This window comes from Myotis yumanensis, unplaced genomic scaffold (genome assembly GCF_028538775.1).
Source record: "Myotis yumanensis isolate MYYU_CA2020_CCGP unplaced genomic scaffold, mMyoYum1.0.hap1 SCAF_3, whole genome shotgun sequence".
NCBI classification, from domain to species: Eukaryota; Metazoa; Chordata; class Mammalia; order Chiroptera; family Vespertilionidae; genus Myotis; species Myotis yumanensis.
Window position 1 is genome coordinate 166,799,299 of NW_027223754.1, and position 71,465 is coordinate 166,870,763.

At 42.9% G+C, this 71,465-nt stretch overlaps 2 protein-coding genes across 3 annotated transcripts; both read left to right on the forward strand.

Moving 5' to 3' along the window:
- Positions 1–2,228: 2,228 nt before the first annotated feature.
- ENDOU (endonuclease, poly(U) specific) lies at positions 2,229–18,458 on the forward strand. Its single transcript, XM_070407797.1, has 10 exons — positions 2,229–2,317; positions 7,287–7,409; positions 9,757–9,828; positions 10,330–10,464; positions 10,931–11,102; positions 11,485–11,684; positions 14,716–14,829; positions 15,424–15,530; positions 16,266–16,408; positions 17,344–18,458. The coding sequence occupies exons 1-10, from the start codon at positions 2,263–2,265 to the stop codon at positions 17,462–17,464; spliced, it is 1,242 nt and encodes a 413-aa protein (XP_070263898.1). The 5' UTR covers positions 2,229–2,262; the 3' UTR covers positions 17,465–18,458.
- Positions 18,459–21,043: 2,585 nt separating this feature from the next.
- On the forward strand, positions 21,044–58,626 carry RPAP3 (RNA polymerase II associated protein 3). Of its 2 annotated transcripts, none has more exons than XM_070410361.1 (17): positions 21,044–21,128; positions 27,094–27,252; positions 28,468–28,608; positions 31,479–31,601; positions 32,419–32,546; positions 37,320–37,441; positions 38,368–38,438; positions 39,478–39,603; positions 40,805–40,932; positions 45,811–45,932; positions 47,476–47,546; positions 47,664–47,765; positions 50,147–50,385; positions 52,053–52,239; positions 53,880–53,977; positions 54,438–54,538; positions 57,150–58,625. In XM_070410361.1, exons 2-17 carry the CDS (start codon positions 27,100–27,102, stop codon positions 57,233–57,235), a joined length of 1,998 nt encoding a protein of 665 aa, XP_070266462.1. In that variant the 5' UTR covers positions 21,044–21,128; positions 27,094–27,099; the 3' UTR covers positions 57,236–58,625. The 2 variants fall into 2 exon arrangements, with proteins under 2 accessions (XP_070266462.1, XP_070266463.1); XM_070410362.1 differs by lacking the exon at positions 21,044–21,128 and adding an exon at positions 26,979–26,999 and having other exon boundaries at positions 57,150–58,626.
- Positions 58,627–71,465: the final 12,839 nt, after the last annotated feature.

A 71,465-nucleotide genomic window follows, 5' to 3' on the forward strand; every position in this document is an offset into this window, starting at 1 on the left:
CTGGTCAGAAACTTGACTGCATAACTTAAAAATTGTGTGCCTCTGGGCACATCTCCCTACCTTTTTGTGCCTCAGTTTCCTCATCTGTAAAATGAGATGATGAGAGTCCCTGGTAAGGGCTGTAGTGAGAATGAAGGCGAGAGCACACTGGACGCTCTTTGTGTGTGACACCTGGAAAGGTCTCCATCAGTGCTGGTGTTGGTGGTTAAGTTGACATTGTGGTTCTTGTTGGAGGACCCAGTCTGAAACACACGGGTCCTCGGGTGATCTATGGGGTCAGTCTGTCTGCCCATCTTTTAGCCTTGTTCTTGACCTAAAATTCACCTAATAGAGGTCAACGCACCCACCCCAAAAACTCCATCCCACAGTCAGTTCAGTTGGACAGCAGGGCAATGCTGGCCAGAACCCACACCCCTTCTGATAGCTTTGGCCTCATCCAGGGTCCATTCAGCCAGCTGGGCCCTTGAGAGGGACAGACCATCCCATCCCAGATCCCGAGGTGTCATTGTTTCCTGGCCCAGCAGTGACACTCTCCTTTATTCCCTAAACTAACTGGCATCTGAGAATGAGAAGTCCGGCTGGTAGCCGCTCAGTAGTCGGCTTTTGGGTTGTGCAAATGAAACTTACAAACAAGCAGCCATTTCTGCTCCTACTCCCTGTAACTGGCTTCCTTCCTAACAGGGCCAGGCTTACTCTTCAAGGTGGCTGGCCTCTCACTCCTGACCGTGACGTATTCGATCTCATCTCCACACAGCAGGGGGTGGGGGGCTCTCCTTAACCCACCGACAACTGCTTGGCCTGGGACATGGGCAGGAAGCTTCAAAATAAAGCCTGAGAACTTGGAAGGGAATTGTCTGATTCAACCCTATTCTTTCAAAGAGGAGAAAACTGAGGACAAGACGGGGAAAGTTTCACTGTTAAACTACACTGGCTGAGGAGGACATGCCACCCCCCGAAAGAAAACACACCCCAAAACTGAAAACTGTGGAGTAGTCTCAATTGTTCATAAGCTTTGCCTTTAAATATATATATATATATATTTTTATTGATTTCAGAGAGGAAGGGAGACGAAGAGAGAGATAGAAACATCAATGATGAGAGAGAATCATTGATCGGCTGCCTCCTGCACGCACCACAAGGGGATCAAGCCTGCAACCCGGGCATGTGCCCTTGACAGGAATTGAACCGGGGACCCTTCAGTCTACAGGCTGACGCTCTATCCACTGAGCCAAACCAGCTAGGGCAGCTTTGACTTTTTATATGAGAGTTTTCTTTTTTGAGGGAGCTGAGGACTCCCATGCAGTGCTCTTTCTGGAAAGGGCATTTTACTTAGCAGATTTAACCTTCAGTAGGAGGAGGAAGCTTGGCAGCCCAAGTGGCTACTCCTGTTCTCAGAATCGGGAGGAAAGGGGCCCTGAGAGGCCTCATCTCTCTGGGTATGGTCTTTGGGGGAGAGGAGACTGAGTAGAGGATAAAGGGAGTGAGGCCCTGGGCTCCCAGAAGAGGAAGGGTGTGTCCTTTAAGAGGCCTCTCACCCTTCCCTGGCCTCATAAACCTGAAATCCATGAGGACCTGAAACATGTAAGAGCTGAGATGTTGACTCAGTAAGAGTTAGAGGCCAATTTGCATATTTATAAGGTGATTTAGCTACATTGATGGTGGTAAGAACAGCCTTTGTTTCCAACCCATGCCTCTTTTATCTCTCCTTCCACTAACCCCAATGCTTGCCTGATCACTTGTTAGTCAAACTTGTAATGATCATCTTACTGTGTTCCTTACGCTATGTACCAGTAACTCAAAGATGAAGCCAGCCTGTAGCCCCTTCCCCGTAGAAAAGTCAGGCCTGTGGCTTGCAGGTAGGTGGGTGTTTGGAAGACATTACCCAAAGATGAGTCCATGGCTGCACCCAATTTGGACAGAACATCCTCTGACATAGACCCATCTGCTGTGCCTGCTTGTATGACCTATTTCCTAACTACAGATGGCTAGCATTACCTGTTCTAAACATCTGGCATTACCTGTCTGCTTAGTCACCTTCCCTCTGGCTTCGAACAGCTGGAGAACTCCACCCCCATCCACCTCCGATCCATCTGGGATCCCTCCCCCCTTTTGGGGAAGGATCTGGAGGTACCAGATCTACAAGTTCTGATGTCTTTAAAAGGACAAGCCTGGGAAATAAGGCGTACTTGAGAGCTGTGACATTCATCTTGACTCTCGTGGAAGTCCGACAGCCAATCCCATTTTGGCTTCCAACTGGGCATCATGAAGGCCTGTATCCCCCTGATACTGGCCATGCTCTGCGGCCTGGCCTGGGCAGGTAAGTCATTATCTGGTGGAGGTAGAAGAAGTCCTGCATAAAGAAGCAGAGATGTGGGGAACTTGGTAGAGGGTGAGAGTAGTGGGACAAGGGAGGATCAGCTCTGTCCTAAATTCACAGAGTGCCTTAGACCGGTCCTGGCCTGAGGTGCAAGAGTTGCCTCTGGAGTGGAGTGGACTGTGTGAAGGGAGTTTCAGGGCTGATGGACTAATGTCCTGGGAGACACTTCTTGACAGCTTGGAAGACCAGCCCCAAACATCCCTTAGTCCAACCTGACTTTTGATCTCATCAAAGTTTTGTTTTTCGTGGTCATTGTATGGTATAAAGCTGGGGCTGGGGTCTGCTGGGTTGGAGTGGCCTGCTGCCCTTGGTTACTCCCTCTGCTGCCTGGGAACAAATGAAGTTGTCTGGAGTGGGACCTTTCTCTGAGATGGGCAGGCTCAGGGGGAAACTGGAAGGAAGAGCCCCTGACCAGGAGGTGGGCCACATGCTACCTGGGGCTATGCAAGTGGTCAGGGGAATCGGCCTTGCCCCCGTGTTAGAGGAATTAGCACATAGAGAAGGGTCCTGGCCCACAGCTACTAGCGGTGCCAGGGATGGGATGGGACCAGCAGAGGAACAGGAGCCTTTCCTGTTTAGTAGCTATGCAAAATGCTGGGGCCCTGTGTTAATTGTGGCTAATGAGTGAGTGAAACCCGAGTGCCAAGGGAGGGAGCTGAGCGGAGGTGTGTGGGGAGAATCCTCGTCTGCCTAGAGGAGAAAGAATCAGAGCTTGATACCCTCCCACCCAACCCAGGTGGTTCCTGTATAGGACTGTTGTAAGGACTAAATAAGATAATGTATTAAAAGCACTCTAGATGGGGTGAGATCTGAATGAATTGGGGCTTTGACTATGACTATAATATTCCTGTGAGAAGCTTACTCTTGGAGTCATTTCCAAGTAGGTTATGGATAAGGGGACCCCTGGCAGGATTCCTAAGTGGAGAGCCTTTGGAGAGGAAACTGTTCCCAGGCGTCCAACCCTGGATGGGATCATGTACCTCCACCGGTGCTCATTGCAGAGCAGCCCGGAATCAGCTCTGACTGGGCCCTGCATGGCAGAGCCAGTGGTAGAGAGTGAGGGAGGACAGGAAAACGTCTAGCTTAGTGTGAAGGAGTGGCCGCAGGCTTGGTACATCCCAGTCTCAGGAGAGGACAGCAACTCAAGACTTTTGGTCTCTGCCCTAGCTGGTTTGGCTCAGCAGATAGAGTAGAGTGTCAGCCTACTGAAGAGTCCCAGGTTCGATTCCGGCCAAGGGCACATGCCCGGGTTGCAGCTCCATCCCCCCACCCTCAGTAGGGGGCGTGCAGGAGGCAGCCAATCAATGATTCTCTCTCATTGATGTTTCTATCCCTCTCCCTTCCTCTCTAAAATCAATAAAAATATAATAAAAAAAGACTTTTGGTCTCTGGTGAGGAGGGGGGCACATCCCTGAGGGCAGAGGCAATAGTGGTGTCGGACATGCAGGTGGAGCCCTGGCCTCTGAGGGTGGTGATCTGATCTGGCTGTGGGATTGCTGGGAAAGTGAGGGTTGAGTGGCTGAAGCCACCTTCTTCCCTAAGGTGGGAGGGAAGAGGCTCTGCTCTTGTCTATCCTATTTCAACATCTCAGAACTTTGATGCAAGAATATGAATCATATTGGGGAGCCTTTGGCTGAAATAGGAAGCTGGTCCTGGAAATGAATTTTCTTAGTTGACTAGGTCTCCATGGAAACAGCATCTGGGCCCCTGTAGAGGCACAGATGTAGGTTGCCCCAACCATCAGAGGGGCTCAACACTGGCATATGGGGACGCCCAGGCTCTCTTGGTGGGCAGAATGGATCGGGAGTGAGCATCCATTCTAGCATATTGACATCTTGGAAGGTGCAGAGAAATTTAGTATTTCATTGGGGGTGGGTGGGGTGGTCATGGCTAAGCTCTTCATGGGGAATGGAGGAAGAATCTGAGTCTGAGAAGAAAGGCCAAAATGAAGAAAGGCAGTGTCAGAGAAGGGGCAGCGGGACGAGGGCAGTTGGTGGCTGGAGCAGGGATTCGGGTGCCTGGCTGGTGAGTGAGGCACACACAGCACTGGTGTAAACAGTAGGCATGGGAGGGGTGTGAAGAGTCAGGGTGAGTGTCCTCAGAGCAGCACAGCAGGAAAAGTCCCCTTGAGGAACAGCTCCTCCCACCCCTCCCCTCCACCCTCAAATCCCAAGGTTATTTTAAAGCAGTGGTTCTCAACCTTCCTAATGCCGCGACCCTTTAATATAGTTCCTCATGTTGTGGTGACCCCCAATTTCATTGTTACAAATTGAACATAATTAAAGCATAGTGATTAATCACAAAAACAATATGTTATTATATATGTGTTTTCCGATGGTCTTAGGTGACCCCTGTGAAAAGGTTGTTCGACCCCCAAAGGGGTCGCGACCCACAGGTTGAGAACCGCTGTTTTAAAGCCTAAGTTTACAGGGAAGCATGGAGGATACTGGGCCAGGCTTCCTGCTGGGGACACAGTTCTTGAACGGAGATGAAGAAGTCCACTCAGCTGGGGCCGGGGGTGGGGGTGTTCTCCTGACACCACAGAGCTGCCTATTCACTCGCAACCCGTCTCAACGGGTGCCAGCTGCTGGAATGAAGCGAATTCTTTCCTCGGACTCTGCTGACCTGGCCCATTAGAGACGCTGCCCTGTTTTGTCTGAATTCTCTCCTTCGGATTCTGGGTGTACTGCCAGGCCGACCGGGCACCGACCGGGCAGGCAGCTGACCGAGCCTTCCTCCTGGGCTGAACATTTCTCCTGAAGGTCTTCCCATTCAGGCTGTAAGGGAGCATCATTTAAGATTCAAGAGGAGTTCCCTTGGGCCTGAAGGGACAGGGGCCTCGGGCCTGCTCTTTCTTAGGGACAATTCCCTGGATCAGAGGGCTACCTTCCTGGACACCCTGGAGACCCTGCACATAAGGTGACGTTGCCTCAGGCCCTGGGTAACCTTGACCTGACACCTCTTTGATGTAAGGAAAACAGACTTATAGTGGGGATGTCAGCTAGGAGACTGTCAGCAACATTCATCGTGGACACCCCGGCCCAAGGGAAGGCCTCGCTGAAACCCAGGGAGGGAGTAGCCAGAGAGGCATGTCAGCGGGAGGGAAGACTGCTCCAGCCAGTCTGAATTCCTGTCGCCTTGAAGATGAGCATAAAATTTTGCCACTGTTTATCTCACAAACACTTTCGTAGTGCTAATCTGTCATGCACTATCCTAAGTGCTTTACAAATACTAACCCATTTAATTCTTATAAATATTCTATGAGATGGGCTCATTATCACACTTTTACAGATAAGGAAACCGAGGCACAGAAGGTCAAATAACCTGCCCACGATTGCATAGCCAGAAAGCAGCAGAACCAGAATTCCAGCCCCAAGCAGTTTGGTGCCAGACTCCAGGTTCTTCACCTCCCTGCTGTGTCACACTCATTAGCACAGCATAACCCCTAATCCCAGAATCCAAAGCAGTAACTTAGCCCATATCTTAATAGTCATCTCTGCCCTAAACCCAGGCTAAATTGAGGTGCTCTACCTGCATGGAATCATAATTAGAACCCAAATCCCAAATCTAGTCTAAGGCAAAACTGGGCTAATTTCTTCTCTCCCAGTCCTGACACAGTCCACAACCTTGAATGTGGTCTTAAAGCTATCCCCAATGCTTTACCCAAACATGAATACAAAATTGTTATTTTATCAATAAGTTTAACTCAAGCCCAAATCCTAACTGCAGCACTTAATCTAAACCTAACTAACCCCCACCCCGGCCCAAATTAGGTTTCAGTTTCCTCATTCACACAAATTCCGGCACCGCCAGTAACTCTGACTCTGATCTTGACATTCTCCAACCCACAGCCTGACCCTAACCCCAGCACTCGCTGAATCCAAACCCCAGGAACCTCAAGTGGAAAGAAAGGCTCTGTTATCACCCTTAAAGCCCAGAGTGGAGGGAAGGGCCCCACAGCCAGCTTCACCCCGGCTTGCACCCTCCACTGTCTTTGCTGTGGTGGGCGTGGTGGGGCTTGTTTTCTTAGGAGTGGTGGTGGGTTTGTACCGTTTCTTTTAAAATTTCTTGTCCATATGCCCCTGTGACCAAAAGCTTGTTTCTGCAAGCCCTTTGGCTGGAGTAAGGGATGTGGTCTGTGGTTACATAACAGCGTATTCCAAAGGCCAGTTCTCACCCACACCCGCCTCATTCCCCACCCTGAGATAAACGAATCTGAGTGCATTCCAAAGATTCAAGAAACAGAAAGACGTGACTGTGGGGCGAATAGGATGCAGAGAAGACCAGATGAAGGGGAGGAAAGAACAAAGAAGCAGAAAACATAGAAGGGACAGGATGAGAGGAAGGGGATGGGTCGGGGGGAGCGGGCAGGGGGGATCCCTTTTATCTACAGGACAGGCGAATAGTGGCCTCTGGGCCACACCCAGCCCCAGTCCACTCTATTAGGTCTGCCTGAATTTTTTAAAAATTGTAAAATTTCACATAAAAATGAAGGCTTTCTCTTGAAGAACTAGAGGCTGTGGCAACTCTGAGCCTGTATCCCAACATGGCAGCAAGTGGCTAGAGCTGACGGTGGCTGCCAGTTTCAGGCTGGGCATTAGTCCCAAATTTGTCAAAGGCCCCACCTCTTCCTACTGCCTTCCTGCTTCTTCACTCATTTATGTCCCAGGTCTAGACCCATAGGCATTTGAGTGTGTGATCCTGGTCTATACGTTGAGGTGGCTGAGGGGCGGTGGGTGCTGGGCATTGTGCATTTGGGGCTGTGGCAGTACTTCTCCTTGCAGACAGCAATGACCTTCCTTGCCAGGTGGGGTCCCAGCCCTTGTCTGTGAACCCTCCAGCTTGGGGTACCTTGATGAGGAGAATAGAATCCTCACAGGGCTGAGTTTGTGACCCTTACCTCCCATAGGAAAAATGGAGTCATGTGCATCGCGCTGTAATGAGAAATTTAACCGCAATGCTGCCTGCCAGTGTGACCGCGAGTGTCCCTGGTACTCGGACTGCTGTGATGACTACCAGCACCTGTGTACTGGTGAGGCTCCTTCGGGGGGGTGAAGGGTCTGGAAAGCACAGTGGGCTGAGCCACGTCCATGCCAAGCCTGCCCCAGGGGCTGCTGGCTTGGATGGCCAGCAGTCTAGAACAGGATTCAGGACCGATGCTGGAGCTCAGGGGGCCTGGGATGAGGATATTGGGCATGCAGCCGGGATCAGCAATTTAGATGCCACTGGTCGCAGGTATTCTAAGATGTCCCCAGTGTAAAACCCCAACTTAGAACAAAACAGATGTCATTTACCTGGATTATCTGTCTGAACTATCAGGATTAATGATATCTTGAAAGTTTAAGTAATTCCCCCAAAAGCAACATGATAAACATTTTATTTTATTATGTATTCCAATACCAATTGTTGCTCAACACTTTAAATAGCAAAAGTATAAAAAAAAACGGCAGCATACTCTGCCAACGTGCATGCCCCCAGGAGACACAGTGACTGTCACAGTTCACACCACTCTTCCTGTAGTGAGTAGGCCGAGTGGCCGCAACATCTCCAACCCTCCTTCCCAGTCCAGCGATTAAATGGGACACGCACTGCCCTCAAGAGCCAGTTGTTCTTCTGTTACTTCAATGGCACAGTCTTAAGTGAGTCATTAAAAAAAAACAACACTTTGAATAACCACCTGGTTTGCATGCTGCTGATGTTTCAGACTTTCAGGTAAATGATCGTCTGCTTTAGGACACAACGCCTTGCTAAGTCCACTGCCAAACCACGTGTCCTGACTCCCAATTTGGAAAACACGGTCCCTAGAGCCATGGTAGATCGTGGCCCGCAAGATCACTGCATATGGTTGTGTGCATGGTGCACTGTATGAGGGCACCTGGTGAGAGGGCAAATCAGATCAAAATGGAATCTGTATCTTTCTTGCTAAGCCATGTGCCTTGGAGTAGATCTGTGCCTGCCGAAAGAAAGGAGTGACTTCTCCTAATTTGCCCAAAGGTGGTGTCTGCTGACCCAGTCCTGTGCCCACAGAGCTGCTTTCGCCCAAAAGGGACCTTTCTTCAATTTACACAAACACACCACACATACTCACAGGGATTCTGCTGATCAGGCGCAGACAGGGAGCACAGGCCCAGCGCTCACTGTCAGAATCTGAGCCGCCCTTTCTGCTGCTTCTGTGCCCCACTCAGCAGACCCAGGAAGGCTAGCTCACCCTAGACTGGTGGTCGGCAAACTGTGGCTCTCGAGCCACCTGCAGCTCTTTGGCCCCTTGAGTGTGGCTCTTCCACAAAATACTGACTTCTGCTCATGGGCCACGAAGTTTCAATCGCACTGTACATGCGCGCCCACACGTGCCCTAGACCATCAGACTCGCGTTTCTAGATAGAGGCAACACTCAGCCCAGGAGCCATTTAATCTCTATCTGTCTGATGTGCAACTCAAATATTACAAGTGATGGTTGAGACCCTAGATCCGCTCACAAAAGTCTGTTGGCATAAAATGTAACTGAGTTTAGAACCCTGTGAATCGTCAGCACTCAGAACACAGCCTGGCTCAGGGTACGTGCTCAGAAGGTTCCTGGTGACTGAATGGATAACCTGACGGTGGTCCTGATGGTAATCACACAGTATTGTCCGGCGAACTCACTCATGGATTCCCAGTCACTTTGTAAGAGCGTTGTTTCTTTGGGGGACATTATTCCGCCGTGTGATGAACAAGGAGCTCGGAGTCCCGGGAACATTCCTCCTCTTCCTCCCCACCCCAGCTCACCCGTCTCAGCCCAGGGCAGAGGCTGCAGTCACGCAGCTTGCAAGCCGAAGGGATGGAGCAGCAATAGGAATGGGCTTTTCTGAACACGCTCAGCCTTGGTGGCCATTGTCAAGTGTTGCAAAGAAAGAAGGGAAGCTGGTTTCTCAGGAAGCAGTCCTTATTCCTGGAGGCCCTGGGAGGAACTCACGCTTGACTCCGATGGGGAGGTAGGATAGGTCTGGCATGTTCCTAAGTAAGGGCCTTGCCATTTGGAGAATGTCAAGCCTGCCCACCTATCAACTTTCATTAAAGCAAAGTCATAACCAAATCAGAGTTTTCAATCCAGAAGGGACCACCTCCTGCCTCCCCTCCCCTCTGTATAGATGAGCACACTGAGGACCAGAAGGTAAAGCGGTGAGGAGGGCTGTCACCTGGGGAGATTCTTTTCAATAATCAGTCCCCTTCTGTCTTCCATTTTCAGTTTTTCTCCTCCTTCACTCGGTATTGGTTCATTGTTCCCTCGCCCCTGTTTCATACTTTCTTCTACTGCACATGCTTGTCCCTGAGGCTGGGGGAACTGAGAACCAGAGATAAAGGGAGGGGGGATGGCTGGTGACTTGACTTCTCTGTTTCAGTTGAAGAAGACCCCAAAGAGCCAGAGCCGTTCCTGGAGCTGGAGGAAGAGATGGAAGAGGCCTCGGCTAGCAGTGAGTCTGCCTCCCCAAAGGGGACCTTCAGGATAAAGAAGAAGGGATATGAGAGGGCGACAGGGGAGGGGCAGCCATATCAGCGGCAACAGGCCGAGGCCTAAGTCAGACAGACCCCAGTCCAGCACCTGGAGGTGGTAAGAGGGGCTCGCTGGACTCGGGATCTGGGCAGGAAGAAGCCTGAGGCCCTCAGCAGCCTGGGGGTGGGGGCTCTGGCAGGAAAGAGGGCCCGAGGCCCGTGGAGAGGCCGGAGAAGGAAGTGGAAGAGATTTTATTTTTAGAGTGGGAAGATTATAAAAACACAGGCCAGAAAGGAGAGTTGGGCATCAGAAAGGACTTCCTGACTGTGAAGGGTGTGGACCAATGAAGCTTGTTTGTTTCCCTTCCCCCGGGGATCTTTATAATAGAGTCAGGAGAGCAAACAAAGCTAAGTGTGGGGAGCTAGCCGTGACCCAGCGACCTCTAGAGGTCCTCGGCACACACCTCCCTCTGTTCTCTCAGACCTGTACTCAGCCCCCGACTCCTGCCGGGGCCGCTGCCACGAGTCCTTCGACAGGCACCACCCATGCCACTGCAATGCCCGCTGCCCAGAGTTTGGGAACTGCTGCGAGGATTTCGAGAGCCAGTGCGGCCACGGTGAGTCTCCTGCTCCCTTTAGCCTCGCCCCAGGGACAGAGGGACTCTCCAGAGCAATAGTCCTCCCAGTGGGGTCCCTGGGCCGGCAGCATCAGCATCAGCTGGGAACGTATTAGAAACGCTTCACCCTGGACCTACTGAATCAGAACCTCTGGGGTGGTGGGGCCCACGAGCCTGTGTTAACAAGCCGTCTAGGTGATTCTGATGCATGTCAACGTTTGAGAACCTTCCTAGAGGAAGGGGTCAGTGTGGACATTCTCTGGACATTCTGTGGGCAAGGCCAGGTGCTGATTTTAAGGATCCTTAAGGCTCAAGGCCCCTGTCCTCTGGCCACTAGGGGGCCTGACTGCAGCCCCTCTCCCTTGCTGCCAGCTTCTGGAAGGTGCCTGAAGGGGATGCCTTCAGACAGTTGCCTCCCTCTGGCCACCCTCTGGCTCTGAGACACCCTTCCCCCAATTCCTCCCAGAGGGCTTCTCCCACAGCAGTGACGCCATAACCGCGGAGGAGCTGAAGGCCATCTCTGAGAAGATCTACAGGGCGGACACCAACAAAGCACAGAAGGAAGACATCATTCTCAACAGCCAAAATGCCATCTCGCCCTCTGAGACCAGAGACCAAGTGGACCACTGCCCGGAGCCGTGCGTTCCCGTCATTCCCCTCCTGCGAAGTCTCTCCCCCAAGCTTGCTTCTTTTGATGCCTCAGCTCTTTTATCCTCCAGGCAGGAGGATCAAAGGGAGAGCAAATAAATAGGTCTCCAGAGGCAGACAAAGCTACCTTGAGGGACTGTGGGCATCCAGGGGGGAGGGTTTCTGTGACTGGCCAGGCTGAAAACGTACCTAACCTTCCAGGAGCTAAAGTGTAAGGACAGAGTGACCTCATGCAGGCCCTCAAGAGCATCTGAGGTCCCCCTTCTGCTCCTGAACCGAACCCTCCCAGGCCTGCCCTGGCCCACCTAGCAGTCCTGGAGGGGTTTCTGCTCCACCTTCAGGCCTCTTACTGGCCACCTTCCACCTCCCTAGGCTCTTCACATATGTCAACGAAAAGCTGTTCTCCAAGCCGACCTACGCAGCCTTCATCAACCTCCTCAACAACTACCAGCGGGCGACGGGCCAGGCGGAGCACTTCAGTGCCCAGCAGCTGGCTGAGCAGGACACCTTCCTCAGAGAGGTCATGAAGACGGCCGTCATGAAGGAACTCTACAGCTTCCTCCATCATCAGAGTGAGTGAACCTGCCCCGGCCCCGAGGCAGTGCTGAGGGCTCCGGTCTGTCTGCAGGAGAGCCAGGAACCTCTGGGGCCTCCACAGTGGGGAGGGCAAGAACATGGGTGGGGACCACATGGAGGCTGGTGTCCATTTTTTTATTATTATTATTGTTTTAGTCCTCACCACCCGAGGATTTCCATTGATTTTTAGAGAGAGAGTAGAAGGGAGGGAAGGGGGTGGGGAGAGAGAGAGAGAGACATCAACTGGTTGCTTTCCACATTCGCCCTGACCGGGGCTATAGATTGAGCCTGCAACTGAGGTACATGCCTTTGACGGGGAACCAAACCCTTTGTTCCGAGGGTCAATGCTCTAACCACTGAGAAAACTGGCCAGGGCTGGGTGTCCATTTTTTAAGGGGGAAGGGAGAGAGGGCCAGTGAGAAGCCCAAAAACATCATGGACCCAAGCAGGGGCTGAAGAATCTTCCGTCTGGCCTGGAAGTCACCCATCTTTTGATTTACTCTCAGCTGCCTTGTTTACCTCCCACTCACTGCTCCAGTCTCAGGGTTCTCTGCAAGGCTGTGAGCCAGCCCGCTCCACCCAGGGCATGGTCAGCCACCTCAGCTGATCCCAGCTCAGCGCCACTTTCCAGGCCTAGGGCGTCCCTGATTCTACTCCTGCTCCTGCTAAGTCCAGGAAGGAGGTGGGCCCACTCCACTTTTGTTGTTGTTGGGGAAACAGCAACAGAAAATCAACAAAGGTTCAGAGGGGAAGGTTCTACCAGGAAGGGTTCTGATTGGAGTGACTCCAGATAGAAACATTTGAGTCAGACCAAAAAAGGTCAGGGCTGCGGAACTTCTTGGCACGGGTTGTGTTTGTTAGTGTCCTCCAGATTCCTTTCCCGCAACCCAGGCAGTTGGGCTTTGCCTCAGAGCAGCTCTGTCCAGGTCTTCCCTCCCGGGCCCTGGGATGGCCTCTGATCTCAGCTATCCATTCCGTTCAAGGGCTTCTGCCTTCACTTGGTAACGTGCTTTGTTTTTTAGGTGAAGTCCAAGGCACACTGGTAATCCCGATGAAAGGGAGGCAATCCTTCAACGCCCCCTGGTGTTCTCTTTGTAGCAAACACTCGAGAGAATCTTGGAGGTCCAGGCTGAGCCCTTCAACTTTTCAAGTGAGATGGAGGCCCAGACAGGCTAGGTGACGTGGCTGAGGCCACAAAGGAATTTGCGAGCAGAGCCAGGCTGAAACCCCGGGTTCCCATACCCAGGCCAGGCTGTTGCAGTACTCACCCTGTCTTCATCCCTCTCCCTGTCCAAATTCCACTTGCCTTTAAAGTTCTAGCTCACATCCCACTGCATGTGTGAAGCTGCACTTGCCGCAGCTCCCAGCTAGCTGGCTTTCATCATCTCTTCAGAGCTCAGGGGCTTGGGGTCTGGCCCCAAATAGCCTTGGTCCAGAGAGACTGGATTAGAGTTTGGCTCTGCCACGTACTAGTGAAGTGACCTCGGACACGTTATCCTACATGTCTGAGCCTTATCTGTGAAATGGGGTCTTGGAGGACTTATGCTTGTAAAGCACCCAGTGGAAAGCCTGGCACCAAGAAAGTGGTTGCCATTCAGATTGTGAAACCATTCTGTTATTTTGTGCATATTTAGTCTTGTTTTCCAATTGTGTTTTAAGTCCTTGAAAGAAGGGACTATGTCTGGTATCACGTTTGCATCTCCCCCCTCCTCCACACACACACACAATTCTGGGCAGTAAACAGTTGGTATTTGATGGCTCCTTCATTTAGACCCCCAGCCCTGACCTTTTCCTTGGCTCCCAACTGCCTTTTCGACACCCCTACCCGCCTATCTAATGGCATCTCTTCGGAACTTAGTGTAAAGAGGTTCCTGCCTCTTCCTCGGTTTTCCCCATCTCATAAATGACACTGTCACTCATCCAGTTGCTCAGGTCAGAAGCCCAGGAGTTATGATTCTTCTTTTTACCTCACTGTTCCCCATTTCCATTTCCACTTCCTCCACCAGCAACATCTATTATGTCCACCTTCAAAATCTATGCCTGGCCCTGGCTGGAGTCGCTCAGTTGGTTGAGCATTGTCCCATGCACCGAGAGGTCGCTGGCTCCCAGTCAGGGCACATGTCCAGGTTGAGGGCTCAGTCCTCAGTAGGCAGCCAATCAATGGTTCTCTCCCATTTATGTTTCTCCCTCCCCCTTCTCCTCTTTCTCTAAAAATCAGTAAAAACTTCTCACCCCTCCTCCATGGCTTCCACCACAGTCTAAGCCACCATCACTTGTAACCTGGACAAAGTGTTAGCCTCAAAACTGGTCTCTCTGGTGCTCATATGCCCTGCTGACTCTCTTTTACACACACAACCAGAGTGATTTTAAAAAAATGTTTTTATTGGTTTCAGAGAGAGGGAGGGAGAGGGAGAGAGAGATAGAAATATTGATGATGAGAGAGAATCATTGATCGGCTGCTTCCTACATGCCCCCTACTGGGGATTGAGCCTGTAATCTGGGCATTTGCCCTGATCGGGAATCGAACTGGCAACCCCTGGTGCATGGAATGATGCTCAACCAACTGAGCCACACCAGCCGAGCGAGGAGTGATTTTTTTTTTAATCCTTTGTCTCTGATTAGTGCTATCTTATCAGAGAAGCCTTTCTGATCTTCCTTTTCTAGACGAGCTCCTATCCCCATCATCCCCACCTTCAGTCATCATGGGATAATCTTTATTTCCTTCATAGCACTTATCTGAAACCATACTGTTTACTTATTGTTTATTTGTTTATTATTTGTCTCCTCTACTGGAATGCAAACTGTAAAGACAGTGATCTAGTCCTGTGTTTCCCTGCTGAATCCTTCACCTTTAGATCTGGGCCTCGCACAAAACAGTTGCCCCATAGGTCACTGTTGAATGAACAATTGAATACATTTGTTGGTTGAACCCATGTGTCTCTTGACATGATGGAGCAGGTGGCCCTTCCTTCCCAGGATCTGGTCTTGCCTTCCCCTCTCTTAAATCCTCTATGTTTCTCTCCCCAGACCGCTACAGCTCTGAACAAGAGTTTGCCAATGACTTGAAGAACATGTGGTTTGGGCTCTATTCAAGAGGCAATGAAGAGGGGGACTCAAGTGGCTTTGAACACGTCTTCTCAGGTGGGATCACTCTGCTTGGAAAGAAAGAGATGGAGAGATAGCTTCCCTCAGGATTGGGCATTGATGAATCCGCAGCTGCACCAGCTAGCAGGGAGGGGCACGTCTACTCGCAGGCCAGGAGGGTGGGGTCTGAGGAGTCACTGTTGAGGAACAGTCAAAGGGCGAAAGAGGACCAGATGCCGGGCTCCCAAGGGGCACATGTAGGAAGGGAGACATGTTGGGGGCCATGGCTGTCTACCTCTGAATGGTCCTCCGCTTCTAGGTCTTAGTCAGCTGCTTCCCAAGAGGGCCTTGGTCTTTCTGCCCATTGCACTGACCCATAAAGCTCCCAGCAAGTCTGGTTTGCTCTTGGAGAAATGTATGTCAGATTGGTTACCAGAGTCAACCAGGAGGAGGAATTTCCCCAAGGGCTTGAGCTGAAAGCGGGGCCTTCTGGAGGTAAAAGTTAGGAATGCAAGGGATTCTGAGCAGCCTGGGCAAGGGGCTGAGCAGGTGGGAAGTCTAGAGACTTGAAAAGTGAGACAGCCTTGGCATGGGAGGGCGAGAGGGGCTAGCAGGGAGGCCCCATCACCCACTCTGCACTCTTTATTTTAGGTGAAATAAAAAAAGGCAAGGTCACTGGCTTCCATAACTGGATCCGCTTCTACATGCAAGAGAAGGAGGGCCTGGTTGACTATTACAGTCACATCTATGATGGGCCTGTGAGTACTGAGCGCTGACCCCGGGGACGCCTTGCTAGTAGCCAGACTTTCTGCCCTCGCTCTGCATTCTGAGCAGTCAGACTTGTCTCTCACCCTGACCTTCATTGGCAGCTAATGGGTTTACGAATTTGACTTCCCCATCTGCTGGACAGTGGGTTTAGCCAGCCAGGACACTGGGATTCCTTTCCAAACCGTGAAGGCTCCCCAACTGCAGGGGCAGGAGGCAGAGGGCACCATCTCTGGATGGGGCTGGGGGCAGGGGAGGGTTCTCAGAGGGGAGAACCAGACATGCAATTAATTACTCCCCGCCTGAATTTTCTTAGAATGTGGTGTCAGCTGGAAGTTTCATCTGGCTAGTCTGAGCTAAACTTTTTATAAAAATGAAACCTTTAGTGCCCGGTGCCAGAAAATAATTTGGGAGTGATCAACGATCCTTTTCTTCCACGTGTGAGGGCCATAGGAAACAGATATGTCCCTGTTCCCCAGGCATCGATCTATCATATGGATGCTGACTCTGGCCTCCCTGGGAGATATGCACAGGAAGCTCCAGACACAGGGTCTGAGAGGGGCTTACACACTGTCGTAGGAGGGACTGTTTATTTAAAGAATCCAACCTCCCCTGAAAGTTCACACAGACACCTAATGGGCCCTCACCAAATCCTGGCTGACGGCTGCCATTTGCTACCACTCAGTCAGCCTCCACTCTGTGGCACTCATACCCCGCTCTGTCCGCAGTGGGAGTCTTACCCTGACGTGCTGGCCATGCAGTTCAACTGGGACGGCTACTATAAGGAAGTGGGCTCCGCCTTCATCGGCAGCAGCCCCGAGTTTGAGTTTGCGCTCTACTCCCTGTGCTTCATCGCCAGGCCAGGCAAAACGTAAGTACTGGGCCTGCCAGGCCAGGGGCAGGCTGGGGCCGCAGGCTGCCTCAGCCGGGACTGTTGGGGCACCTGGATTCTGCCACTCGGTGGCTCAGAGGGTATGGACTGGGCCTCAGGGTTCTCACTTGGGAAACGAATCTATCAGATTGGTGGCTGCCAAGCTTCGTCTTAGCCGAAGAACTGCCGCCCCTCTTTCCTCAGTGGTCGGCAAACTGCGGCTCGCGAGCCACATGCGGCTCTTTGGCCCCTGTGTGTGGCTCTTCCTAAGCCTCAGGAGTACCCTAATTAAGTTAATAACAATGTACCTACCTATATAGTTTAAGTTTAAAAAATTTGGCTCTCGAAAGAAATTTCAATCGTTGTACTGTTGATATTTGGCTCTGTTGACTAATGAGTTTGCCGACCACTGCAAGTCTAAGTGAAATCTTATGCAGGACCTTAATGTATATAACAGTGAGAAATGGAGTTGCCCTGGTGTTCCAAGCCTCTCTGATTGCCCCTGAGGCTGCTTGGGGGAACCCTAGAACCCCAGAGAGTACGGTTGAAACCACTGGGCCTCAGGTGCTCTAACATTTGAGGACTCTGGGTCCTGCTACTTCTGAAACCTGAAGAAGTAGGCATTAAGCACACATTTAATTTCTGGGAGTTCAGCTCTAGAATCTGGGATTTTAGAATACTGCTCTGGGAAAGATGAAAAGCAGTGGGTTTTTTTAGTTTAGTTTTGTTTTTTACAAGATAGGAAATAGGCATAGATTTTGAAAGGGCTCCATGCACATGGGGAACTGGAGGCAGTGGTGAAGTAAGCGGTGGCAGCCTCTTAGAGGCCTTCTAAGATAGTCTGGAGTTCTGCATGAACTGGGCTTGTTCCTTCCTGTCTGCGGACAGGGGTGGAGTGAAGCAGGAACCCAGGATTTGATTATCTTTCTCCACAGGTGCCAGTTAAGCCTGGGTGGCTATCCCTTGGCCATCCAGACCTACAGCTGGGACAAGTCCACCTACGGAAATGGCAAGAAGTACATCGCCACAGCCTACGTGGTGTCTTCTACCCGATAGAGCTTGGAGCCAGAAAGAGGGCATGAGGGCAGTGAGAGCTTTGGCGGGACGGAGATGCTATCCGCTCTGGGCTGGAAGAGACTGGGAGGGATCCCCAAATCCAGACATGCCCATCTGGGAAAGAGAGAAAAGATACAAATTAGAAAAATGCAGGGGAATAGTCAGGTCCTTGTCCTCCAGCATTTTGGGAACAGCATCCAGACACAGAAGGTGGGGCCCTCCATAGCTCGTTGCCCTGACGGAAGTTGGAACTGTGAGCAAGTCCTTGACCTCTCCAGGCCTCAGGTTTCCTTTTAATGTCAGGGAGGGGGTTTGCCCCCTCTCCTCTTTTTGGGGTTGGGGAGAGGGCAAACCTGATGAATTATTACTGTGAAAGTGTTATCAATTGTTCTTAGGAAGAACGGCTGACAGAAATTCAAGATTACTATAATGGCTGTTATTGTACACAGCTCTGCAAACAGCAGTTCAGCCCTATGTTGGGGCCTCAAAGAAATCAGGCCATGGAAATCAAGCATGGGTATTTGGTCTTTTCTAGGGTTGCATCCTCTCAGAGCAGGGTCTGGGAGAACTCCAATGCTAGACAGAGAGGATCATGGGTTGACACAGAGAGTGGGCTGGCAGGGAGTGGACTTCTCCAGGCCTGGAGGGTTTTGCAGCCAGCTCAGTAACTGCATCAAGAATGTTCCTGCTTGTAGCTATTGAGTGCAGTTACAGAGCTGTATTTTGATCCCAAATAACCTGTGAAAGAGTTCTCCCATCGGAGGATTTTGCATCAGAAGAAAGAAGCCTATAGCTTGGTGTCACTAACAATTATTTTAAGGCTTACGCAGCAACAAACTCTAGAAGGGAAGACCAGGGAGACTGCATTTCAACCTCAATTATGCATTTCTCCCCTAACTCCACTGAGTACTAGATGCTGTTGCACAGAGCCAGGCTTGAACTACAGTTTAGAGGGGTTGAGTCTCTAATTAAAGTCATTTAAGAAAATTTGAAATGTGTCTCTTCCTGTAACTGGCCTTCCTCAAATGTTTGTCTCCCTGCCTTTGCCCGGAACAGGGCTGGGAGTGGTGCTTCTGCTTTCAGTGTTTCTTCAGGATGGCTTGGAAAACATGGTATTTCGGTGAAGTCCCTGAGGACTCATCAAGTCCCTCTAGCCTGGATGGGGAGAAAATTCTTCCTGGTGGATTTGTAATGTGAAGAATGGGAGGAGTGTACTTCCGGCTTCTGGTTCCACATACAGGAGCTTGGAAGTTGCCACTCCACCCTAACAACAAGAGAGAACAGAACAGACTGAAAAACCAACAACTCTCCTTGGATTCGTAAGAGAAGAGATGACACAGGAAACCACTGCTCCCAAGATTGGAAAGACAGGAGACCATAGATAGGGTTTGCTGGAAAAGAGATTCTGGAGCAGAAACCAGTGCTGGGGGTCCAACACAGGCAGGAGAAAAGAAATCATTTTGAAATATTCCCGAGCACGGTCCTTCTTAAAGCCTGCTGTCAGGGGGAACTAGTTAGTCAGAGCCTAACCTGAGAGGGAGGGGGAGCAATAGCATTTGTTAAAGCTCTTACCATGTCCCATGCTGTGCTAGGTAGGAGTTTACATTCATTTTCTCTCTCCACTAGGTATTTTTTATCTCCACTGTTTTAATTATACCTAAACAACTGAGATTTAGATTATGCCTCATTTTACAGATTATATTCTCAGCAAGTAGCAGAATCAGGGTTACAAAATTCAACCCTTTTCCTCAGGTGATAGTGAGCCTAGATTTCTAGCAGTACTGACTCATTCATCCTTCTTTCAAAGGATACTTAAGGCCTGGGACAGAGGTTACTGGTTGCCCCTCAATATCTGCTCTCCTCTTCTTCCTTATTTATTGAATTCTGAGTTTTTTAAATGAGCACATGACTACCCCCAAATTAAAAATGCTCCAACTCCCTTGAAGAGAGAAGGCTGCCATTATAGGCATAGTTTTTTTGTAGGCCAGTGGAAGCCTCAGAATTAGGTGATGATGGCCATGGAGACCATTGAACTAACTCCTCTCACTTTGATTCTGTACTCACGAAACAACTGTCTGATTATTGTAGGTGAGAGAGAAAGAGAATTCACCCAAGGGTCTTTGAGGTTTTACCAGAGCAGTCAGCTGGCTCTTTCCTCTCCCATCTCAATTGACTCTGCCAGAATTAATTTAAAAAATACAGTTGCTTTTGTTAAGAACATCTATACATCAATATCTGCTTTAAGTTTTTTACTATTAATTTTTAAAACAAAAAACTCTTCGTTATCTATTCCCTTAACACAAAAACCAAAGAATCATTTCATTAGTAAATATTTTAATGAGATTAATGATTCGACCACTATGATTTTAAAATACCAAGATACCAAACAATTATACAGTGGGAAAGATGTGCTAATAATATGACCTTGTAAGGGAGGGCCCAAGGGAGGTTTTTCATTGACCATTACCTGGCTTGGTGGTCCCCAACCTCAACGGTACAGCTATAGCCTGTGACTTAAAAAAATCATGATGCCCAGGTTGCATGAATTAAATAAGGATCTCGCCCTAACTGGTTTGGCTCAGTGGATAGAGTGTCAGCCTGCGGACTGAAGGGTCCCAGGTTTGATTCTGGTCAAGGGCATGTACCTTGGTTGCGGGCACATCCCCAGTGGGGGGTGTGCAGGAGGCAGCTGATTGATGTTTCTCTCTCATTGATGTTTCTAACTCTCTATCCCTCTCCCTTCCTCTCTGTAAAAAATCAATAAAATATATATATATTTTAAAAAAGAATCTCTGGGTATGGGGCCTAGAAATCAAACACTTTTTCATACTTCCTAGGTAATTCCAAAGTCTAGTCAAGCTTTTGAGAGCCACTGATCTGAATTTTTGGGCTAATGTTTAAGATCATAGAGCTGTTCCAAATGAAAAGTTTTGCTTATTTGTTTGTTTTCGTGGAATTTAAAAATTATTTTTGTTTTACAATTTTTTTGGAGTTGTCATAAAAATAAAAGAGAAATCACTCATATAGGAAGTAGAAGCAAGAAATGTTACAAGCTTCATATTCTTTCTGCTTGGTAAGCCAGGACACATCTAAAGACAGACCTCAGTGCTCACACATGTTACAGAAGGACTCAAAGATAGACACAGGAGTCTACTTGCAAAGGTGGATTGAAGAACTGGTTTACCAAATGGTTTACACATATAAGCACTTCAAAGGGTGGGCGGGGGAGGGGGAGAAACCTTCCAAAATTACCAGAGTTACAAGTTTACATCGTCTGTTCGCGGTAGAGAAACAGTAACTCTCTCCCATGACTGTCATCCTCACAAAGATCCAAGGCAAATATTCGGGACTAAGTAGTTTGAGGGAAGTCCAAGGAAATATGCAAGGCATTACAACTTGGGACACGAGTCAGGATGACCCTGAAGTTTTCGGGTTACCTCCCGTGAAGTTTAGTCACATTGGAGGCGGGCAAATCTTCCCACTTCGCTTTAACACACCTGCCAAGTCCCCAGTCAGGTTTTACCTTCTGCGCACGCGCCTGGGGGCGGGGCGGGGCGGGGCGGGGGCGCGCGGGGCCTTGTGGGAAAGGCCGGGGAGGCGGGGTGCGGCGTGAGAGGCTGTGCGCTGAAGGCGGCGGAGGTGCGGGCCCCAACGGCCTGGTGAGGTGAGCCGGCTTCGCAGTTATCGCCGGGGAAGCTCTGGGGGTTGCCGGGCGGGTGAAGGGCCGCGGCCGCGGGTGCTGGGTAGGCGGAGCGGCCGAGGGCGGGCGCGGTTTGGCGCCGCGGTGTCCCGGCTAGCGGCGCACCGGGGGGCGCGCTCCGGGAGGGGGCCGCCCCGCGCCGCCCGGACCTGGGCGCTCTGCTTGGCTGACGGCCCCTCCCCCCGGGCTGCCCGGGCGATTTGCGGCGGTCAGGACCGCAGGTCCACTCTCCGGAGAAGTGTGCGGTGGGGCCTGCCCCCGTTCCGCGTGGGTGCGCGGTGCTCGCCTGGATACGGGGCGTGAGGCGACCCCCCGCCAGCACTGGGAGTCCCTGGGTGCCTGCCTGGACCTCACGCGGCCCATCGCAGGTTCCGTGGGTGTGGCTGGGCCTGCAGGGGGAGCAGAGGTGATGGGCGAAATGGAGAGGGAGTTGACTCCCCTCCAGCATCTCAGGGGCTCGCTGCACTTTTATTCATATTTTTGAGTCCCCAGTAAAGCATTGCACTTGTTTCTTAATGAGATAGACACATGTGATCAAACATGGGCACTGCCAGAAAGGAGCTTAAACTTAGTGCCTGGGTCTAGGCTGGTGGTTAGAAGACCTATCTGCATTTGCAACATCTCTTTCCCGAATCCCCTTTTTAATCACCTCCCTCCTGAATTCTACTTCCCCTTCCCCCTCCTCCTTTAAGCTTTGAATCCCCTCTCACCCGTTGGTGACCTTGCGCCATCACCTACCTGTTTCTCATATCTGCTTTCACCGTGTTTCCCCCCAGACCCCTCCAGCCGTCCTGCACCGCTTAACGGTGAAGATAGGTTCTGGGAAAGGTTACGAGAAATGCATGGTTAGGTGATGGGTGGTGTGTGGCAGTCAGTGCGCTCACACACACGTGGTACAGCCGACTGCACACCTAGGCTGCATCGTACGGCTTAGTGGTCCTAGGCTAGGAGCCTGCACAGCAGGTTACTGTACAAAACAACGTAGATTAAATCAGGCACAAGAGAAAGTGAGGGCATGAAGAGACTGGGTAAACGAGATGGATGAGGCTGCTAGTGTAACACAGCATCCTTTTTTAAAAATAGGTATAAAGCGTATACTCCACCATAACAATAAAACGTGTAGTATAGTAAATATTATAAACTATTAATATAGTCTTTTATTATCAAGTATTATGTACTGTGTAATTGTATGTGCTCTACTTTTTTTATATGACCGGCAACACAGTAGGTTTGTTTGCACCAGCATCACCACAAACACTCGAGTAATGCACGTGTTACATGGGCATGATGTCACTAGGTGATGGAAATTTTTCAGCTCCATTATTATTTTATGGAACCACTAGAGGCCCGGTGCACAAAAATTGGTGCACTGGCGGGTGGGGGGGGGGGGGGGTGTGGGGCTGGGGAGGGTCCCTCAGCCTGGCCTATGCCTTCTTGCAGTGTGGAACCCCTCGGAGGATGTCCACCCCAGTGGGGACCCTCACCCATGGAGGTTTGGCCAGCCTGGGTGAGGGGCTGATGGCTGTTTTCAGGCTGGCCACACCCCCTTTAGGGTGGGGGGGTCCCCACTGGGGTGCCTGGCCAGTCTGGGTGAGGGGCTGAGGGCCGTTTTCAGGCTGGCCAAGCCCCCTGGTGACGTAAGCTCCCAGCCTCTCCTTTTTTTCTTTTTTCTTTTTTTATTCTGGGATTTATTTACCTTCTATAATTGAAACTTTGTTGCCTTTAGCGGAGGCCTGCGGAAAGCTTGGCTTCCTCCATCGCCAGGGGCAACCCACTCCTGCTCAATCCAGCTCCATGGCCATGGCTGGCTAAAAGCAGGTATCTGGGGTTTGTTTACCTTCTATAATTGAAACTTTGTTGCTTTGAGTGGAGCTCAGAGCTGGCTCCTGCTCGCTCCAGCTCCATGGCCACGGCTGGCTGAAAGCAGGTATCTGGGGTTTATTTACCTTCTATAATTGAACCTTTTTGCTTTCAGTGGAGCTCAGAGCTGGCCGCTGCAGGCGGGGAAGCTTGGCTTCCTCCATCACTGGAGCAAGCAAGCCTCCTGCTCACTCCAGCTCCGTGGCTGCCGGCCGCCATCTTGGTTGGGTTAATTTGCATATCATCGCTCTGATTGGCTGGTGGGGGTGGCTTAAGGTGTAGCAAAGGTACGGTCAATTTGCATGTTTGTCTTTTATTAGTGTAGAGTAGGGGCCCGGTGCACAAAAATTTGTGCACTCGGGGGGCGGGGGAAGGGGGGGGTCCCTCAGCCCGGCCTGTGCCCTCTCGCAGTCTGGGACCCCTCGGGAGATAACGACCTGCTGGCTTAGGCCTGCTCCCAGGTGGCAGAGAGCAGGCCCAATCCCTAGGTGCAGCCCCTGGTCAGGCTCAGAGCAGGGCTGATTGGGGAGTTGGGGCGCCGCCCCCTGTCATGCACAGAGCAGGGCGGATTGGGAGGTTGCGGTGCCACCCTCAGTCACGCTCAGGGTAGGGCCGATTGGGGGGTTGGGGCACTGCCCCCTGTCACACTCAAGGCAGGGTCGATGGGGAGGTTTTGGCGCCACGCCCTGTCACGCACAGAGCAGGGCCCATCAGGGGGGTTGGTGCTCCGTACCCTGTCAGGCACAGAGCAGGGCCAGAGGGTTGAGGAGCTCCCCCCTGTCACTCACAGAGTAGGGCCGATAGGGGAGTTGGTGCACCGCCCCCTGTTACACACAGAGCAGGGCCGATCAGGGGGTTGGAGCGCCGCCCTCTTATCACCCACAGAGCAGGGCCGATCAGGGGGTTGGGGCGCCGCCACTCTCACACTCAGGGCAGGGCCGATGGGGAGGTTATGGCTCTACCCTGTCACACACAGAGCAGGGCCTGTGGGGGGGGGGGTGTTGGGGCGCCGCACCCTGTCACACACAGAGCAGGGCCCGTGGGGGGGGGGGGGGTTGGGGTGCTGCACCCTGTCACACACAGAGCCGCAGGGCGATCAGGGGGTTTGGGTGCTGCCCCCTGTCACGCTGATCCGGTGCCAAGAGGCCTCGCGGCTCCGCTGATCCCGGTGCTGGGAGGCATATTACCCTTTTACTATATAGGATAGAGGCCTGGGGGCCGGCTGGTTTGCCCTGAAGGGTGTCCTGGATCAGGGTGGGGGTCCCCACTGGGGTGCCTGGCCAGTCTGGGTGAGGGGCTGAGGGCTGCTTTCAGGCTGGCGGTTGACTGAAGCTCCCAACTGCTCCTTTTTTTCTTTTTTTATTCTGGCCCAGCTTTAGCTCTGGCTCTAGCTCTGAGGCTTCCGCTGCTGAAAGCAGGTATCTGGTTTGTTTGCATTCTATACTCGAAACAATGTATAACTCCAGCTCTGAGATCCCGGCCGTCTGAAAGCTGGTTTCTGGGGTTTTGTTTAGCTTCTATATTTGTTACAAAGTTTCAAACTGCCAGCTCAGAGGCTGGCAAGACAGGCGGGGAATGTTGGAGTCCTCCTTCACTGAAGGAAGCAAGCCTCATGTTCGCTTTAAGCTGCCTGGCTGCCGGCCGCCATCTTGGTTGGCAGTTAATTTGCATATCACCCTGATTAGCCAATGGGAAGGGTAGCGGTCGTACGCTAATTACCATGTTTCTCTTTTATTAGATTAGATTGTCTTTTGTTAGTGTAGATCAGGGGTGGGCAAACTTTTTGACTCGAGGGCCACAATGGGTTCTTAAACTGTACCGGAGGGCCGGAACAAAAGCATGGAGGGAGTGTTTGTGTGAACTAATATAAATTCAAAGTAAACATCATTACATAAAAGGGTACGGTCTTTTTTTTTTTTTAGTTTTATTCATTTCAAATGGGCCGGATCCGGCCTGCTGGCCGTAGTTTGCCTACGGCTGGTGTAGATGGTTGTATGTGTGGTGCCTTGTTAGCTCAAACATGGTTATGTGGCACAGGAGCTATCTTACAATATCAAAGACAGAATCATGTTAATCTCCTCATGGTAATCTCATTTACTTAGCTCGCTTTATTTCCATTCTTCTTAAAAATCCCATTAAGACTCTCAATAATCTTTGTATGACTAAATATAGAGATTACATTTTAATCTTTACAATTTTCTTTCCCCCATACAACCTCTATGCCATTTGGCACTGCTAACCTATTCCACCTTGTTGAACTCTTGAAAATACTCACCTGTGATGGTGCTCTCCAAGTTTTCCTGCCAGCTCCCTAGATGCTACTGCCTGGTAGTTCTATATGGGCATCTCTTCCTGGGTTTGTTTAAATACTAGTGTTCTCTAATCTCCTACCCCCACTCCGCAGTCACAGTTTACACCTTTATGCCAATGATGCCCACATTTATAACTACCCCTCTGTAACTACCTACCATGTCCTCTTGATGTCCCATAAGCACTCAAATAAAACATCCCAGCCGAAAACGGTTTGGCTCAGTGGATAGAGCGTCGGCCTGTGGACTGAAGGGTCCCAGGTTCGATTCCGGTCAAGGGCATGTACCTGGGTTGTGGGTACATCCCCAGTAGGAGATGTGCAGGAGGCAGCTGATCGATGTTTCTCTCTCATTGATGTTTCTAACTATCTCTCTCCCTTCCTCTCTGTAAAAAATCAATAAAATATATATATATAAAAATCCCAAACTGAAGTATCTGTCTTTTCATTTGTCCCACAATACTGAGGCCTCTTATCCTTTTAAAATTGTGATCCCTGACTCAGAATGTCACCACTAATCTTACCAGGTTCCCAAACAAGAAATCTAAGGTACTAATGGAGTCTTCTGCACTCTGCAGTTCCTCAGTCTAATCAGCCACCATTTACTTTACCACCTTAATACTTTCATGTAGCTTTCTGGCATTTTAAGATCTGTTTCATTTCCACCTTCTCTTCCATGAGAGAGTCCTTCATAGTCCCTCACTGTGTCTGCTCACTCCTTCATGTAAATCACTTGGATGGCCTTTTTTGAAACTCCCCTGAAGTTGCAGCACTGGGGGACTCTTCTTGAACCTACCATCCTACCATCTGATTTATGCCTGTCCTTTGTGGTCAGTCCCATAGCATTTATATGTATCTCTAGCACAATGCTTCCCAACCAGGGCTTATTATGCCTCTCAGGGAGACATTTCTGATTGTCAGTCTAGCGGGGAGGTGGTAATACGGGCACCTGCTCAGTAGAGGCCACGGATGTTGCCAGCCATCCTACAATGCACAAGACAGTCCCCCTCCAATGAAGAATGGTTTGGCCCACAATGTCAATAGTCCCAAGGTTGAGAAACCTGCCTAACATAATATTTTGTTACTTAGTATTTGATTGTTTTGTTTTCTTCTCCACTAGACAAGGGGCTTTGTCTTATTTTTGTATCCTTCAATCTTGATACAGGACCTATCACACAGCAGAAGGTCAATAAATGTTGAAAGAAAAAGGAGGAAAGGAGTTAATTAGGATAAATTTATTAACTCCAGAGATGAGCAACCAATCTGCTACCATGGGTACTTGCTAATTTCAGTGATTCCTTCCCCATTGCCTTTCAAAGTTTGGGGATATCCAAACTTGTTTTGTTTTTTAATATATATTTTATTGATTTACAGAGAGGAAGGGAGAGGGATAGAGAGTTAGAAACATTGATCTGCTGCCTCCTGCACACTCCCTACTGGGGATGTGCCCGCAACCAAGGAACATGCCCTTGACTGGAATCGAACCTGGGACCCTTGAGTCTGCAGGCTGACTCTCTATCCACTGAGCCAAACCGGTTAGGGCTTAATTTTTTGTTAATTTAGCAAATGTTGATTGATCTATTTTAAAAATAATATACTGATACTTTCTTTCTTCAGTATCATTCTAGGCTCTCTTCTATCCATATATCTTGGCCATTTATGACAAGGTAAAAAGCAGTTAATTAGCTAGGTTTCAAAAATATAAAACAAGTAAATAAATCATTTAATTCTTATTGGAGGTTGGTTGTTCAAAATTCGCAGGCCATAATGACTTCAACTAATAAAGCAATTGAATTACAACTACAAGTGAAACAAAATGCAGAAGAATTACAAGACTTTATGAAGGATTTAGAAAACTGGGAAGAAGATATTAAACAAAAGGATATGGAACTAAGAAGACAGAATGGTGTCCCTGAAGAGGTAAATTTCTTAATTAAATTCCTACTTCAGAATCCAGCAGAACTATTTACTTTAAAATAAAGCCCCTTTTAAAATGGTTTGTGAAAATATTGAAATAGAAGTGATTTACTTCCTGTCAACATTTTGGAAAATTCTGCTTTTAAAGTCTTTGTAATAATATTAACTATAGAAAGACATTTTTAAGACTTAGTGAGAGAAAGATCATATGATCATTGTTTTTTTTTAAATGTTGTTTTATTGCTTAAAGTATTACAAAGAGTATTACATATGTCTCCTTTCCCCCTCCCCCCTTGACATTTCCCCAGTGATAATTCTTAAAGTAAATGAATACCAGTATGGCTGGTGTGGCTCAGTTGGTTGAATGTTGTCCCGCGCACCAGGAGGTCGCAGATGATCGATGTTTCTTTCATTGATGTTCCCATCTCTCCCTCTGCCTTCCTCTCTAAAATCAATAAAAACATATATTTTAAAAAAGTAAATGAATAGCAGTATGGCTGGTGTGAGTATATATATCATGTATATCATATGTAATTTTGTAATGACACTAACATACACTATTGTCATAAAAATGTAGATAGTATTTAGGTTTACTCAAATGTTTCTCTAAAGCAGCGGTTCTCAACCTGTGGGTCACGACCCCTTTGGCAGTCGAACGCCCCTTTCACAGGGGTCGCCTAAGACCATCCTGCATATCAGATATTTACATTACGATTCGTAACAGTAGCAACATTACAGTTATGAAGTAGCAACGAAAGTAATTTTATGGTTGGGTCACAACATGAAGAACTGTATTTAAAGGGCCAGAAGGTTGAGAACCACTGCTCTAAAGACTGCATTTTTTATACTAGATGTAATGATGTGGAGGCAGTTCAGTTTGCCATTGTATTACTGCTAATATACTAAGGCTGAAGATCAGGTAGGTTTTGAAGTTTGAATTTAGGATTAAAAATTAAATGTATAATTAAAATTTCTGGGCGATACTTTTCTTGTGACTGAACAATGTTTGACATTTGTCAAAGGATGAATTAAACTTTTCAAGCATAAATTATCATTATAAGTGAAGGTGGTAAGTTGGTATTTTTAAGCACTTGAAAATTAAATTTAAAAATACTTTTTACATGAAATATAATTTAGTGAGAATTTTAAACATCGCTAGTTATACAAAAAATTAATAATAGAGTGGTGCTCAAAACGTGTGTTTTTTTTCTTCCCTAGAATTTACCTCCAATTCGAAATAGGAATTTTAGGAAAAAGAAGAAAGGTAAAGAAAAAGAGTCTTCTAAAAAAACGAAAGATGAGAACACAAAAAACAGGATAAAGTCTTATGATTATGAGGCATGGGCAAAACTTGATGTGGTAAGTTAATCTAATTATGTGTTTCTTAGTATTTGAGTAAAATTTCATGGCATTAGCTGAGAGTCATGGATTAAATGAAAAATAATGTTGAATTCTTACAACCTGTTTCTTTCTCTTATAGACATCTTATGTGGAATAAAAATAGCACATAGAGGTCCAGTGTACTTTTCACTCAGTTTTCCCCAGTGGTTACATCTTAATTATAGTATAGATCAAAACCAGGAAATTAACATTGGTGCAATGTATGTATAGTTCTGTGCCATTTTATCACATGTGTAGATTTGGGTAACCACCATTGCAATAAAGACACAGAAATATTGCATTACCACAAAGATCTTGTTTGTGTTACCCATTTATAGTTGCACTCTCTTCCCTTCTCCCACCATCTCTAATCCCTAAATAGCCTGAATTCTAAGGTAGTAATACTCCCAGAAAAGAATGACTCTGCCAGTACCTTTTTTATAGACTGAAGGACCTGTTGAATACTGGCTAAAAGAGATTGCCAGTGTCTAGTCTTAGGGCTCGGGCTGTATGACAGTAAAAACAGGTCTGCTTTGATCCCAGGAAGGTGAGAGACCAGGAATAGCAAAAGTGTAGTGTGTGCTTCCCATCTCCCAACAGATACGCAGTGTAACTGGAGAACCAGTATTCCTCCTCAGAATCCTCTACACCAGTGGTTCTCAACCTTCCTCATGTTGCGACCCTTTAATACAGTTCCTTATGTTGTGGTGACCCCCAGCCATAAAATTATTTTCTTTGCTACTTCATAACTGTAATTTTGCTACTGTTATGAATCAGAATGTAAATATCTGATATGCAGGATGTATTTTCATTGTTACAAATATAATTAAAGCATAGTGATTAATCACAAAAACGATATGTAATTATATATGTGTTTTCCGATGGTCTTAGGCGACCCCTGTGAAAGGGTCGTTCAACCCCCAAAGGGGTTGTGACCCACAGGTTGAGAACCACTGCTCTACACAGTGCTCCAAGCAGCCACTGTCAAGTCAGGGAACCTGTGAAAGAAAACCTGTTGGCCAGCCTATTTTAGAGTCTGACCCATCTTAAAGGTTGATTTGGAATATACATTCCCTTTTAGTCTTTTTAAAAGTGTTATTATGGCCTGGCTGGCATGATTCAGTGGTTGAGAGTCGACCTATGAACCAGGAGGTCACGGTTTGATTCCTGGTCAGGGCACATGCCCGGGTTGTGGGCTCAATCCCCAGTGTGGGGCGTGCAGGAGGCAGCCAATCAATGATTCTCTCTCATCATTGATGTTTCTCTCTCCCACTTCCTTCCTCTCTGAAATTAAGAAAAATATATTTAGAAAAAAAAGTGTTTATTATGTAATATTTGATTCATACAAAAGAGCATGTGGAGATACATGTTCTAAATCATAATAAAATAAATACAGGCCGGGACAAAAGTAGGTTTCCAGTTGTTTGTATAATTAATAATAACTCAAGAGTAAACTTTTGTGTACTCAAAACTATGAATCTACTTTTGCCTACCCTGTAAAGAAACAAACCTGGTGCTGGGAAAGAAGTTGAAAGGCAGAAGAGAAACCAGTCAGACTTCTGTTGATGAAGAGTCAGCTGATGGTGGCTCAGAAAATTATTGCACTTTGATTTTCTGGCCCCTCCATGTCTAAACCAGAAGTTCCTTTGGTGAATGTATGAACTGTAGCAATAATGTAGGCATCAACATTACACTGGTCAAGAACAAGTGCTTTCTTAGTTACCCGTCTGAGAATAGCCCAACTCAGCAGAAAAAGTCCCTTGTACTATGTGAACCGACCATCTAATTTAAAGAGAATTTTTCTAATCCAGTTGAAGCTGCCAGTTTGCTCCTTCCCTATTCCATCTTTTCTCTCTTTACCCCCAGACATTACCACTACTCTGATTTTTATGTTTATTGTTTTCTTTGCACTTTCCTGTTTTTATTGAGATATAACATACATACAGTCCAAAAACCTTACATGTGCAGCTGCCTGAATTTTTAATCATGAATTTACCTGAGAAACCACCATCTAGATCAAGATACAGAACGTTTCCAGCATGCCACCAGCCTCCCTGTTCAGTAAATTACCTCCAAGGGCAGCCACTATTGTGGTCTCTAATATTATAGATCAGTTTTGCCAGTTTGGGAATTTCATGTAAATGTATCATGCATATGTACTCTTTTTGTGTCTGGCTTCTTTTGTTAGTGTCATCTGAGATTGATCTGTAATGTCAGTAGCAGTAGTTTGTTCTTTTTACTGCTGATCAGAATTTCACTGTGTGAATATATCACAAATTTGTTTGTTTGTTTTTGTTAATCCTCACCCAAGGACATTTTTTCCATGGTTTTTTTTTTTTTTTTTGAGAGTGTGAAAGGACAGGAGAGGGAGGGAGAAGGAGGGGGAGGAAGAAAGGGAGCGAAAAACATTGATGTGAGAGAGACATCAATTGGTTGCTTCTCACACAAATCCTGCAGCCCAGGCCCGTAACCTTGACTGAACCCAAGCCCTTGACTTTGCTGTTGGTTGATATTAGGTTTGGGGTTATTTGCAAACTTCGCTTCCATCAACCCATAATACTTCACTGCTAATAGTTTGTGATTTAGAGGTGCTTTGTAGACTTCTTTTGACTTAGCTTACTTTATGAAATCAAAGTCAAATTCTTTAAGTGGTTTGGATCTTGGTTTTCTAAACAAGAGTACCTTTTTCTCTAAACAATGAGAGATTATTTGGTTTGCTTTTACTAGTAAAGACCTTTAGGTCCTTAGATCATAGCAACTTAAGTTCTGTTGAGTATACTTTTTTTTTTGTATGTCTTTTTTTTATGTTTATGTAATTATGAGCACTGTTCCTCTACTTATAATTTCAGGAAAGTATCCTTGATGAACTTGACAAAGAAGAGAGTACCCATGATTCTGTGTCTCAAGAATCAGAGTCAGAAGAAGATGGAATTCATGTAGATTCACAAAAGGCCCTTGCTTTAAAAGAAAAGGTACTCTTCAGCTTAGCTTTAGGTTTCTTCAGGTGGGCAGGACGTATAGAAAATCATGTGGATCCCAGGATTTCTTCAACATAGTTTAGAGGGTGTTCACTCTTTAAGTTGTTATTGGCTATACCCTTATTGGAAGGCTGTATAATTTAGTGATTAGGAGTGTGTTTTCTAAAATCAGATTGCCTAGGTTCAAATCCTGTGATAAGTTCTTTAAATACCTTGTATTAAATTTTCTCAACTGTAAAATAAGATTAATATTATTAATAAACCTCAATGGATTGTTGTGAATCTTAAATTAATTCTCATATGTAAAAGTGCTTAGACCATAAAGAGAATTGTTCTGGGATTTTAGTAATAGACTGAAGTAACTTAAAATTAGTGTGTGACTCTTGATGTGAATATTATATTCCACGTCTCCATATCACAGGCCATCTGTGCTTACTTTTTGGAATGTTCATCTTTCTGAGGAGTGCCTCATTATTATAAAACTAGGTATATTGCTTTTCAAAAAGATGGCACTTTTTAAACTTCATCTTGATCTTTTTTTTGTTTACATTTCTGCGGGTTATTATTGTCAATAAAAATATTTAATGCTAAGTATTTTATTCATTTTTCTGCCAGAACCCTCAGACTGTGACCAAACTATGACTGTATAGCGAATTTCAGCACTTGCAAAAAGATTATTTTGTTTTATTCTCATTTCTTTCTGTTGACCTTGATCACACAGCTAATTAATTATAAAGAGCTGGATAATATTGGCAAAAAATGGCTCTTTAATTCTGTGCCAGTATATATCTGACTTGTATGCTTTTTTCAGGGCAATAAGTATTTCAAACAAGGAAAATATGATGAAGCAATTGAATGCTACACTAAAGGCATGAATGCCGATCCATATAATCCCGTGTTGCCAACAAACAGAGCATCGGCATACTTTAGAATGAAAAAGTAAGGAATTTTTATAATGTGTACATATTTTAGTATGGAGACTGATATTTTAAAATAATTTTTATGACAAGAATGTGTGGGAAGGACTGAAAAAGTACAGTAGGTCCTTGGGTTACATTGGAAATCCGTTCCTACAGCGTGACTTAACGCGATTTTCGCCATAAGTCGGAACCCGCCTACATAAGCACCTACGTCACTCACATGGAGCACATACACAGCAGTAATGAAGTGAAACAGTAAAAAAAATTTAAAAGAAAGATAACATTTCCTGACCTTTACTTGTGGTAAATAAATAATAAAAAACATAAAGCACATATGTACATATGTCGAAATGACGGAACTTTTTTTTTTTTATGAATAAATGGGAAATGGCGATGTAACCATGAAACGACGTATGTTGAGTCTGGCGTAACCCGAGGACTCTCTGTACTACATTTATTTCAGCTGTAAATTCTTATAACTCACTCCCTCTTACTGAGTTATTTTATTTAAGCCATTTTTATTTAAAATATTCAGGTGCTCAAACCATGCCCCGTAGCTCACTTTACTGCAGTGTTCCTCCTCAAAAAATCTAATAATGATGTTCTACACCTAATTCACAAAAGAAAAAGCAAGTAAGCTGGGTGATTTCCTTTTTAGAAATTAATTTTTCTTCATTATTTTGAAAAATTGTTTATCTACTATTTAACCTAGAGAACTTTTATTATGGTAAACTTAAAATATATTCCAACATTAATCTTTAAGTCATAATGACTCTAAATACATTCTTTTTTTTTTTAAATATATTTTATTTTTTACAGAGAGGAAGGGAGAGGGATAGAGAGTTAGAAACATCGATGAGAGAGAAACATTGACCCGCTGTCTCCTGCACACTCCCTACTGGGGATGTGCCCGCAACCAAGGTACATGCCCTTGACTGGAATCGAACCTGGGACCCTTGAATCCACAGGCTGATGCTCTAGCCACTGAGCCAAACCGGTTAGGGCTAAATACATTCTTACTGTCAAAGAAAATAAATGTGTTATAGTCTTATCATATGCAGGGAATTTTTAAAAAGATAAACACCATCAAGGAAGACATTCTTACTGTTTTAATTATCATTTGGAAATATGACTTATATTGGTGTCTGAGTTTTTACTATTTTAAATAGCATATTTATATTTATTTTTTTTAATCCTCACCTGAGGATATATTTTTATTGATTTCAGAAGTGGGTTAGGGGGGTGAAAGAGAGAGACATCAGTGTCAGAGAGAAACATTGATCCATGGCCTCCCATACATGCCCCAGCCGGGGATCAAACCCACAACCTAGGTATGTGCCTCGACTGGGAGTTGAACCTGCAACCTTTTTGGTGCACGGGACGATGCTCCAACCAACTGAGCCACCTGGCCAAGGCTAAGTAACCTATTTTTAGATCTTTGAAATTTATGTTATTAATATCCTGACAAATTAGGGGAATATTCATATTTTATATTTGATATCTACAATATATATAAGTGCTGAAGAATAATTTTAAATAATCTCACATGAACCCATCACACAATTTAAGAACCAGAACGTTATTACTTTTGAGGCTACCTTGCTATACCTCTCCATATGCTGACCCTTTTCACTTCTAGTTAACCACTACCTTCAGTTGTATATTTATCAGTTTTGATTAAAAAAAAAGTTTATTATATACATAATATATTGTATAACTTTGCTTATTTTTGAACTATAAAAGTATATTATACTGAATGTAATCTTAAATTTCTCTGAACATTAAATTTCTCAGATTCCTCATGTTTGCATATAGCTGTAGGTCTCTTTTTCACTGTTACATACAGTTTCTTTTTAGGAATACACCATGATGTATCCATTCTCCTGTTGCTGAATTGTTGGTTTATTTATTTCTTCCTCTCCTTCTCCCCATTCTCTCTACCACCCATTCTACTTTCCTGCCTTATTTAAAAACATTGATACTATAAACATCTTTCTACATGTTTCTTGGTGCGTGGTGGTAGGGTGTGCACATGTTCAACTTTAAATGGTGATGACCAGCCATAGCTGGTTTGGCTCAATGGATAGAGTGTCAGCCTGCGGACTGAAGGGTCCCAGGTTCGATTCTGGCCAAGGGCACATGCCTGAGTTTCGGCTTGATCCCCAGTAGGGGGCCTGCAAGAGGCAACCAATCAGTGATCCTCTCTCATCATTGATGTTTCTATTTCTCTCTCCCTCTCCCCTTCTCTCTAAAATCAATAAAATATATATATATATATATATATATATATATTTTTTTTTTTAAATATATTTTATTGATTTTTTACAGAGAGGAAGGGAGAGGGATAGAGAGTTAGAAACATCGATGAGAGAGAAACATCGACCAGCTGCCTCCTGCACATCTCCCACTGGGGATGTGCCCGCAACCAACGTACGTGCCCTTGACCGGAATCGAACCCGGGACCTTTCAGTCCGCAGGCTGACGCTCTTTCCACTGAGCCAAACCGGTTTCGGCAATAAAATATATTTTTAAAAAAATGGTCATGACCATTTGTTGTAAAGGTAGTTGTACAAGGTTACAGTTCCCATTAGCAGTGTATAAGAATGCCTGTTCCATATCCTTTTTTTTTTTTTTTTAATTGAATTTATTGGGGGTGACATCCTATCTAATAATAGACAAACATGGTAATTGACCGTACCTTTGCTACACCTCCCATTGGCTAATCAGCGAGCTATGCAAATTAACCACCAACAAAGATGGCGGTTAATTTGCATACATAGGTGCGAAGAGGCAGAATGAAGACTGAAGGCAGCTCCGGCCGGAGCAGCGAAGGCTTGAAGGCGGCTCCGGCCGGAGCGAAGGCCTGGGTCCCGGCTGCCAGGGGAAGGGAAGGCCTATTGCACGAATCTTTTCGTGCAACAGGCCTCTAGTTGGTTAATAAAAATACAGATTTCAGGTGTACAATTCTATAAGACATCTCTGTGTTGTTGTATTGTGCGTTCACCACCTCAAGTCCTGTTCTGTATCTTTACCAATCTATATAATAAAAGCCTAAGCGACCTTTATTGCGGAATGACCAAAATGACCGGTCACTATGATGTGCACTGACCACCAGGGGGCATATGCTCAACGCAGGAACTTCCCCCTGGTGGTCAGTGCGCTCCCACAGGGGGAGTGCTGCTCAGCCAGAAGCCGGGCTCATGGCTGGTGAGCGCAGCGACGGTGGCGGGAGCCTCTCCCACCTCCGCGGCAGCACCAAGGAGCAGCGAACTGAGTGGTAAGGAGCAGTGAGCAGGCAGGCAGTAAGGAGTGAGGGGTCCCAGACTGCAAGAGGGCACAGGCTGGGCTGAGGAATCCCCCTCCCCAGTGCACGAATTTTGTGCACCGGGCCTCTAGTACTGATGTAATAGGGCTTCTTAATTGTTTTCAGTCAAGGAGTTGTAAAATGGTAATTCATTGTGGTCTTAATTTGCATTTCCCCAGTTTCTAATGAGGCTGAGCATCTTATATGATTATTCACCACTTATATTTTCTGTGAAATGCTTGTTTTGTCTTTTGGCCATTTTTCTGTTAGGCTGTTTTGCTATTAATTTTTACTTTATTCTAGGTACTAATTCTCTAGTGCTTGCTTGTAGTAATTAATTATCTTCTAATTTGTAGCTTATTTCCTTTATGGAGTCTTGATAAATGGAAATTCATAATTTTAATGTATTTTTAAAAAATGTTAGCACTTTTAAAAATATGATTTGTTAATATAGTTTCCTTCCCTGTGTTCTGAAGTTTTTATGTCTTACGTTTCACATTTAAACTTTTTTATATATGCTGAAGGTAGAATTCCAATTTCATATCTTTTCATATGAATATCCCAATTGTTCCAGCCCTATTTATTGAATATCCATGCTTTCCCCATGGATCTGCAGTGCTACCATGTCATATCTCAAGTTCGCATGGATCTCTTTCTCATCCCTCTATTCTTACATTGATCTGTTGCCTCTTACTAACTCCATCCCACACTATCTTTAATTACTATAGCATTATAATTTTAAGTCTTGGTGGTATTTGGTATAGGGCATGTTATCCTGCCTTATTCTTCAGGAAGGTGTTGGATGTTCTTGGATTTTTGCTTATCAATATAAATTTAGGATCATCTTGTCAAATTTCTTGAAAAATTATGTTGGGATTTTTCTTACAATTGCTTTGTATTTATAGATTAGTTTGGAGAGAATTATAGTTATGTTTTTGTGCCTTATAGATGAATGTGAAATACCTCCATTTAAGTTTTTTTTTTATATTTTTAAAGACAGTCTTGTAGTGTTCTGGTTTGGCACTTGTACATCCTTAGTTAGATTTGTTTTTTGTTGCTGATCTCTACTAAGGTAGCCACCTTGCTTAACTTTGTTATTTCTAACAATGTTTCTAGATTATTGTTATTTCTAACAATGTTTCTAGATTATTTTGAGTTTTCTAGGTATACCATCGTATCATCTAAAAATATCAGTTTTGTTCCTTCCTTTTCAGTCTTTTTAGCTGTCTTTCTTATGGAACTATATTGACCAGGACCTATAATACAATACTGAGAAAACAGTGTTCTTTGCCTTAAAGGTACTGCTACTTAGCATTTTACTATAAAACATTATTGCTTTTAATAGGCTTAACTAAGTAAAAGGAGGTGGGAAATATCCCTTCAGTTGGGAAATTAATCCCTTTTTTGAGGATTTCAGAAACAAATTTTGAAGTTTTAGTTAACAAATGATTTTTATTAACGTCACTTTAATTTCTTTTTTAATTGCAGGTTTGCTGTTGCTGAGTCTGATTGTAGTTTAGCAATTGCCTTGAATAGGAGTTATACAAAGGCTTATGCAAGACGAGGTGCTGCTCGATTTGCTTTGCAAAAATTAGAGGATGCCAAAAAAGGTATTAATGTTTTCCAGATCATCGTTATCTAAAATAAAATCTTTAATCATTTAATTTAATAGATGTCATACAAAGAATATTGGATAATCAGAGTTATTACCTTCAGAGAGTTTTCTATATATGAATAAAGTTCATTTTTGTAATTTAAAAAGTTACCTTGATATTTTTGGAAAGAATGCATTATTTGCCAGCAATGAAATTTTGGTTCAAATTCTCATTCCACCATGTATTAGCTGTGTGACCAGGGAAAGGTTATGTATTGTCTCTGGTTTTCAGTTTCTCATCTGTAGAATAGATGTTGGCTATTGTGAGGTTATAGTTAATGATTGTAAAGCTCTTAATATATTTTTATTTATTTGTAATTTGTCAGCATTTTATTATTCCATAAAATTGGTATGTGAAATATAAATTATAGTCTGAATAAAGATGATATCTAAAAGATTCTTAAGCTTTTTGGTTTTATGATATATGAATTATCATAGCAAGAATACTTCCTGGTGGAAGAAACAGATCTGTCAGGATTTTGTCTGTCTTCCGAGAGAATAGAGTGAGCCCAGTAGTCTAATGTTAGTATTTCTTTTTTTTTTTTTTAATATATTTTATTGATTTTTTACAGAGAGGAAGGGAGAGAGATAGAGAGTGAGAAACATCGATGAGAGAGAAACATCGATCAGCTGCCTCCTGCACATCTCCTACTGGGGATATGCCCGCAACCAAGGTACATGCCCTTGACTGGAATCGAACCTGGGACCTTTCAGTCTGCAGGCCGACGCTCTATCCACTGAGCCAAACCGGTTTCGGCAGTATTTCTTAGTTTCTCTTAATTTTGCTTTTGGACAGTTGCCTATTTGTCACATGTCGCAGCAAGTAATTATTGTTTTTAAATATGTACCTTTCAAGTATTTTTTATCCTCTCTTTTACTCAGATTATGAAAAAGTATTAGAACTGGAACCAAATAACTTTGAAGCAACAAATGAACTCAAGAAAATTGATCAGGTAAACTAATTACTTAAATTAACTGCATTACTTATTAGCTTTATATGATGAAGTAGGGTTTTAGCATAGACTTTGTACTATAGATTATTTAATATAGACATTATTCTAATTTTAATTTTTTGTACTATAGACTTTTACCAAACAACTTGCAAATAAGAAGTAGTATAATGGTATTTAAAGATCCTTAATCATCATTTTAAAAAGTTGTCTGAGATCTTTAGAACTACTGTGCTTTACTTTTTTTTCCCCAGGTGACAGAATTATTTTTCATTATTCCACTAATTTTCTTTTGTTTTGCTTTGTTTTGGCTTGTGTTTTGATTTCTGTACGAAAAACTTTTGCATATTTCTTTGATTTTTAAGTTGTTGCATCTTTGTAGTTTATATCATAGCATATTTATGTACTAATGTTTTTAATAGTAAGAAAATAATTATATAAATGTAAAATTTGCTTCAAATGATACTGAACAGTTACATATTCCTTTCACTGTGCTGTTGAATCAGTTATCATTATTTTGCCATCTATTGAAAATATGAGAAAAAAGTGACACTGATTAAGGAAAATCTGCTTTTAAATATGGCCATTATTTATTGCACATAAAAACCTGTTGGTAAATATATCAACTTGATTGTAATTGTGAACCGTGCTGTATATTTTTGCATTTTGTCCTAAATCAAATAATGACTATGAAAATTAAATTTGAGAATTTGGTTATGTGGTCGTAATTACCTATTTTCTTTTTGAAAATAGTTCCTTGAACAGTAACTGGCCTGTGTAGAAATTCAATAAATATTTGTTGAATAAATAAACAAGCACCTACCTTTAGTGGATACTACTTATTTTAATTGGAATAAGATGCACATTAAATTTATTATATTCTTTTGCCTTTTATTTAATAAGTAGAAAGACTGAATTAGTAAAAATATTATTTTGTGAAATGTAGCAAAAATTCCAATATATTTGAGTAATTTATTATTTTAGAGTCAAATATGTATGCATCTTGCATTACCTGTTTTAGTTTAGCTGCTATGTCTCCTAGGCTTTAACATCCAAAGAAAACTCACACCCAAAGGAAGCTGACACAGTGATTAAGTCAACTGAAGAAGAGAAAAAACAAATGGAAGAGCAGCAGAATAAGCAGCAGGCCATTTCAGAGAAAGATCAGGTAATCCAGAGGAAATCCACCATATATATGTTTTGCTGAGTTTACTCTTAGTTTCTTATATATCAGTTAAGGTTTTGTCTTTTCTAATATTACATTAAAATTCTTTTTTCAGTAGGAACTGAAAATTAAATAAATATAATAAAACTTCTGAAGCCTACTAGTTCAAAATTTGAGTAATTGATGACCTTTAATACATAATTTTAAAAAAACATTTAATTTTAGGGAACAAATTACTTTTGAGCATTTTTAAAATATATATATTTTATTTATTTTTTACAGAGAGGAAGGGAGAGGGATAGAGAGTTAGAAACATCAATGAGAGAGAAACATCGAACAGCTGCCTCCTGCACACCCCCTACTGGGGATGTGCCCGCAACCAAGGAACATGCCCTTGACTGGAATCGAACCTGGGACCCTTCAGTCCACAGGCTGACGCTCTATCCACCGAGCTAAACCAGTCAGGGCTACTTTTGAGAATTTTAACGTATTTACTAGTACATGTAGTTATAGATTTAACAGAAATAAATTACAATTTGTTCTTATAATTATTTTCATTAGTTCACACTAGACTATCTGATAAAAAAAATTACAGTAGAAATCCTGAGTTGAGTTTTAATTTAATATATTTACAGCTTTTAATGGACCCATAGAAGACTCCTAATAAATACTTATGGAATGATCATTGATTGTGATATACCTGACTTCGATTATAAGTAAACGTTACAATAAAATCTAGTATACACATTTCAATACAGCTTAATTTATCCTATGTTTATGTTTATTAATGCCACTGAAGAGTGAGTTGTTCAGTTCTGATACTCTGTTCTTTCACAAAAATTATGTGAGTTACAAACATCTTTCGTACAGCTTCTAAATAACTAAAGAGTATAATATTTGGGCCTCTTTATTAAAATGTGTTTAAAGTTGAGCTTTGTGTAATACCTAATTAGTATAATAATGGTTAATGATACAGAGTAATAGAGTAGTATACTTTTTTTTTTGGAGCTGAAGAGAATAACATTCTATAAAACAATTCAAACTAACAAATTCTAAAACATGTATCATGGACTAGATTTTTAACAATTAAAATATACTTTAATTATTTATATAATAAACTGATGAGTGGTGTCCTTGTAGTGAATTCAACTAATTTTTTTGCATATGTTTTCATTCTTCTTCATACTTCTTTCCAAAATGATAGGGGAATGGATTTTTCAAAGAGGGAAAGTATGAAAGAGCAATTGAATGCTATACTCGAGGAATAGCAGCAGATGGCGCTAATGCCCTTCTTCCAGCTAACAGAGCAATGGCCTATCTGAAGATTCAGAAGTAAGTATTGGTTACATTTAATGCTTTTCAGGTTGAAAATGAAATTTACCTTAAATTGGCATATTGGCTAAATAAATTAAAATTTGTTTACTCTTACGCATTAAAATTAAAATAGAGAGAAGAGAGAGAGAGAGAGAATGTCATAGTACATATTAAGTACATTTAGCTCTCATATATGTTTTTCCACTTTAATAGTCTGGCATTACACAGTTTAACACTTTTAAATTGCTTTATGCATGTTGTTCTGAATTAGTGATTTGAAAATTATTTTTAACTTTAGAATCCTTTGGGCAAAATCTTAATCTGGAAGTAGTCTTTGTATATATACTTATATGTATATTTATACATACACATATATAACAAAAGGGAATTGCTGTCATTGAAACTGCTAATTGATTATATATGAACTAAAACTTGATTTCTGGATATTCTCAGGGGCTCCAGGCTGGGCAATCAGCAGGGTAACATCTGATGGCAGAATCTATGTCTTACATTTCTTTGTATCTTTGTAATAATATTGTACACACTAGTGACAGAATTTTTTTTAAATGCTATAAATATTATAAATAGGAATTTAAAAAATTTTTTTAAAATATATTTCTTTATTGATTTCAGAGAGAAAGGGAGAGGGAGAGAGAGATAGAAACATCAATGAGAGAGAATCATTAATCGGCTGCCTCCTGCACGCCCCCCACTGGGGATGGAGCCTGCAACCCAGGCATGTGCCCTTGGCCGGAATTGAACCTGGGACCCTTCAGTCTGCAGGCCGACGCTCTATCCACTGAGCCAAACCGGCTAGGGCAGGATTTTTAAATTTTTTTATGCCATGGACTCCTTTGACTGCACTGTGAAATGTTCTCAAAATTATTATTATTATTATTTTTTAAATATATTTTATTGATTTTTTACAGAGAGGAAGGATTAGAGATAGAGAGTTAGAAACATCAATGAGAGAGAAACATCAATCAGCTGCCTCCTGCACACCCCCTACTGGGGATGTGCCTGCAACCCAGGTATATGCCCTTGACCGGAATTGAACCTGGGACCTTTTCAGTCCGCAGGCCGATGCTCTATCCACTGAGCCAAACCGGTTTCGGCGCAAAATTATTAAATGTATAATTAATTTTACATTTAGGATTATAAAGGAAACCAATTATATTGAAATATAGTTTTAAAGATATTAAAATTTGCGATATCCTGATATATATACTTTTTAAAACACATTATATAATGAGAAACTACATTTAAAATATAGGCAAGTTGAAATTAAAAGTTTTTAAAAGATGTTAATGTGAAGACTTGAATAAGGACACTAGAATTTGGGGTGATCTTTGACACATCTTCCACATATTGATTAACTAATAAAGTGTGGGTAAGGAATACACAGAAAACAGCATTGATAATTATGTTACTAGTGTGATAACATGACTTCACTCTTTGCAATTTGAGTGACTCCTAGGGATAGAATTGTGTGGTTGTTGGCTAGCTATGACATAGGAGCGTCTATAAACAGGGATACTACTAGGGGCCCAGTGCATGAATTCGTGCATCTTGAAAGGAACTGTGGGCTGCGAGGCTGCACTGGGCACAAGGGTGGGTCTCAGCCCATCCTCCACGCCTCCGGTCCCCCTTCTGCCAGCAGCCCCACTTCCGCCGCTGCCGCTCCCATGTGCTAACAGCGCTTGCCCCACTCGCACCCGCTGACAGCATGGAGCGATTGGGGCCAGTGCCAGCAGTGGTTGTGATTGGCAGCTGCTGCCCCAATCGCCCCTCAGGAGCAGGGGGAGGTGAAGTCCGCAGAGGCGATCGGGGCTGGCTGCAGCTGCTCGCACCTGCTGACGGTACTGAGCGATTGGGACCAGTGCCAGGCGCCAGCAGCAGGTTCAAGCACCAGGCGGGACCACAGCATGCGGGAGCAAAGAATTTTCAGTAACCACCAGAGGCTCGCCCTGATGACAGCGATCGGTGCCCCGCCTTGGTTTGGTGCCCTCGCTCACCTGCTCCACCATCCGACTGTGGCTAACGCCCACCATGTTCCACGCTCTGCCACCTGCTGCTGATGCCCGTCATGTTCCGCACATGCCGCCGGTGGTCAGCACATGTCATAGCAACCAGTTGTTCAGTTGTTTGGTTATCCCACCGTTTGGTGTATTTGCATATTAGCCTTTTATGATATAGGTATAGGATGATCACATGCAGACAAATAGCAGGTTAAATTGCTACTGTAATTCTGCAATGGTGATATCTCAAAACAATTTGTGAGATATCTGTCACAAATATAATGTGATATGAAAATATCTGTAATTTTTATTGGTGACAAAGGCATAGGTACTGCTTTTATTTTGTTATCTATAGTTATAATAAAAAGAAAAGTGAAAGTTTATTTAAAAGTTAGTGAAAATAAGGATGTAATGTTTTTCCCATCTAAGTTTTCAGATTTCTCAAAGGGCCTCAAGTTAGGAACTCCTATCATAGAAGTAAATTTTGGTTGTATATTTAACCTCATTGAATCTAAAAGACATAACTAGAGATATATTATTTTGATTAGTCAGAGTAAAGATCATTGCATATCTTGCTAACTTATGAAAATTTTGTTTTTTGCTATTCAAGAATTGTGCATGATTTAAAAATTGTAAGACCTGGATTCCTAGGTTTGACTAATGCCAAGAATAATAACTTCTAATAGGTGACAAATTATATCTACATTTATGAGCGCTCTAATTTATTGTATTATTATATTGTTTTAGTTGATAATCACATTAGTATGTTATAATAAGTTAATGGTATATTTTAAATTAAATATGACTCTTATTTGTATTTTTTCTAGTGTATCTTCTAGATGCACACTTAATACAGAAGTTTTCTCCACCACATGGTGACTGTTGTTAGACATTACAGACTAGATGAGGAATATAAGAGGGACAACTTTCCAAACAGGAATTTGAACTGAACTGAGATCTAAAGGGTTAGTCTGAGTTAGGGAGGTGAAACAAACAGGTGTCCGAGTGGAGTTCACAGGCTCAGGAGTGGGAAATTTCATGGTAATTTCTGGAAAGGGCAAGTGGTCCATATTATTGCTGTTATGCAAGGATAAGGCTAGAGAGTCAGGCAGGCCCCTGACTTTGTGTTCTGCACAGGAGCCTGACTTTATCCTGAATAGTGTGGGGGCTATGCAAGTATCATGGTTGGGAGAATGATATAATCAGTCAGGTAGAAAACATATCGGTAAGGGGATAGACGCACGCACACACACACACAAAGATATTCTTTCTCTCTTGTTGAAAAACAAATTCAAGAATTCAGAAATTTTTAAGTTCATTAGAAAATCTATTTTGTTCAAAGCAGGTCTTGTTTTGAGGGTCTAATGATATTCACTTAGGCCTTGGGGAGAATGTAATCACAGGGGATTCTTTTTAAAAAGTATTTTTATTATGAAACTTTTCAAACTTTCATGAAGTGGTATAAAAAGCTCCATGTATTAAATCATCTAGTTTCAAAAAACCATAGCTTATTTTTATCATATTTGTCTTAGTTTTTTTTTTCCTCCTGAATTGTAAATAGTTGCAGACATTATGACATTTTATCCCTAAAGGATACTTCAGGTGTAACCACAATACTGTTATCATGCCATATAAATTAAAAATAATTTATCAGTGTTATTTTAATATCTTGTGGACCAGTAGTTTTATTGCTAGCTCTACCCAGTGGCCAGATAAGATTCTATTGAACGAGTACAAAAAACGTTTTACATAAATGTTAAAGACACACTTTAAAATTAAATACCCATTGCATTTTGAAGTTATTTATTACGTGTTCTGACAAGCTAATATCTTTTTAAAGAATTCTTGTGATTAGCCACAAGCCTTAGAACAGAAAACACGAGAATTCTCAAGATCCATCTGCAATGTGTTAATATATAGAGTCTCAAGTTACTGTGTTTTAGCTCTTAGTGCCTTGTTATCATAGAGCAGTACCCAGTCAGACTGAATTGATTGTTGGTTGCATGGCTGAGTAGGATTTATGAAGTGTCGATGATATACTTACAAATATATAATGTTTTGTGGGTTTTTCCTTGGGCGATGTGTACTATAGGTAAAAATGTAATCCTATATAATAAAAGCCTAATATGCTAAGTGTACAGTCGTTCGGTCGGCTGTTCGACCAATCAAAGCGTAATATGCTGATGATATGCTAAGGCTACTCAGCCGCTCACTATGATGTGCACTGACCACCAGGGGGCAGATGTTCCGATCGGTAGGTTAGCTTGCTGCTGGGGTCCCACCGGTCAGGACTGGAGCGAGACAGGCTGGACATGCCCTGGAGCCCTCCCAGAGCCCCTCCCCGGCTGGCCAACCTCCTGCGTCCCTCCCCCGCCCCAATTGTGCACTGGTGGGGTCCCTTGGCCTGGCCTGCGCCCTCTTGCAATCCAGGACCCCTCGGATGTTGGAGAGCCGGTTTCAGCCTGATCCCGCAGGCCAGGCCAAGGGACCCCACTGGTGCACGAATTCATGCAATGAGCCTCTAGTTTTATTAGAAAATTAATGCCAATTGTTAATGCAGTTGTGCTTATTGAAGGTGGACCGGGCGGGGGGCAGACTTCTAGCAGTACTATTCTTTTGTCTGCTCTACTCGTATTTTTGCCATCCTAATTCCATCCTTTTCTGACTTTTCTTTAATCTGGTACCTTCTCCCTCCTTAGCAGATGATTCCAAGATTTGGTGAGAATATAAAATTTTATAATTGTTTTTTCCCTCAAACACAGATATGGAGTTGATATTTGAAATTATATGCATGCTTTTTTATATTAGAAGCTCAGCTTATATGAAGTTTTTCTATAGGCTGCATTTTTCCAGTTGGTAATTGTATTACGTTTAATAGATATGAAGAGGCTGAAAAGGACTGCACACAAGCTATTTTATTAGATGGCTCGTATTCTAAAGCTTATGCCAGAAGAGGAACTGCAAGAACATTTTTGGGAAAGTTAAATGAGGCCAAACAAGGTATGACTATTTTTATAACAACTGCCACTCACTCATTCTGACGAGACTCCCAAGTTATAGAAGCAGAGATTTGCGTAGCCTTCCCATGGTTTAAGGATACAGAATTTAGAGAAAGATATACATATTTTCTTTCTCAGTTTAAATCATGAATATGTATGCAAATTTGAAGGAAAGCAGCTTTAATAGTAGACCTGATTATCTTTTGAGAGCATACAGTACATTCTGGCTAGTTGCCAATCAAAATTAGTAAAGATTTGAATTATAGCCCTAACTGGTTTGGCTCAGTGGATAGAGCGTCAGCCTGCGGACTGAAGAGTCCCAAGTTCGATTCCGGTCAAGGGCATATACCTTGGTTGCAGGCACATCCCCAGTAGGGGGTGTGCAGGAGGCAGCTGATTGATGTTTCTCTCTCATTGATGTTTCTAACTCTCTATCCCTCTTCCATCCTCTCTGTAAAAAATCAATAAAATATATTTTAAAAAAAGATTTGAATTATAGGTGAGAAGGAAAAAAGCAAGACAAAGGCAAGAATGAAAAGGAAGGGAATCAGCAGCTGGAGGTAGAGGATAATGTAGTCTGTAGTGATGCCCCACCCCCTTATTTTTTTATACTTGTTATTCTTTTATTTTTCCTTGATCTGTCTTTTTAAGTATTTGTCTTTTTGAAGAACCAACTTGTTTCTATTGTGTATGTTTTCAATTTTATTTATTTCTACTCTTTATTTCCTTCCTACAACTGTCTTGATGTAATTTGCTGTTTTTCTAATTTTTTAACATCAATACCTAGATAATTGATTTCAGTCTTTTTTTCTGATCTATGCATTTAATTCTCTCAGTTTTTCTCTAAACCTGGCTTCAGCTGTAACCCATGCATTTTTTTCGTTATGGTAAAATACACATAAAACTTACTGTTCTAACCATTTTTAAGTCCATTGGCATTGAGTCCATTTACATTGTGTAACCATCACCATTATTCATCTCCAGAACTTTTTTATCATTTCATTCTGAAAACTCTACGCATGAAACAGTAACTTTCCATTCCCCTTTTTTTCCAGCTCCTCAGAACCACCATTCTACTTTCTATCCCTGAATATGACTTTTCTAGGTGTTTTATATAAGAATTATACAGTACTTTGTCCTTTTGTGTCTGGCTTATTTCTGTTAGTATAATGTCTTCAAGGTTCATCTGTGTCGTAGCATGTATCACAACTCCTTTTTAAGGCTGAATAATATTAGATTCTATCTTACATTTAGTGAGTTACCTTGTCATTTGTTAGTAGTGTGGGCTTTGGTAAGTTAGGTGACCTGTAGGCCTCAATCGTATCATCTGTAAAGTGGGGTTATAGTGAGGAATACATCAGAATTCATATAAAGAATAGCACTCAGTAAATGTTAGTCCTTGTTGTTGCTCACGTGTTTCCTAGGATCCTGAGTAAAACTTCCTGAGATAAACATGGGGTTACTAAACCAACTAAACATATTATGTCTTGAACTTTATAAAGTATTTCCACTAATTTATTATATTTCTTAAAAATTCACTTTAGATTTTGAAACTGTTTTGCTTCTGGAACCTGGAAATAAGCAAGCAATAACTGAACTTTCCAAAATTAAAAAGGTAATATATTATTTTCACCAATATATACTTTTATTTTCTGCAACTTAAACACATTTATTTGTTGCATAATTAACTTGAGAATATTTTTATAGTCATGATTACAAATCTATTTTTAAGGAATTAATTGAGAAAGGACACTGGGATGATGTCTTTCTCGATTCTACTCAAAGGCACAACGTGATAAAACCCACTGGTAATCCACCTCATCCTGGAGCAGCTGTAAGTGAAACACTTGTCTTTTTCTTTCTTGGTATGTAAATATCTGTGTGGTATGAATAAGAGTAGGAAACAAATTGTTGAATTAAAATCTCTTAAAGACCAGTGATGTAGATCAGCTAAGCAAGGGCCTGGGGTTCCCTGATTGGTAGTAAATGAAAGTTTTCCCTTATCTCTTAGTCTCTGCTAAAATATTTATTTTCATTTTTCTGTATTCCCACATCAAAACTTCACCTTTCTTTTTGGTCCTTAGCCTTTTCTTCCTCCCTTTCTGTTTCTTCTTCTCTCTCTCTCTTTTTTTTTTTTTGAAATAGCCATTATACAGAGCTAAATAAAATGTTATGTCTCTAACTTTTAATTTTTAAACAGTAATGAATTGAACCTTTCATATCTTTTCATAAATCTTTCTGTAGTGGTATCTTTTGAGTTTTACTTCTGTTCATACTGTCATTCCCCCATCCCTGGTCTACTGTTAACAGAGACTATCTATTTGGAAATTTGTTAATTAGAATCAATGCTTACACATCTAATGTCAATGAAAGTATTTGTTTTTAAATGATAGTGTATTGATATAATTCAATAATTATTGCCTGTCAAATTATAGTCTATTTTTTAAACACTAATACATGTCCATTCTTGATTAATATCTTGATCGTTATCTATTGCTGATGATAGTTCTCAGCAAAGCAAAGGCCTTAGCTTAACATGATTATCTTTTAAAATAGAACTGCTAACAGGATTCTTTTAACAAATTTGCTAACAGCTTTCTTATTTATGTGCATTTATCCAGTAACAATTTTTCCCATTAGGTCTTAGCTTAGCAATGTTAATAGAATGTCTGGTTTTAACGTTGAATTTAGTATATATGTCAAAAGTGTTTATATTTATAACTTTTTTATTTAAAATTTAACTATACAATTGAATTGAACACTTAGATTATACTGAAAGTTTTTTGTTAAAAATAAGAGTACAATATGTAAACTTTAGAAGAAATTGAAAATGTTTGATACTTGTAATGATTGAAATAGTGAATGGTTTTTTATTAAAAACCATTATTATGGTCAAGTACTTACCAAGTTTGTGATTATTATTTGGCAAACTTTTAATCCTGAGCTGGCTTTATCCAGCTTCTTATATAGAAAATGTATTCAGGTTTTATTTATTACTAGAGGCCCGGTGTACGAAATTTGTGCACTTGCAGGGGGGTCCCTCAGCCCGGCCTGCACCCTCTCACAGTCTGGGGGCCCTTAGGGGATGTCCGACTGACAGCTTAGGCCCGCCTCCCAGACATCCTTAGCGCTGCCGCAGAGGCGGGAGAGGCTCCTGCCACTGCCACTGTGCTTGCCAGCCGTGAGCCCGGCTCAGGGCTTCTGGCTGAGCGGCACTCCCCGTGTGGGAACACACTGACCACCAGGGAGCAGCTCCTGCATTGAGTGTCTGCCCCTTAGTGGCCAGTGTGTGTTATAGCAACTGGTCGTTCTGCTGTTTCGCTGTTCAGTCGATTTGCATACTGGCCTTTTATTATATAGGAATATTAAAATGTATTTTTATTGATTTCAGAGAGGAAAGGAGAGGGAGAGAAGATAGAAACATCAATGATAAGAGATAATCATTGATTGGCTGCCTCTTGCATGCCCGTTTCTGGGAATTGAGCCTACAACCCGGGCATGTGCCCTAACCCGGAATCGAACTGTGACCTCCTAGTTCATAAATCTTTCTATAGTGGTTGATGGTCAACCACTGAGCTACACCAACCAGGTGTATTCAGGTTTTAATGTTGGTCTGTTTCATACAGAATGCTGGTTATTGCATAGCCTTGTTTTTCTTGCTTTCAGTTAGCCCACAATACTGTTGTCAGTTTGGTAATACTTTTTCTTGGCTTTCTTGCCTCTAAAATAAAGTCCAAACTCCTTGACATGGCACACAAGTCTCTTTACAAGCAATTTTTAATGAGCCTTTCAAGCTTTGTCTCCCATCACTTATCCCCTTGCACCAGTGCCATTGGACTTACCACCTTTTCACTGACCATACATACCATGGTTAATCTTCCACATTACCATTCTTGTGTACTTTTTCTAAGAAGTCTCTGCTAATGCCAATGTTTTTCTACCTTCCTCTGTGTTCTCTTATAGGTTTGTATCCTATTGCTTGTAATTATTTATATATACATCTTCTTTCCTCCATTTAGACCTACATTTGGTAGGTGCTATGCATCTTTTTATTTGTGTTCTCAGAGTGTGACTCCTAAGTCTGTCTAGCCATCAAATTGAATTTTTTTTATAACTGGGATATTGGCTGTAAGAACACAGCAACCTTTTAATTTGTAATTCTAAAATAGAAAAACTTTATGTGTTGATTTAAGGAATTGATTTTAATTGTTTTAGAAACCCCTCAAGAAGGTGATTATTGAAGAAACTGGTAATTTGATACAGACTATTGACATGCCAGAGAACACTACTGCTGCTGCTCCAGAAAGTAATCCTATTAATGTAGCAGATGTAACAGCAACCACAGGCACTGCAAGTAAGAAGAATTCAAGCCAAGATGACCTTTTGCCCACGAGTGATATTCCAAAAGCAAAAGTATTGAAAATAGAAGAAATCAGTGAGACTTCAGCCCTCCAGTAAGTAGAACTGTTGTTATTTGATAATCTCTAGAATTGTAAAGCCAGACCCAGGATTTAATTCCACTAGAAAATTGATATTACCAATGAGAGTTTTGGTTTATACTCATCACTGTAATTTTTTTAACTACCCAACTTCATGTTCTAGTTTTTCTTTTTTATTTGTTCTGACTCATCAGAGACGTTTTGCGTAAGGAATGATCACTGTTCCTTTACCATAGTGGGGAATTTAGAGATAATAATAAACTGTCTTTAACAAGTTGGTTGTGTTCATTTTCCCCCTCAAACTTCAGTATATTGTTTCCCTTCTTAATTCAGCAAAAAATTTAATTTTTTAAGAGGAAGCTTCTAAAAAATGTAGAATTTAGACATTTACATTATTCTAGCCATTCATATTTAAGATTATTTATGGATTGTTTTAAATTTTGTTTTGAAAAAAATTTTTTAATGTATTTTTATTGAATTCAGAGAGAAAGGGAGAGAGAGAGAGATAGAAACATCAATGATGAGAGAGAATCATTGATCAGCTGCCTCCTGCATGCCTCCTACTGGGGATCAAACCGCAACCCGGGCATGTGCCCTTGACTGGAATTAAACCTGGGATCCTTCAGTCCACAAAATGACACTCTATCCACTGAGCCAAACCAGCCAGGACTTGTTTGGAATTTTTAAAAATAGTGATGTGTTTCCTTGATTTATATATATATATAAAAGCCTAATATGCTAAGTGTCTGACCATTCAACCAGTCGCTATGACGCACACTGACCACCAGGGGGAAGACACTCTGAGTGGTAGATTAGCTTGCTGCTGGGGTCCAGCTTATGGGGACTGGGCGAGATGGGTCAGACACACCCTGGAGCCCTCCCGCAGCCCCTCCCCAGCCCTGATCTTGCACCAGTAGGGTCCCTCAGTCTGGCCTGCACCCTCTCACAATCCGGGACCACTTGACGGATGTCAGAGAGCCGGTTTTGGTCTGATCCTCGCAGGCCTCTAGTGAGAATATAAAAGATATAGACTAGGTTTGTTTTGGGGTCTTGAAATTTTATTCATATATTATTGTATTGTACTCAACAATTCTATTGGAATTTTTTTTTAACTTTGAATTTTAGTAGTAATTCTATTTAAAGTGATCATATGGATTGTGAGAAAACACTAAATAGGTAGTTTTGTTTGTTTGTTTTTTAAGGAGAAAGCATTTTTCCTTCTCAGAATATCTTTCTTGAAACTTATAATTCAGATTTCTGAAAGGCTGAGTTGTAAGTATATATGATGTAGTAATGCGGTATATAGAAATGGTGTGCTCAAAAAGTGGCCAGGCTAATAGCCCAGCAAATGAGAATAGTCATTGTGTAGCATGTGAAAATTTGCAGAGGCGTGTCTTGCAAAAAAATATACATATGTTATCAGCTGAAAGAGTTTAGTATTTTTAGAATGTAAATAGATAATATAATATTAGTTACATCAGAAATTTAAAAATCTCTACTGATGCTTTCTTAAAATAAGCTTTGACTCACAGACAAATGGGGAGTGAGGGCATGAGTGGGGGGGATAGGGATAATGTGGGGATAAGGACACATATGTAATAACTTAATCAATAAGAAAAAATAAGCTTTGACTAATTTTGGTTCTTTTCAGTTGTTTGACTGATGTCTCTGCAATATTTCAGATCTCAAGTTAATATGAAACAGGATGTATGTCAGTCTTCCCGTGAAAAGATTTCTATAGAGGGGGACAAATTGTCTGCTCAGTTTATCACAACTGTTCTTCCTCCAGTTCCTGCAAACTCATTCCAGCTTGAATCTGATTTTAGACAATTGAAAAGTTCTCCAGATATGTTATATCAGTATTTGACGGTAAGAAAGAAGAAGCTAGTAGTACTGTTGTAAACAAAAGGTCAAAGACTATCTTTGTCACTCACTGTATAATAATAGTGTTATATTTGCTCTTTGTATTGTATAACATGATTGTAGAAAATGCTCTTATTATCCCTTACCTGACACATGTATCACCCTGGCCAGACCATTTTATTTTATTTATTTTATTTTATTTTTTCAATTTTTAAATCATTTCAGAAAGGAAGGGAGAGGGAAAGAGAGATTGAAACATCAGTGATGAGAGAGAATCATTGATTGGCTGCCTCCTGCCCACTGGGGATTGAGCCTGCAACCTGGGTATGTGCCCTTGACCAGAATCGAACCCGGGACCCTTCAGTCTGAAGGCCAACGCTCTATCCACTGAGCCAAACCAGCTAGGGCTGACCAGACCATTTTAAATATTTGCAATCAGGGAACCTTTGGAAATAGGTTCTGTTTTGAATTCTCTTCTCTAAAAATAACTTAATCTGATTTCATATATCATAACTTGAACTTCTTCATCCTTCAAGATGGAGAAAGAAGCTAAAATACATTAGATGCCTTCTTTGTGTCAAGTAATGCTTGCAATATTTAGATAGTCATTCTCCTGAAAATGAGATTTCATTGGCTGCAAGAAAAAGAATCAGCCCTGGCCGGTTTGGCTCAGTGGCTAGAGCGTCGGCCTGCGGACTGAGTGGTCACGGGTTTGATTCCGGTCAAGGGCACGTACCTTGGTTGCGAGCACATCCCCAGGGGATGTGTGTGCAGGAGGCAGCTGATTGATGTTTCTCTCTCATTGATGTTTCTAACTCTATCCCTCTCCCTTCCTCTCTGTAAAAAATCAATAAAATATATTTTAAAAAAAGATAAGAAAAAGAATCAAATCATAAGAAATTTACCAAATAATGGATTAACATACTTTTTCTCCAGTGTAATCCTATATAATAAAAGCATGATATGCTGAGTGTTTGACCATTCAACCACTTGCTATGACATGCACTGACCATCAGGGGGCAGATGCTCCAACCATTAAGTTAGCTTGCTGCTGGGGTCTGACCAATCGGGACTGGGCGAGACCGGCTGGACACGCCTTGGAGCCATCCTGCCGTCCCTCCCCAGCCAATTGTGCACCAGTGGGGTCCCTCAGCCTGGCCTGTGCCCTCTCGCAATCCGAGACCCCTCGGGGGATGTCAGAGAGCTGGTTTTGGCCCGATCCCCATAGGCCAGGCCGAGGGACCCCACCGGTGCATGAATCTGTGCACGGGGCCTCTAGTTATAGTAATAATTCCTTATAATTATGCATTATATAGCTACTTCCAAATACATTATCTCATGTAATTTTATTTTTTAACTCTATTGTTTTTGCTCTTTGAGAGCTCTAAGTTTCCTGTCTCTCTCATGGTGTACATCTGTCTGTTGATGAGGTTTTTCTCTGATTTGTACAGAGTAATTATCTTACTGTTCCTCTAACCTTCTTTCTTCTATCTTTAATTAAATTTCATTGTAACAACCCCCTATCCTCATTATTATTCATTATGTATTAATGCGTAGTAGTTATTCTTTATTCACCTAAGCAATTATTATATAAGTAATTTATATGTGAATGTTGTCATAATTTAATTTTCTATTTTTTTTCCAAGAAAATTGAACCATCCTTGTATCCTAAGTTGTTTCAGAAAAATCTAGATCCAGATGTATTCAACCAAATCATTAAAATTCTGCATGACTTTTACATTGAGTAAGTTGAATTTTTTTAGTTATACTTTCATACTGTAGTGCTATGCTATTTCTAGGGGTTTGGGAAATTCATTTGTTTTGATATTATTACTACCTTCTATATAGCAATACTAGCACTCTAGTAAATTTTACTATGGCAGAAGTTGTGAAGATGATAAGTGCAAGGAGTAACATGGGAAATGATGAAGTTTTATTTTTTTAAAGAGAAAAGTAGGGCATGGAAGTGTTACAGTAGATTAATAACATCTGTGCTATGCCTCACATTTGAGAATATTATTTCTTCAATTGACTTGATAAATTTCTTCACCTGGGCACTTAAAGTAAAGACAGTATTCTTTATTTTAAGTGCCCAGGGAAAAAGATAAATGAAGACTTTATATATAATTAGAAATATTGTGTTAGTAAAGAATTAAATGAGCTACTTTTAATGGATCATTTGTTTTTTATTTTGTTTATTTCAGGAAAGAAAAGCCATCACTCATCTTGGAAATTTTACAAAGGCTTTCTGAATTAAGAAGGTTTGATATGGCAGTGATGTTCATGTCAGAACCTGAGAAAAAAAGTGAGATTTGTGAACAAAGCTTTTCCATATCTCTTTATTCTTATATTCCTCTTTTATTTTTTAAACAAATGATAGCAAATATTTGTTGAATGTTTACTATGTCCAAGGTACATGCAATTAAATTTAAATAAAACATAATTAAATTAAATTAAGTAAAATTAAAAATTTTAATCCTGACAATAACATTATGAGGTATTGGTATGATTATTATTCCACTTTTACAAAGGAGGAAACTGAGGCAGAGGGAGGTGAGGAACGCCATCAAGGTCATGTAGCTAGGAAGTTGGGCCCAGGACTTAAACTTAGGCAGTCCTGCTCTAGAGTCTGAGCTGTTCGACTTGAAAATGCAGTAATAACAATGGTTGGGCTCCTGCCATCATGCATCATGTGAAGGTTCCCTGCCACAGGGAGCATGTAACTGGGTGTGGGTGCACCGAAATCTAACCCATTCTTTGACAGCTAATTTTCTTGAGTTTGTTTCATTTAAGCTGAATTCTCACAGAAGGGCAGGATTCAGTTAGATGAAGTGGGTAGGGAAGAGTTTTAGACTGAAGGGATGATGTTTTCAGAGACTCTGAGGCAGGAAAGGCAGTGTGGCTGGATTGTCGAGTTAGGGGGTAAAGAGTGGCAAGTGATGAGCCTGAATTAGATCCCTTACTTCTATATCTCAGTCTTTGGAAGATAGTGTTACTTTGGGGGACCCTAATTTAAGTAAGATCAAATGCTGCAAAATCTTCAAATTACCTAGAGGTTTTGGGCTATACTGTATAGTTTTAGGAAAAAGAGAAATAAATCATTAGAATACCAGAGTACCACTGTTTTTAGTTTTAAAGATAGGGAAACCTTGTACCATTTTCAAACCTCTTAGGCTAAATGTACTTTGGGCTCCTTTTCTTCATTATGTATCTAGCAGTGACATTGAATAAGACTCAATCAGTAAGAAAAAATACCCTTTATGTTGTACTTAGGGAAGTTAATATATAACTTAGAGAGATTTTAAAATAGAATTTAAATCAAAAGAAATTTCTGTTTCATCTTCAGTTTAATCAAAAACAATTCCTGAAATTTCCCGAGAAGTATTGCTCTTACTTATTACGATTCTAACCTCATCTAACACTTTTTTCACTCTGCCCACCACACCGCTGGGTGTTTTTTTTAATATACCAAACTACCAGGCGTAATTTAGCCTCTGGGGCTTTGCATTTGGCTGTTCCCGCAGCCTAGAATATCTCCCCACCTGCTTCCTCACGTTATTTAAGTTTCCATCTAACATTCAGAGATGCCTTTCCTCACCGGCCTAGTTAAAATACCTGCCTGCCTCCCCTCCCTCATCACCCTCTGTATTCTTGCCCTGCTTTATTTTTCTTCATAATACATAACTAGCTGGCAGTATTCCATGTATATGTTTATTATTTCTCTACCTAATAGAATTAAAGCTCCATGAGAGCAGGAACTTTCTCTACTATTTTCTAGGCCTCAGGCATAGAACAGTACTTAGTACATAATAACTTCTTAGTAGAAGCGTGTTGAATGAATGAATTTCTTGCCACTATAATGTGATAAGTTAAAGTGTACTCAAAGAATGTGAGTTGGCTCTTCAGACTGGCCTTCCATCCTGGTTGGGTCTCCACTGTCCACTAAGTTAAACATGGGAAGCACTTATAATGGTTCCTGGCATGTAACTAAACTTTCAATAAATATTAGCTGCTCTTATCTTCTATTATTGCCATTATTATTAACAATTGTTAGCTAGTTTTAATGTTGAGAAATAAGATGAACTATAACAGTATTTTTCCAAAGTGTAGAGTGTGGACCATTCAGTGGTGTGAAAGATAAAGAATTTTACATATTTTATAGGAAGATCTTTGAACACTTAATAGTTATATATCTTATTTTATGATATACTAGAGGCCCAGTGCACAAATTCGTGCACAGATGGGGTCCTTTGGTCTCGCCAGCGATCCAGGCCTATCTGAAGGCCAGCCGGTCCCCCAAATGGAGCCAATCGGGGGAAGGGGCCCGGGTGGTTGGCTGTGGGAGTGCACTGACCACCAGGGGGCAGCTCCTGCATTGAACGTCTGCCCCCTGGTGGTCAGTGCGCTTCATAGCGACTGGCCAACCGGTCGTTTGGTCACTTAGGCTTTTATATATATAGATTATAAAATGTATAACTAGCCCATCAACATGGTTTTGTAGATGTTATTGCTAATTTTCAGTTAGAGATATAAAATTTCTTCTAAAATAAAATTATTTAAGTTTGAAAAACAGTTAATTATAATATTAAGTAAAGTAGTTAAATAGAGTAAAAATTTTAGGAAGCTTAGAATGAGTTAAGTTTACTCCGTAAAGTTAATGTCATTGAGGGTGTAGAGGAAATTTTTTACTGCTAAAGCAAAATATTTTGGTAAACATTGGATTGCTATATTATTTTCTATTCTCAGATTGGTTTTTAAATATCTGAATTAGAATTTAGAAATAATCTTTATATTATAACTTTCAAATGTAAAATGTTTTATTTGACAGATCAGATTATTCCCTTTAATTTTTGTTTCACTAAACTTTTATAAAAATGGAGATTAAAATGGGACACTTTTTTTCTTTTCTTTTTCAGTTGCACATATATTATTCAGTCACATAGAGAACTCAGGGTTGAAGGATAATTCTGTTGAAGAACTCAAGAAAAGATATGGTGGTTGATTTCCATTTTTACTAAAATTATTGTCTTTGAATTTCACATGTAAATTTTTTTCTACTAAAATAAAGTTTTGTTTTGCGTTGAAGAAAATGAAATTATACAGGACTTTGGATATAAGTTAATTAACTATAAAGTGAATTGTGATTTAGTGAGAAATGTATTCTTTATAAGTGATCTATTTATAAGTCTTTTCTGAAAATAAAAATATAAATAATGAGGTATATTTGTAAAGATCAGTATTTTGTAAGTCATTTAAATGTTAGATATAGATACATTCTCCAGTGCCCTGTAAGTGTAACATTATTTCTACATGACAAGCTGCTTCATTAGCATATGAGTAAAGTTATATTTGTATAGAGAGAGTTAAGTAGGTAACTGGATTGTTTATAAGACTTTTTAATTTCATTGTGCCAGTTCACTAACAAAATTACTTAGCTGCAGGATAAGTATTTTTAGTATTTATGTTGAAAAGAGACTTTTAACTAGACTTTTTATATCGGCTCATTGAGAAGTCACAGCATCCTTAGATTTAATGCTTCAGATTTTTTCTTCATGATATCCACATCATATATATACTAAAGGCACATAATCTAAAGCAAAGTGTAGAAAATTTAAAAACTGGGAATATTTAAGTAATAATTAGCATATAGCTTATGTGTGTATGTGTTGTGTGTGAGTGTGTATCTATAAAGACTTTAAAAGCAGGGTTAGTATTCCACTCCTCCTTGTTTTGTACAGTACCTGGCACAGTCCTTTGCACCTGGTTAGGTGCTCAATTAATATTTGTACAATCTAATTTAATTTAACAGCAAGAATCAATTTTAGTAAATTTAAAAGTAGCAACCTAGCAAATTTTGGGCATCCTGTAACTGTTGTTAAAATCAACTTAATTTTAGAGAGTATCAAATTGTTAAAAAACATATTAGGTCGCCCTTGCTGGTTTGGCTCAGTGGATAGAGCATTGGCTTGTGGACCAAAGCGTCCTGGGTTCGATTCCAGTCAAGGGCATATATCTGGTCGGAGCACGTGCAGGAGGCAACCAATCAATGTGTTTCTCTCACATCGATGTTTCTCTCTGTCTTTCCTTCTCTCTTCCACTCTCCCTAAAAATCAATGGAAAAATACTCTCCAGTGAGGATTAACAACAACAATGAATACTAGGTCACCATCCTATAGCTGTTATCAGCATCAAATTTAAAACTGTATTTTACACTCTTGATAATTTTTGTTGCATCATACATTGTTATACTTAAAATTGCTTGAATAATCATAATCTATTTACAAAGATTATTGTCCAGGTATAAATTATTGAGATGATCATAGTTTGTATAGTCACGGTACCCTTAGGTTAGAATTTATTAATGTTATGCATTGCAAATTGTATTGTCTTTTTATGGTATATGACAAACAATAAAATTTAGCCTTTTATGTATAGCTTACACATGTGTATTGAATTTTGAATGACTTGAATTTTTTCTCAAGCCATTAGTAAGAAGTTGATTTAGATGAATAGAAAAGTATTACAAAGGCAAAAAAGTTATTTCTCATTAGAGGCCCAGTGCATGAAATTTGTGCACTCGGGGTGGTCCCTCAGCCCAGCCTGTGCCCTCTCGCAGTCTGGGACCCCTCGGGGGATGTCCACCTGCTGACTTACAGCCTAAGCTGGCACTCAGACATCCCTCTCGCAGTCTGGGGCTCTCACAGTCCGGGACCCTTTGCTCCTTACTGCCTGCCTGCAGCGAAGGTGGGAGAGGCTCCCACCACCGCCGCTGCGCTCACTAGCCATGAGCCCGGCTTCTGGTTGAGCGGCGCTCCCCCTGTGGGAGCACACTGACCACCATGGGGCAGCTCCTGCATTGAGCGTCTGCCCCCTGGTGGTCAGTGCATGTCATAGAGACCAGTTGTTCCACCATTTGGTCGATTTTCATATTAGCCTTTTATTATACAGGACTAGAGGCCCAGTGCACGAATTTGTGCACGGGTGGGGTCCCTCGGCCTGGCTGGTGACCGGGGTGATTGGGGCCATCTCACCCAGTCCCAATAGGGCCTGATCGGGGCCAGCCAGCTGGCCGGGGGGAGGGACTGCGAGTGGTTGGCCGGCCGTGGGAGGTTGACTATGGGAGCACACTGACCCCCAGGGGGCAGCTCCTGGATTGAGCATCTGCCCCCTGGTGGTCAGTGCGCATCATAGCAACCAGTCGACTGGTTGTAACAGTTGCTTAGGCTTTTATATATATATAGATGGTTTTTGGTTGATTACCTCCCACCACCCACCCACGATCAGGGCCGGGGAGGGACGTGGGAGGTTGGCTAGCCAGGGAGGGACCATGGGAGGGCTACAGGGCATGTCTGGCCCGTCTCAGTCCCGATCGGCCAGACCCCAGCAGTAAGCTAACCTATCGGTCAGAGCATCTGCCCCCCGCCCCCCCCCCCCCCCCCCCCGTGGTCAGTGCACATCATAGTGACTGGTTGACTGCCCCCTGGTGGTCAGTGCATATCATAGCGACTGGTCAACTGGTCAACTCTGCTTCCTGGTGGTCAGTGCACATCATAGCAAGCAGTTGAGTGGCCTTAGCATATCATTAGCATATTACTCTTTGATTGGTTGAATGGATGACAGGACGTCTGGACATTTAGACTTTTATTATATAGGATCTTTTCTTATGTGATCCTTAGAAGAAACTTACAAGTAGTCAGGGCAGGTAGTGTTACTGCCATTTTTAACATAAGAAAAGGAGATTCAGAGTCAGTGTTTCCATGATTACAGAGTTTAAAAATAGCAGAGTGGGTTCAGAGCATGCTGTCTTCTAACTTAATCTACAGCTATTTGGACTACTCCAGTTTTATTATTCATGTTGTGTTGTCTGGATAGGGACTAGCCTGAAGAAGTATGAATCCCAAGATTTGCTTTATTTTTTAATTTTTTAAAAAATTCTCACTTGAATATATTTTTTCCTTTGATTTCTAGAGAGAGTGGGAGGGAGGGAGTAGGAGGGGGGAGAGAGACACAGACACACATCGACGTGAGAGAGACTCATTGATTGGTTGCCTCCCACATGCACCCCAACCGGGGCTAGGGAACCTGCAACCAAGTTACAATACCCTTGACTGGGAATTCAACCTGTGACCCTTTTGTTTGCAGGCTGACACTCTAACCACTAAGCAAAACTAGCCTAGGCCAAGACTTGCTTTAGAATTTGCATTAAAAATTGTTTAATGTTAACTTGCTTTCCATTATAATTCGTTCAAATGTTCATTATTTAGTTCCTACGCTCTGCCATGTTCTTCTAATTGGTCTCCTCTTGGGGGTTGCCTTCTTGGATCCCATCAGGTGAGTTTCGTGTCCTGTGTCCAGACTTCTGTCATTGCATTCGTCACTCTTCACTATAGGTGCTATTCTTGCCTGATTACCTCACTAACTCTGAGATCCCGGAAGGCAGAGGCTGTAGCTTTGATTTTTATATTCGTAACAACTCGCACAGTGGCTGGTGTATATATATGTTGCTGACTTTAAAATTAAATCCTCAAGTCAGAAAGGCCTTTGTCAAACCATGTGTCCCAAGATTAAGTTAGAAAGACCATCACTGTCCTGCAAGAAGTGAGTTGTCCCCACAGGCTGTGTGCATGGATGACATGATGAGTGGATTCAGTGGGGACAGAATTAGTCTTCACATCGTTGGGATTACAAGCATGCAGTGTGTTTTTAAGAGATGACTTTCCAAAGCCTGTTATCTGGCACATAATATGAAGTTAATAAATATTTGTTGAATACATGAATGAATGACTTCAAGCCCTATAGAAAGAGATGAAGGATCCAGATGAGCCTTTTAAGTGTGGCTCAAAGAACTTGCCTGGACATTGAAGACCTTTTCATCATCAGTGGAGATTAATTTTCTTTTCTTTTACAGGATTGTGTTCAGATAGTTCCTTTCCCCATCCCGAAACTGCTTTTAAAGGGTATAGGAATTGTCTATGGAATTTCTCATGTGGAACTCTCTTACTGGTCACAGTAGTTCAAACAGGCTTGGTGATTAATATAGCTGCCATTTATATGCACTCTGTTGTGTGCTAGATGCTGTACCAGGGTCTGCATCTATCATCTCAATCCTGGAAACAGGCTCTGGGAGATAGGTTGCCCTGCGAAGCTGGGAGTCAGAGGTTAGTCTGACAGGCACTTGGGCTCTTCTGTGTATAGTCAGTGTTGAACTAGTCGTAACAGAAAAGCAGGACAGCTGGCATTTCTTTCGTATTACTGCCACCCACTGGATCTTTTGAAAATAGCACCTATGTGGCTGAATGCACGCCGATAAGAATCAAAGGGAAAGTGAATTTTAATTTCTTAGCAAGGCTGTTCAGTATCAATAGAAGTCTGCCAGCATGTCTAGCAAACGTGAAGGTGTAATCTTTGATTGTGTTGCCCAATACTGAAACCTGGGAAGCGAAGATGGTGAGAGGAGGGAGTGTGGCCGACAGTCTTGTATGAGTTCTGTAGTTCATTCAGTCAACCACGGGTAGGTCTGGAGGCCTCCCTGCCCGTCACTGTGGTGGTAGTTGGCACATGAGAAAGGAATTCGTGTTTCTTTGGGCCCTGTTCTGCCTGATTTACTCTGTCCTGCGTAGTTGCCTGACCCCTGTGTCTTGGTCGCACAGGGAGGCTGTGAGGTCACTGGGGAGTGTCACCTCAAAGGCAGGGAGGACCCTAAAGGCAGTGCCCAGCCATGGCCACATCAGAAGCCCCATCGGCCTCCTCCAAGCAGAGGCCCCTTTTCTAGTGTGTCAGGGTCTTTCTAGGGACTAGAGTGCATGCGGGAAGTTCCTCCAGTGCTTTTGTGCATGGGACCTGCATCTGAAATGAGTATCAGACTGGACTTTGGAGAGGAAGAAATGTCACAAAGGTGCAGTCAGGACTGCAGATGTTCTTCCTTTGAGAGGGAGGAGGTGCATGGTTATATGTGTGCATGTGCACATAGTGTGTGCGTGTGTGTGTGTCGTGGGAAATGTAAGAGTCTGTATAGGATACTTGGGTCTGTTTTAATTACTGGCATACAGATACCTGCTTCTCTTCTACTTTCCCTGCCTCCCCATTTCTGTCATCAATAAATTGTTTTGATGTTTACTTTAAATTGTTTTGATGGTTACTTTGTGGAGTCCATTTAAATAATATGGTGATTTGGGCATTTATTCTCACTGGGATAATTGAATATGCATGTAACATCAGAGCATAAACTATGAAGTCAAGGCAGAGCCTGAACTAGAGTGAAATAGTGCGTTTGTAATGACACAAGGTGAGGCTGAGACCAAGAAGTTGTCCTCGTTCTGTGGTCTTTGGTTTGCTATTCCAAAGATTATACCATGTTCAACCCTTTCCTTTCTACTCTGCCTCAAGCTTTTTGTGCCAAACATCCTTGAATTCTTTGTGGTTAGTTACTGCTCATGGGGCAGGTGGTAGCTTATTAGGATGACGAGAGGATCAAAGGAAAGGAAAGGACTCATCTATTGCTTACCCAGCAATAAATTGAGACAACCGGCATGCCTATCTGGTTCTCTGCTACTGACCTGATTTTAGCCCTAAGAGCCTTCAGTTCAAAACCCAGGGCAGTAGTAGTATCCTGGAGTCTGGCCGTGGTGAAGCCCTGCTTGGTTATAGACGTGACCATGTCCTCTTCTCTAGCCCTGCATTAGACAGCCACCACCAAGTGCTGGAGGAGGCCTCTTGCCTAAGGCATCTCCCCTCTGGCCTGCTGCAGTGCCTGAAACCCATCCTAGACCTCTTGGGGACAGGTCTAGGATGAAGCCCCATTATGCAGACTCCAGAGAGAGCACCAGATTCAGATTGACTTATATAACTGTCTCTAGGTATCCTCAAGGGCGCCTGCTCTAGGGGTCATTCATCCCTCTGATGGCCCAAAACATGGCCTGTGCCTTCTTCCTGTGTCCCTGGAAAACATCAGTCTTCTACTGGGGCCCAGAAACACTAGCCCAGGGAGTGTTTGCACAAATCCATCCTGACTGCCCCTTGTCAGCTCTCTGGGCTGCTGCTGCAGGCTTCCCTGCCTGGCCGCCTCCCAGCCTCCTCTCCCCGCTGCTGCCCCTCTGCTGAACCCCAAGTGTGGGCACAGGCCCCGCTGTCAGCCCCCCTATCACGGGTCATACAGGAAGGCAGAGTCTGATACAAGGTAACTGAATACTTGAGGACCTCGTCACAGCATATGGGACGGAGAAGAGGAGAGGCTTCTGTGCTCCTGGAGCCCACTGCTGCTCGGCACGGGACCCCCGGAAGTCCAGAATTCTCTACCAGCTGGCCGAAGCCAGAGGAAGCAGAAACCAGCTGCAGTCTCGGCCCAGGTCACTGCCCTCTGTGAAGATGACTTCTCTGAAGCTCCTCAGTGTCTCAGTCCGCAGCCTCTGCCCCTGCCCTTGGATCGCAGGGCTTCCCTGGAAGAAAGGGCAGGCACTTCCTTCAGACATGCTTGACCCAAACTTAAATTGTGTTTCCAGAACAATGAGAGAGTCTTCCCAAAGACAGAGTCCTGTGAACACACAAGAACGCAGAAAAAATGCTGTGATTCCCTAAACGGGGCTTTACATTTTTTGTTTGTTTCATGTCTGTTACATCAGGTACCTGAACTTTGCCCTTTTTCCTAACCCCCTCCCTTTCGTTTCCACCTGAGAAAGCCTGATTTGGACCATCAGAGTAAGTCAGGCAAATCTCCACACTGGGTGTGGAGTCTGAACTCAGGCCCTGCGGTCTGAAACGTGGTGGTGAGGCCACTGCATGTTGCCATCTAATTTCTCATCACACTGGATTTGTCACTGCATTTGAAAGAGCAGAGCAGAACGAAGTTTTCATTAACAATCAAGCAGAAACTTACCACCAGAGAATTTTGAGCCCAGGCCTGAAGGAAATTCAGAAAATCACAGAAGGGAATGAGGCTCCTTAGGCGAACATGGAAGATCCTGTTAACAGGTCAGCTTTCTGTGCATCACCTGAATTCAGGTTTAAATTTTTCATTACTCTAGTGATCAATATCGATTTTAGTTACACGACCTCTAACATTTGTTAGAAGGAAATCAGAGTCTCATTTGTGTAATTTTCTTAGGCTTGCTTTTGACTTGGAGCTGTATTATTGTCCTTTTAAGGGCTGCATTTTTAGCTTTGATCAGAAGGTGGCAGTGTGCCTTCCGTTTTCGGATTTGGATGTGAAATTTTGTACCTCCTTCTCCTGTAAGGTGCTGTATAATAGGGTGGTACATTGTGAAATCATGATGTAATGTGTTCATGGACCTCCTACATTAAAACAATTAAAAAACTGATTCTGATTTATAGGAATGGGGTCATATACATTCATAAAAATGCTTATTTTTATCAATCAAATAGTGACCACAACACTGTACTGGATATTCAGTTGGTAAAATAGAAATATGGTAATTCAAAGGCTAATAAAAATGAAACAGAAGACAGCTATATCTTCAGCGAATTAGAAGTTAAGAGAAATGAGAGATTACTATGGTCTTTGTTGGTAAGAGGACTTCTCAGAGGAAGCTGGTAATTTAAAGGATGGTTAGGGGTTTCTGGATAAAGATGGGGGATTGAGCACATTTATTTCTCTCCCTCTAGTAAAATCCTAGTAAAGGATTAAAAATGAATAAACCATAAACAGCCAAAAGGAAACAGGACATTAGGAAATGAGATACCAACAAATTTTGGAACGATGAAGGTAAAGGGAGTTATAGAAAGGATTTGCATGAAGGAACATAAGGAAGGTGTTACAGGTTGAATTGTACTTGATCCCAAAATTCATATGTTGAAGTCCCAACTCCCCACATCTCAGAATATGACTGTTTTTGGAGGTAGGGTCCTTAAAGAGGTAATTATGGGTACCCTAATACAATATGATTGTTGTCCTTATAAGACAGATTAGGACACACACAGGGAAGACCACATGAAGACGGGAAAAAGGGCCGTCTATAAGCCAAGGAGTCCAGAAGAAACCAACCCTGCTGGACCTGGATCTGACTTCTAGCCTCCAGAACTGTGGAAAATGAACTTCTACTGTCTGAGCCACACAGTCTGTGGTCCTTGGCTGTGGCAGTCCTAGCAAACCAACACAGAAGCTATCTACATTCTGGGACCCTGGAGAGGCTCTGGACTGGGGAAACCAGTGTAATGGGTAGGTGTCTGTGATTAATTTTGGGACATTCTCAGTTATTATTCCTTCAAATATTTCTCTCATTCTATTCTTTCTTCTGATATTCCTATTACATGTTTGTTGAAACTTTTGTAATCATCCCACAGTTCTTGAATATTGTCTTTTCATTTTCGTTTCTCTTTGCATTTCAGTGTTAGAAGTTTTGTGTTCTACTTTAGATCTATGATTTATTTTGAGTTAATTTTTGTGAAAATTGTACTGGCCAGATCTTCCAATATTATGCTGAATAAGAGTGGTGAGAGTGCACAACCTTGCCTTGTTCCCAATCTCAAGCAGTCTTTCACCGTTAAGTATAATGCTGGTTGCAGTTTTTTGTTGTTTGTTTGTTTGTTCTTTATCAAGTTGAGGAAAGTTCCTTCTATCTTTATTTTTCTGAGTGTTTTTTTTTTTTTTTAAATCAAGAATGGATGCTAAATTTTCAAAAGCTTTTCCCGTACATGATAAGATTATATTTTTTCATTAGCTTTTTAATATGATGGATTACATTGATTGATATTCAAATATTAATCTAGGATTGCATCCCCAGAATAAACCCTACTAGGTCATGATTTAGAATTTTTTATATAATGCTGAATTATGTTTGCTAATGTTTTGTTATGAATTTTTTTTTTTACATCTATATGCATGAGGGATACTGTTTGTGGTTTTCTTCTTTGATACTGTCAGTGTCTGGTTTGGGTGCAAGAGTAATATTGGCTTCATAAAATGAATTGGGAAATGTTATCTCCTATTTTCTGGGAGAGATTGTTTACGATTGCTACTAATTCTTCAAACATTAGCTCAAATTCTCCAGTGAAACAATCTGGGTCTACAGATTTATTTTTCAATCCTCACCCAAGGATATGTTTTTAGGGAGGAGGAGGCAGAGCAGGAGGAGGAGGAGAAGGAGGAGGAGGAGAAGGAGGAGAAGGAGGGAGGGAGGGAGGGAGAGAGAGAGAGAGAGAGAGAGAGACATCAATTGATTGCCTCTTGTACACATCTCGACTGGGGATGGAACCTGCAACCTGGGTATGAACCCAAGACCTTTCAGTGTATGGGATGATTCTCTAACCAACTGAGCCATACTGGCCAGGGCAAAGACCTAGAGATTTGGAGGCAGTGTGCAGCTTTTAAATTACAAATTTTAAATATTATCAAATTATTTCATATTGAATCCTATCTAATAATAGAGAAACATGGTAATTAACTGTAACTTCACTACCCTTCCCATTGGCTAATCAGCAAGATATGCAAATTAACTGCCAACCAAGATGGCAGCCGGCAGCCAGGCAGCTGAAGCAAACATAAGGTTTGCTTGCTCCAGTGACGGAGGAAGCCTAGGTTCCCCGCCTGCCGCAGCCCAGCTCTGAGCTCCAGATGCAACAATGTTGCAATTATAGAAGCTAAACAAACCCAGATATCTGCTTTCAGCCAGCCACAGCCTCAGAGCTGGAGCCGGCTCTCAGCTCCAGTGACAGCTATAGAAGGTAAATAAATCCCAGAATAAACAAAAAAAAGAGGCTGGGAGCTTCAGTCACCCGCCAGCCTGAAAATGGCCCTCAGCCACTCACCCAGGCTGGCCAGGCACCCCAGTGGGGACCCCCACCCTGAAGGGGGTGTGACCAACTGAAAACAGCCATCATTCCCTCACCCAGGCTGGCCAGGCACCCAAGCGGGACCCTCACCCTGATCCGGGACACCCTTCAGGGCAAACCAGCTGGCCCCCACCCATACACCAAGCCTCTATCCTATATAGTAAAAGGGTAATATGCAAACTGACCCTAACAGCAGAAGGACTGGGAATGACTGGTCACTATGACACACACTGACCACTAGGGGGCAGACACTCAATGCAGGAGCTGCCCTCTGGTGGTCAGGGCGCTCTCACATGGGGAGCTCTGCTCATCTACAAGCCAGGCTGATGGCTGCCAGTACAGCGGTGGTGGTGGGAGCCTCTCCTGCCTCCTCAGCAGCGCTAAGGATTTCCGACTGCAGCTTAGGTCTGCTCCCTGCTGGCAAGTGGGCATCCCCTGAGGGCTGCCGGGCTGCCAGAGGGATGTCTGATTGCCAGCTTAGGCCCAATCCCCCAGGGAGCAGGCCTAGGCCAGCAAGTGGTCACCCCCGAGGGGTCCCAGACTGCGAGAGGGCACAGGCCGGGCTGAGGGACTCCCTACCCCCAAGTGCACAAATTTCTGTGCACCGGGCCTCTAGTAATAATAAAAAGCTAATATGCAAATTGACTGAACAGTGGAATGACTGGTAGCTATGTGCACTGACCACCAGGGGGCAGACACTCAACATAGGAGCTGCCCCTGGTGGTCAGTGTGCTCCCACAGGGGGAGCACTGCTCAGCCAGAAGCTGTGCTCACAGCTGGCAAGCGCAGCGGTGGTGGTAGGAGCCTCTCCCACCTCTTTGGCAGTGCTAAGGACCTTTCAGGGGGGTCCTGCACTGCAAGAGGGCGCAGACTGGGCTGAGGGACTCCCCCCTCCAGTGCACAAATGTCATGCACTGGGCCTCTAGTTGAATAATAATAGTAGTTTGGGTTTTTTGTGAGTATTGATCAATTTTTTATAAGTTGTCAGATGTGAGTATATAGATTTGTTTGTAGTATTTTCTTATCCTTGAAATAATAATTTCAATAGTTTTAAATTTATTGAAATTTGTTTTAAGGCCCAGGATGTGGTGTATGATTTGTGAGTATTTGAAAAAAACTATGGATTCTGCTGTTGTGCGTGGAGTGTTTTATGAACGCCAACCCATTGGTTTATGGTGTTGAGTTCTTCTGTACTTTGCTAATTTTTTGTCTAGTTGTTTTATCAGTTGTTGAGAGAGGACTGTTCAAGTCTCCAACTATAATTGTGAATTTGCCTATTTCTCATTTCAGTGCTATCAGTTTTTGCTCCCCATACTTTGCAGCTCTGCTGTTTGGTGCATACACATTTGGTGCTGTATCTTCCTAATGGACTGATCCCTTTGTCATTATGTAATGTCCCTTTTTGTTTCTAGTAATTTTCTCAGTTCTGAAGTCTACTTTACTTAATATTAACATAGCCACTCCTGCTTTCCTTTGATTAATACTTGCATGATATGCCTTTTTCCATCATTTTACTTTCAACCTTCTTGTACCATCATATTAAAAGTTTCTTGTAGACAGCATATAGGTAAGTCTGACTATTCCAACCTGCTGATCTCTGTATTTCAATTTGTATATTTAGGCTATTTATATTTAATGTAATTATTGATATGTTAGGATATGTCAGCCATTTTCATTTGTCTTCTTTTCCTTGCCTTTCTGTACGTTATTGAAACATATTTTAAAATTCCACTCTGATTTATCTATCTCTTTTTAAAAAGTGTATCTTTTAATATAGCATTTTTATTGGTTGCTCTTAGTTTTATATTATATATACATAACTCATCACAATCCACTGGTGGTGTTATTTTACCAGTTTGAGTGACGTATAGAAACCTTACCTCTCTTTATGTCCCTTTACTCTCCCCTACTTATGTCTTAAACATTTTATCTACATCCATTTAGAACCATGTCAGACAATGTTATAAAGTCCTGACTCTCCATTAGGCCTCCTTTGACACCAGGGAGGGGGATGGACATCTCATTACTGCTGGGTGGGGATAGAAGTCCAGTTGCCCAATTGATATCATCCTATATAATAATCCTAAATAATAAAAGGCTAATATGCAAATCGACCAAATGGCAGAATGACCAGTCACTGTGATGCGCACTGACCACCAGGGCTCAATGCAGGAACTGCCCCCCTGGTGGTCAGTGCACTCCCACGGGGTAGCACCACTCATCCAGCACTAAGGATGTCCGACTGCTCCCCGGGCCTAAGCCGGCAGTCGGACATCCCCTGAGAGCTCCCGGACTGTGAGAGGACGCAGGCTGGGCTGAGAAACCCCCCCGCCCCCCAGAGTGCACGAATCTCGTGCACTGGGCCTCTAGTAAGGGGATAAAATTCCTGGCTCCCTACTTGGCTTCATTTACATTCACCCCTTTGGGTGTTGGAGCTCTTTATTAGAGCCCCGTGCATGTGAGAGCCTAGGCTTTCTACTTGGGCTTTGCTGATGTAAATGATAGTGGAGCCATAGATTTTCTGTGTTGTTTGTCTGGAGTAGAACAGCTATTATTTGAAAGATTCTGTCTTGCTCCTTTCCTGGTCCTTTGGCTAGAGAGAGCAGACTTTTGGGGGGCTTTTTTTCATATGTATCCATTGGTATTTCCAGGCTGCTGGTCTCTTCAGTTTGGCATATATGAGGCAAAAAGACAACCCAAAGGTATTCATTGCTCTGTTCTTTGAGTCCCAAAGTCCCTAATTAATCTACCTCTTTCTCTCTACTTTTCAATATATAGTAGAGATAGAAACATCAATGAGAGAGAATCATCAATCAGCTGCTTCCTGTATGCCAGCTCCTGGGGACAGAGTCCGTAACCTGGGCATGTGCCCTGACTAGGAATTGAACCATGGCCTCCTGGTCCATGGGTCAATGCTCAACCACTGAGTCACACTGGTTAGGCTGTCTTCTATTTGATTTATAAATAATTTCCAGAGGGTTTTTTTTTTAAATAGATTTTTATTGATTTCAGAGAGGAAGGGAGAGAGGGAGAGAGAACTAGAAACATCAATGATGAGAAAGAATCATTGATCAGCTGCCTCCTGTTCACCCCCATTGGGGATCGAGCCCGAAACCCGGGCATGTGCCCTGACGGGGAATCAAACCTCGACTTCCTGGTTCATATGTCGATGCTCAACAGCTGAGTCACACCAGCCAGCATGTCCAGAGTTTTTCATTGTACTTAGCCAGAAAAAAATATGGAAAAGTACACCTACAACTAATTGTTTTAAAGTATTTTATGTACCTTGCAACTTAATCTCACCAGAAAATTAAGTCAGAATCTCTTCATAATGCTTGATTTCTCACGTTCCCTCATTTTTCATCAGCAAGTCCCTTGGCTCTGTCTCTGAAAGGTATTCAGATCCTCTCCTCTCCATCTTCTGTCAGCATCTCCTTCCTATGCTACAGATAGGAGTAACTGGTCTCCCTGCCTCCACTCTTGCTCCTACAACTCATTCTTTAAACAATCATTGAGTAAACTTTTAAAAACAAATTATTTCATGTCACTGTCCAGATTAAGTATCTCTAAATAGTTTTTTTATTACACTGTGAATAAAATACGAATTCCTGATCCTAGTCTATTAGGTCCCCAAATAATCTACCCCTTGCCTACATCTCCAAATGCATCTCCTCCATTCCTTCCTTAAATCAACATACTCCCATCATACTGACTTTATTTTTCTCTTCTAAATTCTTCTACCTTGTACCTGCCGCAGGGCCTTTGCACTTGCTGTTGCCAAGCCCAGAGTGCTCTTCTCCCAGATCTTCACAGGGTTCCTTTTGCTCATGTTAATTCCAACTTAAACAGAACCTCTTCTGATAAGCCTTCCTACCAGCTCCCTTACCCAGATAACTTTATGTATCATCCTGTTTAATTTTGTACAAAGTGCTTATCACTAATATCTCAGGTTTATTTATTTGCTTTCTAGGCATCTTTTTCCTCTGATACATAAACTTCATGTGATCAGGGTCATTGCCTAGTCTGTCTACTGAGATGCACTGGGCACACAATATCTAAATATTTTTTACTGAAAGGATGAATTTGATCAACTCCTATTGAGCTAATTATATATAAGGGTCTATGTTGGGTACAAGACAGTATTTCACATCTGACATTGAATCTGAACACTGACCTTTTGTTATCTTTGTCACCTGTTATAAAGGAGGAAACTGAGGCTTGAGGAGATTCAGTACTTCCCCCAATGTTAACGAATTCAATTCCACCAACATTTACTGAGGGCACACAGTATGCCAGGCACAGTGCATGATACCAGGGGTACAAAGGGGATTAAACCGGGCTCTTGCCCTGTCATTGCTCTGTCTGGTGTGGGAGACAGAGCACAAACCACCCATTGTACTACAATATGATGTGGGAATCGTGGTGGCCAACCTTATTCCAAAGGTAGG

Excerpts from the sequence above, each read along its gene's own strand:
- ENDOU (XM_070407797.1), top strand. The coding sequence starts at position 2,263 with ATGAAGGCCTGTATCCCCCTGATACTGGCCATGCTCTGCGGCCTGGCC. Across the intron at positions 10,465-10,930 it reads CGAGAGCCAGTGCGGCCACG|AGGGCTTCTCCCACAGCAGT; the intron begins GTGAGTCTCCTG and ends AATTCCTCCCAG. Across the intron at positions 15,531-16,265 it reads GTCACATCTATGATGGGCCT|TGGGAGTCTTACCCTGACGT; the intron begins GTGAGTACTGAG and ends CTCTGTCCGCAG.
- RPAP3 (XM_070410361.1), top strand. The coding sequence starts at position 27,100 with ATGACTTCAACTAATAAAGCAATTGAATTACAACTACAAGTGAAACAA. Across the intron at positions 27,253-28,467 it reads AGAATGGTGTCCCTGAAGAG|AATTTACCTCCAATTCGAAA; the intron begins GTAAATTTCTTA and ends TTTCTTCCCTAG. Across the intron at positions 47,547-47,663 it reads AACTTTCCAAAATTAAAAAG|GAATTAATTGAGAAAGGACA; the intron begins GTAATATATTAT and ends TCTATTTTTAAG.